The sequence below is a fragment of the Ambystoma mexicanum genome, chromosome 6q (assembly GCF_040938575.1).
Source record: "Ambystoma mexicanum isolate Mex_15411 chromosome 6q, UKY_AmexF1_1, whole genome shotgun sequence".
In the NCBI taxonomy this organism is placed as follows: Eukaryota; Metazoa; Chordata; class Amphibia; order Caudata; family Ambystomatidae; genus Ambystoma; species Ambystoma mexicanum.
In genome coordinates this window covers 517,290,835-517,362,923 of record NC_090937.1, presented here as the reverse complement: position 1 = coordinate 517,362,923, position 72,089 = coordinate 517,290,835, and the positions used below count along the sequence as shown (strand labels likewise).

The 72,089-nt window shown below is 44.6% G+C and overlaps 1 long non-coding RNA gene across 1 annotated transcript; it reads left to right on the top strand.

Moving 5' to 3' along the window:
• The first annotated feature begins 18,299 nt into the window (after positions 1–18,299).
• LOC138516141 (uncharacterized) lies at positions 18,300–52,585 on the top strand. The gene is made up of 3 exons (XR_011282232.1): positions 18,300–19,108; positions 19,213–19,296; positions 52,034–52,585. It is a non-coding gene; the product is annotated as an uncharacterized lncRNA (long non-coding RNA).
• The last annotated feature ends 19,504 nt before the right edge of the window (positions 52,586–72,089 follow it).

Below are 72,089 nucleotides of genomic sequence, written 5' to 3'. Positions count from 1 at the left end.
AAACTCCTCCCCCCACTTGCGGGAGGGGCAGGGAAATGGATACATGCATTCGAAAAGAACACGGCAGGAGTACCGTTAGCGATAGGTGATGTAAAAAGTTTGCTAGTGTCTGCCGTTGGTAATCAGGCAGGCGCTGTGTGGGAGAAGGCGGGGTTCCCAGGAGTAACAATGAGTTGTGACTGCCACAATGGATCACCCGTCAACAATGTTCGAGCACAAGTATGGGACACATTGCGGCGCACATTTCCAGATATTCCAGACTTACATTTAGTAAAGCAATGTACAATGGAGGAGAACGAGGATCCTACGCAATTCATACTATGGGTGCAAGACTTATGGAAAAGCAAAACTGGTATGGCATGGAACCAATCCACTGCTTTGTTCTATTTTATAATCAAGAAATGGCTCCCGAAGCTGGGATAGAAGCCAAGGGTTGTCCTGAAATTCATAGCATAATTGTGCACCACTGTAGGAGGATCAAAGAAAGAGAAAAGGAGATAGCACAAAAAAGGCTGGCGGACGAGGCAAAACTGGTACAGAATAAATTAGTGAAGGTCGCCGACATAAACGCCAGCATAACAACAAATAGGGAGAATGAGCGGGATGCGAGTGCGGGAGGCAGGCCAGTCGGAATAGCAGCACTGTGGGCAGCAGGCAAACAAGGACCGTGGAACAGAGAAGAGCAACACAGAGGACCATAGTGGCAAGAAAGGCCGGCGAGAGGACAAGGTGGGTATCGTGGCCAATGAGGGGGGTTCGGAGGCATGGGGCATAGAGGATTCGGTGGCCAAGGGATGCGAGGAGGACAGCAAGGGTCATGTTGGAACTGTGGGAAATGGGGACACTATTCAAGAGAATGAAGGATGCGGCCCTCAGGGTATTTCCAAGGGCAACCACCCGTGGACAATGAACAGGTATGGGGATGCCCACACCCAGGTAGCCCCTACGGATTACCAATGGGAGGGGGAAGATTGCAGGACCAGAGTTATAATTAACCCCAAATGCAGCAAAGACAACCACCCTCAAAACCACATCACAGCGCATCACAGCCCATGGCAAGACAAAACACTGTAGGAAATGTTGGCGGCAACATTTTCGCGACATCTGCACATGGTGCACCCACACCGTTCCGCGGCACAACAGTAGTTGGAGATAATGTTTTCTCAGTACCAGGACAAGAAAGGTACGCAGACTAGGACAGCCCACAGGGAGCACTTGCGTGTCCAGTCCTATCCACCACCCTACATGCAGAAGAGGAACCACTAGTGGGGGCAGAGATAGGAAATAAGCAGTTTATCTTTATGGTAGACTCAGGAGCGGAAAAATCATGTCTTATGGAAGGGCGGTTTCCGCTCTCAGGCAGAAATTTGGAAACACAGGGGTTCTCTGGGGCTATTTTAAAAGTTTGTTACACCAAAGATATTTAAATAACTGTGGGGGGAAAAACAGTGCATGCACCCTTATTGTACCACAAAGACGCACCAATGAACTTGCTGGGTAGAGATTTGCTGAGTAAGTTGAACATGACCATTTCATTTACCGAGCGGGGAATAGTGTGTTCCACCCCAGGAGCATGCCCAGTGCAAGCAATGTTAATGATTAGTACAATAACGAATGAGGTTGTAGTGCGAGGGATACCCATTGACATAGAGACGTTTATCTATGGCATCAAAGTGTTAGCCCGAGTAGTACCTGAGATAATGAGAAAAGAATGGAGGACACCATCAGACTTTATATTCCGCCCAATTGCAAATACGGATGTCGTGCCAGGCACTATAATGTCCATAGGCATCGAGGCAGTTCAGGTACCGAGCAAACATATTGTGGTCATAGGCTTGGACACGCATGGATGTGAGTGGAGAACTGTGTTATGCATAGATCCAAACATAATGCTAAGAGATCTAACTGACGAAGAACTATTCACTGACAAGGAAGATGATGGAGAGATAATAATGGAAATAAGCATACCTTGTGACATCATGATCCAGTACAGAGAGGTACACAACCCACTTATGGCCAGTGTTAATGCCCCACCAACAATATTTGAGGAAGACATGGCAAAAGTAGCACCAGAAATTTGGACTACTGGCCCCAATGATGTAGGGTTATTACATGAAGTAACACCAATAAAGATAAAACTAAAACCAGGTGCCATACCGCCAAGAGTGAAACAATACCCAATATTCAGAGAAGCAGAGGAAGGGATTAGGGAGACAATAACTGCACTCCTAAACCACTTTATAATAGTGCCATCAAATTCCCCGTGTAACACAGCCATCCTTCCGATTAAAAAAGCAAAAGGAGGGGTGTGGAGGATGATCCAAGATCTCCGCCCACTCAATGACGCCATTCAAAAAGAGTTCCCACTAGTACCTAACCCGGCATCAATACTGTGCAGCATACCCAAAGAATCTACATGTTTTACTGTAGTTGACTTCAAGAATGCCTTCTTCTCCATACCACTCGACCCAGGACCGCAGTACCTCACAGTGTTAACACTGGGAAATAACAGATATGAACATTGCAGACTCCCACAAGGATATTGCAAAAGCCCAAGTATTTTTAACAGAGTATTACGTGAAGACATTGGAAATATAGATGTAGAGAGCACCATTATACAATACGTAGACAATTTATTCGTCTGTAGCAAAACAGAAGAAAAGTGTAGAGAAGACTCTATAACACTGTTAAACGTGTTAGCCACCAAAGGATACAAGGTTGATAAAGGGAAAATACAATACTGCCTTGCCGAAGTCGTATACCTCGGACAGCTAATATCGAAAGATGGCAAACGAATACTCCCTGACAGAGCAGCTGCCATACATAACATAATAATACCAAAGACAGTGAAGGACATGCAAACATTTCTTGGCATATGCAACTATTGCTGTGCATGGATCCTTGATTATGCAGCATACACACGCCAATTATTGCAAGCATTAAAAGAAGCGCAAAAAAGTAGGGCCCCAATAAAATGGACACATGACATGATGGCTCAGTACTTCAGACTGAAAGACCTTATTGCAGAGCCCCCAGTCCTCGCAAACCCAGATTATGAGAGGGAATTTTTCTTGTTCTCACACTGCAATGGAACACTGATGACTGCAGTGCTGACACAGACAACATCATTAGGCCACAAGCCATTGGCCTACTACAGTGGAACACTAGATGCAGTGATGCAAGGTCACTTCGCGTTCGAACAGGCCCTTGCAGCTGCGGCCTTCGCCATTGAAAAAAGTGCCACAATTGTAATGGGATGTTCAGTAACGTTGCATGCAGAGCATTCATTATTTGCGATTCTTGAGCGGTCAAAATCAACACTGACAACACAGAGAGCAACCGCATATGAGATAATAATTTCGAGCCCCAATGTGCATGTGGTCAGATGCAAAACAGTAAATCCGGCAACATTCATTACAGAACCATGTACTATGGAGAATATGCAGGAACACGACTGTGCAACCTATGAGGGGGAGGGTGATGATATTCCCAAGGCGAGTGAAAACACCCTGCAGGAAGGGGAAATATACTTCATAGATGGTTCAGCATCAATAAACCCAGAAACAGGAGAGAAGCATGTAGGGATGGCAGTAGTACGAATGGAGGAAGATAGCTATGAAACAATCGTCCAAAAGCGTCTCCCTTCCTATTACTCCGCACAAGCGGTTGAACGGCATTAATTGAAGCATTACGCACAGCCAAAGGATGCACAGTGACTATATTCAGATTCGGCATATGCAACTACCACTGTCCATTCAGGGTTATCACGCTGGCATAGAAGAGGGTTCAGAAGAGCAGATGGATCACCAGTACAACACACCACATTATTGAATTAATTAATAGAGGCATTGGCAGAGCCATCGGTAGTGGCAGTGGTGAAATACCAAGCCAATACCAACAACACAGATGCGATCTCATTGGGAAATGCGGCAGCCGACGCAGCAGCGAAGGAGGCCTCATATTTCAATATAACACCAGCGACTGAGTGCATTGTTAAAGCCATCAACGCAGAACCACTAGAAGAAGCCTATAGTAACTCAACCATAACACAGCTAATAGAGCTACAGAGGAGAGCACCACTGGAGGAACAAGAATTATGGAGCAAACGAGGATGTAAACAATCGGCCACAGACCTCATTTGGAGGCAGGAGACAATGGGGAAGGTAGTGATGCCGATAGAATTACTAGAGCTAGCATTCCAACAGCTGCACTTTCCAGCCCATGTAGCGAAACAACACATTGTCGCAGACATCCAGGAACATTGGTTTGTCCCCAACCTACAGGAACATTTGTCAAAATTTATCATAGATTGTACAACATGTCAAACATACAATTCAGGGATGACATTGAGGACATTGCGAGGTACTTTGCCGCGGATGACAGGGCCCTTCAGGGAGCTCCACATAGATTATGCAGACATGGGAGAGAGATGTAACGGGGCAAGATATCTAATTGTGGTAGTATGCCCCTTCTCGAGGTGGGTGGAGGCGGGTCCATGCCCCCACCCAGACACCCAGACACGAAGTGTGCCGCAAAGTTTCTGGTGAGAGAAGTGTTTTCCCGGTGGGGAATATGTGATGTGATACGATCAGACAATGGCACGCACTTTGTGAATGACCTCTTCAAAGAAGTAACGTCACTCCTAGGGGTGAAGCACAAACTGTGTTCCATTTATCATCCAATGGATAATGGGGTTGTGGAAAAGATCAACTGCCTGCTCAAGAGTAAACTATCGAAATTGTGTAATACACTGAAGAAAAACTGGGTGTATTGCTTGCCCCTAGCACTGTTCCAACTCAGAACGCAACCATGCAAGGACCACTATTTGAGCCCCCATGAAATTGTGACTGGGAGGCGAATACACACACCACTCTCCCCGATTAGGAGAGCATCAGATGCACACAGGGCTGCCACAGTGCTGGGGGAAGAATTTAAGGAGTACTTGACTCAGCTGACGCGCGCAGTACGCAGCATAGCGCGACAAATAAAACCGCCTTTTGCTGAAAATATGGCAACTGATACTACCATGCCAGCTATAGACAGCCCAACTGGGCCACTGATGCCAGGAGTACAGGTATATGTATGGAGTTTCGTCAGGAGATGGAATTCACCAAGGTTCCACGGCCCATATGAAGTAATTTACAGTACGCCCACTGCAGTGAAGGTTAAGGGACTGAAATATTGGGTGCACCTCTCAGATGTGAGGAGGGCACGCGATAGTACACTCCCTGAGAGCGAACAGGAATGTGCAAGTGGCACAACAAGTGAGGTTGGGAAGCAATGACAACCTGATCAAATGAAAGAGGAACTTGTAAGGAGCAAAGACAATGATGTGCCCTCTGATTTGCCATGCCCTACTTGTCTATCTTTCTTTCTTTCAATCTCTTTTCCCTGCTATATCTTTCTCCTGCTATAAAAATGCACATTAAAAAAGAGGATAAGTGAAGCGGATAATAGAAAAATGTGTAATAAAAAGTACAACAACCGTAAATTAAAACAATGAGTAAATATGATGTGTAAATATATATATAATGAGCATATTCTTGTCACTTAACAAATTTGTATCGTCCCTCCAGGTGACAAAATGGCCCAACGAAGTGCACTCGCAGAGAACACGTTAATGTTAGATAGCAATAGGGATGCCATGTGCTGCTGCCTTGCTTTCTGTGATGTTGTTCTTCATGGCCTGGTATTACACTCTCTTATTTCTGGTCAATGACATGCCCAAAGGGGGATAGCAGGGGTAAGCTGATACGAGAAGGGTCAAGTCTAATATGGACTGGAGTAAAGACAATATGGGGAGAAACGTATCATTGGTATTAACGATACGAATGCAACACAAACTTCAGAGCACGCCTCTGCTGATCCAACAATTGTCTCCTTGTCACATCCTGGCATAAATATGAGTAACGATTATGAACCAAATGAATATGATGGCGACTATTATTGGCCGAGTAACTTAACCAACACAAGTATGCATGCGCAGACAACCATAGAACCTACCTCATATTACGCTGCTTCTACTAACGAGTATACACATGCCATATTCAACAGCAATGATACTGCCTGGGCTGGAATGTTCCCAATACATTATCAAAAAGTGAGAAGCTACAAGGAGGGAGGGAAAAGGAGCGAAAAAAGGGTGGCGGGAAGGAAAATATAGGACATTCATCATGACCTGGGATTAGATGAAATAGAAGACCCCCGCCACCCTGATCAATCTAACAAATTGCATTCAGACATGAGTGCTACGGCAAAGCAAGCAACAAATGAAAGCTGCTATGTCTGTTCACTCATACCACATGCATCAGGGACACCCAAAATGTTGGTACCACAGGAAGTACCCTTGTCGGAGGCTCAATGTTTGATTCACTAAGTTCTATGTAGGATAAAAAGCACCTTCCAGGCACACACCGTCAGCCTAGAAAGGCTGGAAAATGAGGGAACATGCACGAGTCAGCGTCAAGGAGTAATTTGCATCAGAGAGCCATTTTTTGTCATAAAAGGGACGAGGTATGCAGAGAACAAATGGCACGATGGAAATATCGAATGCAAAGCAGAAGCACTCTGGGGACTACCTGAGGACACCTTCCAGTGGATAAAGGAAGTCTGTGCCCCTATTTGGTCGCAACACGTCACTAAGCTAACATGGATCACAGCACTGGAAAAACCTATAAAAGTACAAAAAGAAATACCGCACAAACTATGCTTACATGGGGAAGTGAAAGTGAACATGGAGGCGGGGCAAGGAGATGCAACAAGACAGTAATGATACCTGATATGAAGAAAGGCACCGCAGCACTCATGGACATGCACTGGATTTGTGGCAAACAAGCCTACCTGCATCTACCTGCATCCTGGAAAGGTACTTGCGCCTTAGCCACCCTCCATACGGCCCCGATGGTAATACCCGAAAGCCATATCCAAGGAGCAGCAGGAGAATCAGCTGGCAAATCAGAACCTCCAGCTTATGAACTGTTGTCAGAACATGAGTTGGAAACAAAATTATCATGAAGTAAAATATCATCCAACGATATTTTGTCTGAATTATCAAAACTTCTTGCTGAGATCCCACAAAAATACAAACTCTTCACATCCCCAGAGACATTTTTTGCATCGCTCCTAGCGCCAGGACTCCAAGCACAAGCAAATGCCAAATGGCTACAAATAGTGCGCTGGCAGCTAATACAACTGGCCAACGACACCGAAGAAGGATTCAACCTAATAAAAATAGAGCTCCGTGCCTTGCGCCTAATGACAATGCAAAACCGATATGTTCTAGACCTCTTCACGGCGATGGACGGTGGTGTTTGCCGAAAAATCGGGGGGGGGGGAGTGTTGCACATTCATGCCATCTGAAGATGTAGATAACGGAACACTCTCGCATGTGATAACAGCAGTTCACAATTTAGGAGAGAGGGTGAGAACAGTGGGTGGAATAGAGGAAAGTACATGGTTTGACAACATGTTCAGCTGGATACCATCATGGGTAAATGTGGTAATGAAGATACTCGTTCCCGTCATCGTCTTTATGTTGCTATTCTTCTGCGTGTGCCAATTAGGCCTCCAGTGTTGTGTAAAAAGTATGCCTACCTCAACTATGATGATGGTAACAATGGGCCGACCGAAAACGGTAGCAAGTATGATAGATGCACAAATACAAACAGGGGAACATAACACTCCAAAATATAGGATGACTGCCATCTACAGGCAATATGGGGACAGGGTTGATAATTTATACCACACCACAATTAAGGAACCAAGGGAACTACAATGGTATAAAGAGGTATGGATAGACCTGGATGGGGATGGTGGGATCTACCTAACATGCACCCCAGAAAAATATGCAAGAAGAGGGCATAGCTTGAGAAGTGTATGCAGAGCATGGATGCCAATAAAAGATACCCCAGCCTGGGAAGAAGCAGTTGCTGAAGCTGAGTACTACCGAAGGGAGAATGAAAGAACACAAGGTTCATAATTCGTTACTTTTGATGTAACGAAAGGGGGGAACGTGAGGTCACTATCCTGCATGTGAACCAGCATGAGCTAAGCACATAGTTCGTTCATCTCCACAAATGTGTCCTTGCCCCTGCACCCTCGCCAGTGGAAACTTACTGCGATTGTGACCCTGTGCCCCTGCAAGGTATTCCTTTTATGTGCCAGACCGCTGACCACGCCATGATGCCCACCCAGCAGATTCCCAACTAACATTCGACCCCTGCTGCAGTATATCGTTGTCTACCACTAACAAATGTCAACATACCAAAGATTCTTATGAACACAGACCCTCACTTCAACCAGTGTTATTATGGTGGTCAAGACCTTTAACCTAGGGCCTTTATAATCCAATGTTATTGATAGTATATATACATGTGTGAAGTTTATAGAGACATGATGAGTTGTTCAAAGACTTCAAATGATTATTATTTAGTGCATGCATTTTTGAGAATATATTATGTTAGCTTAGCCAGTGGCCACCCTGCTTCACAGTGACCTGACCACCCATTCAGAGCACAGATGCCTGACGTCCATCCTCCTGCCAACCAAGCAGCCAACCCGGAGGAAGAGATGCCGCCCACACCATGGGCACCATATGGACTGTCTAATCCGGGACCAACATAGTACCCTATGTTAGTTGCGTCATTTGTCCTATAAAATGTATTGTAACCTTAATTCTGGTCAGAGCGCTCTCGGAGGCAACAGAGATCTTTGAATGCCATTTACTTATATAAACCTTACCTTGAACTCTCGCAGCCTGCTCTCTTTGCCTCATTCTCCGTCTGGGGTGTGTCCGTTTTAATTTTGTGCATGAGAAAGACGGGGAGGGCATAACCTGGGAATTTTGAATTTTTCCACACTAAGATCCTCCATCAGGATTGAGAGGCAACACACAGGAAACTCCTGGAAACGCAAAGGCAAAATCCAGCCACAGATAGTGTATTACAACAAAAATGTATGGTACCCACAACTGCATCTCATTTGACATTGGCATCTACCTTCGGACAACCAGAAAGCCTTTGGATGCAAAAATGACACTGCAGTAAACCAATCCTTTTATTGTAAAACTGGAACACAAGTGCCTCAACACCTGTCACATAAATACCTAGTCTATGTCTTAAATTGATGACATTCTTAAGCTGTGGGTCCCAGGTGAACATTCCTTCTACAGTTACATCACAGTTTTCATGAATTCCATCCAGCAATCAAGATTAAATTCACAAACTCTCAGAAATCAATGATCTGTTCAGACACCACAATTTGCATAAAGCAAAGAAACATATGTATACCAATGTACCGCACACCCACACATAGAGCTGGATACCTATGGGTTGAACACTGCCACCTGGCAACAAATCCTTCTACCATCTTTAGTCAGGATTTACACTACTAACTATATGCTCTGAAATAGCGGACTAGACTCAACAAACTAATTTCCTTGGGAGAGAATTCATCAATGGTGACTTAACCACAAGATTTGAATGATTACATCTTTAGACCAACAGGATTGCCCTTTAATGAACTGAAATGATACAAAAAGGAGCACAACCATCATGCCCTCCTGTTGCTATTTAACATTCCCCACTGGGAATCCTGTGAAAGAAACCGATGGGAAAGATGGCTAGAAATTTAATTGCCATTTTCAAAGAAGATGAACGGCTGAAAGAAGCATTTCTAGAAACCCACTGCTAGCCTGTAGACAACTGAATATCAACTTACAAAAAGGGAACTGAGTCTTCAAAATAGAAGGTCTTGTCCCACGCACATCCATGGATTTGATGCACCTGATTTGATTCAATGCACTTGATGCCAACCTGTATGTTCATGAAACCAGGCAGATTCTCAACCAATTAATGCATATGAATTGTTACGAATTTCCCATAGGAATGAACAGCTCCTAGATATGGAAAATGTTCAAAACATTGACATTAAATGAATGCAATGTGCGTGGCTATCCTTAATCTGAACTTCAAAACACAGAAATACAGAACAAACACTTAAAGTTAAGATGACTCAAACTGAACGTAATAAACCCAAGAATTGTATGTCACATTAACCCTTTGAAGTCTCTTTTGTGACTGCCCCTCGAAATTCAGAAATGTATGCCATGTATATATGTCACTATTTTTTTCAAGTGAATCATCCATCTCACCAACAAATGCCACCACTATTTTGGTCCCAATGCATCTCTGATGGACACTGGGGACAGCCTTCTGAGACTATGTTAATCATTTTGCCACTAGGTGTCTCATTGCCATTCCATTGGGTTGAAGTACCTGCACAACTAAAGGAAGAATAACTACTTTATTTGTTTAAAAGAATATGAGAGGGAGCCTGGCTAACCATGAGGATGACCCTTCTCCACATGATTATGATGACTTTCTATATATTCTGCCCACAGTTGTAGATTAAGGGCAACCAGAATGTGTGCAGGTCACGAACAGATGGGCTATAATGAAAGGCCATATCAACTGGCATTTGTAAGAATTACTAGAAATTAGGTGGTACTTTTACATTGCTATGCTGTCATACTCCCAACAGAGCAGTTGAGGAAGGGTCAACAAACTGCAGCTCACAAGATGGTTCAAGCTACAATTTCCATCCTCCCTTCCAATCGACTATGCAGGTGACAGCTGAGGAACTATGTAATCAAACAATTTGGTGATTCAATGCTGGTCCATATATTTTGGACTAAAGCTCCAATAAAACATCACCCTTGGCAATCATACATGTTTGCACTGTCCGATCACAGTTGCAGAATAATGTCATTGCTTATCAGATTGAGGTTTGTTCCCTAGCAGAGATGGAATACAAAACGATCACCTGCAACTCTTGAGATGTTGTGAGCTACAACCCCCATTATCCATCCACATTGACGAGGCTCTGTAAGACTGATGGGTCGTTTAGTCCAAGTATTTACTGATACAAAGGATGTACTATACAAATAACTGCCCCAACTAAATGCAAAGGTGAGTGGGAGAAGTAAGAGCATCCCTTTGCACCATGACCCCTCTCCTCTGAAACTGATAATTATAATTGTTCTTTTTTAATGTGGTTAATATCAGGGGCCAGTTTCTAAGCGTAAGCCCAGGATTCAAACCTGTGTAGCTATGCGTTGTCTTGTTTCCAAGACAAACGCGTTGTCCCTGAGATATCCTCCCCTGAATGGAAAGTCAATTTGCTGTCAGTACTGTTCTGTCTACAACACTCACTCGCTGGTCATAGTTGTAGAATACAATCATTTCTCAGTATAAAGAGTTTGGCTTGTAGGGAAAGGGGCAATAACATGTATAAAGTCTCCAGGATTAATGCATGTCTCAATCGCCATTGGTGCGCAATACAATTCAGCAATAAAAACAGAAGGGTCTGGTATATATCGTATAAATGGACAAAACTTGCATTAGATGTGCGCACAGATTGACAGTGTGCTATATTGTAGCATAATGTAGGTAACTATAAAAAAGTACAACAAAGGGTTTGCTGAATAGTTTAATAAAATAAATTGAAAATGCAATGGGCCTTATTAGGAGTGTGGCGGCCACGGAACGAAAGGTGCCGGTAAGGAACCGGCACCGTTCCTTGCGGGCCGCCCCATTACGAGTTTGTTCGCGGGTGGCGGAATGCATGTCTGGGCCAGACCAGACGTGCATACCGCCACCCACGAGCAGACCAGGATGCTAACAACGGACCCGTTATTAACGGGTCCGTTGTTAGCATCCTCCCCATTCCCATTGAAACATCTGTGGGCTCAGTGGGAATGGGGATGTACCGGATCTGGGTCCCGAGAAAAGGGAATTACCAGGACCGCAAAAGTCGGAATGGCCCAGTAATTCCCTTTTTTCAGGACCCGGACACGAGTTTGGAGGCAGCCATGCCACTAAGAACGGCATGGCTACCACCAAACTCGTAATGAGGTCCAATGTCTTCTTAGTTGTACACCCAAGTAATAGGGCCTCATTATAAGGCTGGCACTCCTGTAATGAAGGGGGCGGTACGGGACTGGCCCCCTTCATTCCGGGAGCGCTGATTATGAGCTTCCCATTGCGGGACCCGGATCGCATGCCTGGTAAATCCAGGCATGCTTTCCGGGTCCGGCAAGGGGAAGAGGAAGGCAATAACGGGCCAGATGTAATCTGCCCTTTATTACCTCTCTCCCCATTCCCATTGAGCAATATGGGGGCTCAAATGGGAATGGGGATGGGTTCCTGCAAGGAGGAATTACTGGGTCCTCCTATGTCAGAGTAACCCGGTAAGTCCCCATTGCAGGAACCCGGTAATGGAGCCCGGAATGGAGGCAGCCATGGAGCTAATAGCTCCATGGCTACCTCCTTTCTCGTAATGAGGCCCAATATCTGGAGTGGGCTTATAGTGCATCTTCATTTACAGGTTGCCCAGGTGGGGGGATCCTCATACAGAACTGTGTCTAGTAGAAGGGGCTCAGTATTCTGCCAATTGTCTAAACAACTTATCTTCCTCCCAAGTCTATGGTTGATATTGTACTGCTGGGTTGATTCGTATGCTATTTGAACTGAGTACAGTTGATGCATTTTAATGGAATCAGAGTAATCTTGGTACCACCTAGAATTGTATATATTTACCATTTTAGAATTGTCGGAGCACAACGTGTATTATCGAGATAGTGCATATAACATTGAACCCCTCTTTATATAAAGACTGTGGTTTAACTAATATAGGGTGTGACCATTCCTCTATGTGGGCGTGGGCACTACATTGTACTTAAGAACCAGCCCGGATCACCTCCTGAGAAGCTAGGCTTTGATTTCTCGACCATAGCTACATTATAGAGAATCTTGACTGAGGTCATCTGTGCCTCTCCTATGCTGTATAGAGAGTAGGAGTACGTACACCCCCCACCAGTGCCTTTCATTTCTCTACAGTAAAGCTCCTCAACCATTGCTGTCCTAGTCTCTGTATATTCCTCAGCTCATAATGACACTAAAGCAGAGTACTACCATTCTCTTATCTCCCATGAAAACTCTTCTCCATGTCATTTGTTTTCTATTCTTAACAATTTACTATCCCTTCCTTCAGGTGATCACTCTACTGATTCTTCTACTTCTGTGAATTATTTTGCATCATTTTTTCTTAATAAAACACTACCATTCTATCTTCCTTGGATAATAATTCTAATATCAGTTTGCCTGACTATGCACTGAATGTTATTAATAATTTGGTCTCCCTCTTTTCCTTTTCTTCTGTCTCTGACCATGGCATTTGTCAAAATATCTCCCATTCCCATCCTACTGATGTGCTTTCTGATCATTTATCTGGTTCTTTGATTAAGACTATTGTTTGTTTCTTATCCTCTTACTTGGTCATTCTCTCAACTCTTTATTCTCTAGTACTTTTCATGATATTTTCAAAAAGCCTATTGTGATTTCCCTTTTTAAAATGGTCTCGCTTGACTCCTTAGACCGTTCTAACTTATGTCCTATTTCTTTTCTTCATCTTTCTACAGATATTGAAAAGATTCTTCATTCTCAAACATCTTCTTAGCTAAAGAAGCTAAACACTTCTTCACTTCCATCTTCATTCCAATTGTGATTTTGTCCAGGTGTTTACATTGAGACGACCCTTTGTCTGTTTCCAATTTTCGGTACCACGCTTGTCATCAGAAACTGTCTTCCATGTTGGTTCTACTTGAACACGTGCCACTTTTGTCACATCTGATCATTAACATTTTTGTCAAATTCTGGCTTCTTTTGGGATTTCTGGCTCAGTTTTAGACACATTTAATTTGTTCATCTATCTGCTGTCCCTTTTGGGGTACCTCAGGGATCAGTATTGAAGCTTCTGCTTTTTCCTCTATACACAATTCATTTTGCTGATTTAATTTCTCAATCTGGTTTTCAAGTTCATCTATATGCAGACAAAACACAGATTTTGCTTTCCTTTTTACCTTTCCTGATTTTTTACATCAGCTGCTATCGTGTTTTTCTTCTATTGACTCATGCATGTTAGCTCATTTTCTTAAACGTAATACTAACAAAAATTAAATGTTTCTTTCCCAACTTCTACTTCAGTGCATCTTCCTTTATGTATCTCTTGTCCTCCTTGTGTTCTTAATCTTTCAGAATATTTGCATATCCTCAGGTTTATTTTTAACTCCTGTCTTTCTTATCATGAGCACCTTGTTTCAGTTGTCCATACTTGTGGACTCCACTCCTTTTGATCTGGAAATGTTTGCCCTCTATGGAACTCTTGTTTCAAACTTGTGTTGTGAATGTATTATTGTTGGATTACTTAATTATTCTCTTTTTCCTTTTCATTCTATTTGCACTATGCTGTTTGTGTGAAATGTAATCTTAGCTGTTCACACAATCTCCCTTTATCTATTGCTGAACTTTGTTGGTTTCTATTGTTGCCCCTTTTCAATTTGACTTTCTATATCTTGTTTTTTAAATGTCTTCATGTTCTCAATTTTAACTATCTCTCGGCACTTAATTCATTTCATCGTGTTCTCTTCATTCTACACCTCAATGTCTTCACACTACACTTTATCCCCTGGGCTCCTTCCACTTAAATGAATTGTTTTTGTGTTTCCTCATTTTTTGCTTTGCTTTTTATTTTATTTTGTACCGCAACAGTTCAGTTATAAAGGACTTGGGTAAACGTGCTATATAAAAAATAATAAAAAAATAGAAAAATAGATAAACAAGTGGATGATTTTTTTATTTTTTAAAGGTAAACTTGGCCTTGCCCACAGCACAAAAACAACCTCCATGGTGGCCTTGGGTTTACTGGGACTTCATCACGGACACACAAATTAACATATGTCTTCACAAGCTGCTATGCATAAACAGCAATTAGCACAATGAAGTACTGTAACAATCAGCCTCAGACCTGCCTTTCATACATGATAGACCGAAATCATCCATTGAAAATGTGCAAATCCACGACTTTGAAAGAGACAAGTGGTCAGATGGAGCCAGACTCAATGCCAGATAGGAGCCCCAAGTTTGGATTAATACAGTATGCACCCTGACAAAACATACACACACTGATATAATTTGCATGGCATGATGCCGTGCATGGGGTGGTGGAGAGTGTTCATAACAGGCAAGATGATTATTAATAGCAGTTATATACTGTAGGTAGACCAGGGAAGGGTCCAGCTTCAATGTTCTCTGCAAAATGCATTATATATACTGTAGGCAGACCAGGGAAGGGTCCAGCTTCAATTTTCTCTGCAAAATTCATTTCATTGCCATTAAAGGAATACCCAATTATAGGTGGGTTATTTTCCTTCTTTCTTCCATTGACATGCTACCACATATTATCACACTTCAATGCATAGGCAGGCTTTCTCGTTTAGAATGCCATAAGATTATTTGCTGCCTCGCCGTGTGCACACTTCATCCCTATATCATCTATGAATTTGTACTGCTGTACATCAATACGAAAACAAAACTAAACACATAGGGCCTCATTACACGGAAGGCAATAAGGGTTAACGGTCACCGGTAATGGTACCGGTGACCGTTAACCCTTACCGCCTTACTACGAGGTCCGTTTGCAGGTTGGTACTTTAACGCCTGCTTTTTAGCAGACGTTAAAAACCAACCCGCAAAGGAACCAGTGTGCTAATTACAGTACCGCAATTTGCGGTACCGTAATTAGCACCTTCCCCATTCCCATTATGCCTTATGGGGCAAAAATGGGAATGGGGAAGGGCAATGGGGGAAGGGGGAATTACTGCCCCGCCAACCTTGGAATAGGGCGGTAATTCCCCTTTCCTCCAAGGCGGTGCCGGTATTTTACCGGCATGGACCAAGGTGCTAATAGCACCTTGGTCCAGCGTCTACCGTGTAATGAGGCCCATAAAAACTAAAATTAAAAAAAACTTAAAGGGCAATGTGAGAACATGAGATTCAAGCACAGCCCCCAGAGTACAGATGTGTCATTGTCTTATCTTTTGGCACATCGGCAAAGGAAGAAAATAAGCAAATTCACAAAAGGTCACACACAAAGACACAGGGTCCTGTATTGGTTTAAAAGGTGGATCGTGTGTCAGCCCATATTTTGACAAGTACTGCAAACTGAAGAAATATTATGGGCCTCATTATAAGTATGGCGGTACAGTAACAATGGCGCTAGTGGTGTTACCGGTGCTGTTGCTACCGTACCGCCATACTACGAGTTGTGCTTGCGTGTCTTGCTCTACCCGCTAGGTCGGACCTGTTGGGCAGTGCGGCACCCGTGAGCACAATTCGTGGATGCACCGGCACCGTTATAAACATTGCCGGTGCATCCGAGCTCCCCATTCCCATTCGGCCCTATGGGGCCGAATGGGGATGGGGAGTCCCTTATTACCAGCACCCGCGAATGGACAATTACCGGGTCCACCAAACTCGGCATGACCCAGTAATTGCCCATTCGCAGGTGCCACATTTTTCGCACGTTTGGAGGTAGCCTGCCTGCATTAGAGGCATGGCTACCTCCAAACTTGTAATGAGGCCCTGTGACTCTTAAACTTGCTGTCAAGAAAAATACATTTTTGCGTTGTTCGGGATCATGAAAAGCATTCCTTTCTTCCCTCCAGCAAGAGCTGACCCATTAATGGGTAAGGGACTTATCAACAGAACAATTCACACCTCACTATCTTTTTGTTGTGGGTAACTTGTCTGCAGTGCAGCATCATTTCACAGCCCTGTGTAACTTAATACTAAACATGCAGCTTCCTCCCAGGAATGCATAGAGAGGGCATCAGACACATACTATTCCTTATATTCACCGAATCTTCATGCTCCTTTGATAAACCATGACATGCAAACATGTGTTCCCCATGCCCTACGCAAACTTGTAAAGAAACGGCTCTTCCCTCTAACATCACTAGTTGAAGGCACTGTAATAATGTCTGCAGACATTGACATTTTAGACCATTGTGTACTGCATACTTCTGCTTCATCTCTCATACTGAAAAATCACTTTTAAATGTAGGAATCAAAATTCAATCAAATAGTAATATTGTCTTCACCGAATTCATATTTCACGTTTACACACAATAACATACACACATGTTCCTTCATTTCATGTGATTATTTGAAGTCAAGCTGTTACTCCTCAGTAATGAAGATTCTATTTCAGTTGTACAATTACTGCTTGGGGAACTATGGGGTCGTGGTTGATAGCAGAGAAAAGCTGAAATTTAGACAAATATAGATATCCTCTCTACCAAAATCATTTCTTTTATTTACTTTTTAAAAAAGAAATGCCTATTTGTGTTAAAAAAGACTTAGTTTAAGTTTCAATATGCTTTATATAATTCCATTTAATGGCTCCAGAAATAAAAAGATATATAATTTAGAATAACAACACCATGAGTAATTATAAGTCTGGGTACATGAACAAATAAGAGAAATCCTGGTTCTATCAGCTTAATTAAAGTCGATGAATAGAATCAGATGTTTAAACGATTTTCAGCAGTGGGTTTGGGAAATATGTGAGAAACTTACATTGCTCACAAAATTTTCTTGACAATGTATTATAGGTGAACTGTGGCAAGAAGCTCTCAAATAAAAATCCTGTTTGAAAAACACCCCAGAAACAAGCACACACTCTGTGTTTGCTTAGGAGGTGAAATAAAAGGAAAGCAGAGAAAGGTAGAAAGAGGGAGCATGTGAAAGGTCATTATAATGTAGTGAGGCCATGTTGTCACTTATGGCAAGGTAAAGAACATTGGGCCATGAAGCTCAGCCAAGCCGGGTAACTGTGATGGTGGTGTTCTTGGATGTGAACTGAATGAGATGAATTGAGTAAGAATTGATTGAGTCCAGATGGTGTTGAATGGACACCTCTATCTTGACACATCTGCATTAGAATGCAACAGGAGACATGTCATGATAAAGTGCCTGATGTCACGACCACGGTTTCCTGCCCCAACTCTCCTGCACTAGTACCAAAACAGACACACAATCAAGGGGTTCTCAAATTCCACAGAGGGCCCTGGGCTAAATCACAAGCAGGGGCAAGGTGGGTGCAGGCATGGCGTGATTGGTGCCATGCACGTTCATGAGGTACTAGAAGTAGTTACTCATGGTTTGGTGGGAGTTTCATGGTTAATGGGAGACAGGCAGTTAGGGGTTAATGAGAGGCTCCTTGCACATTTAAATGTAACCATTCTTGTTACCATCCTTGGAGGCATCGAATGCAGTCTAGGCTGCAAGCCAGTCTTTCGGGAGTGTGGCTGGGTGTGGCTGGCTATTTAAAGCCCCACTCAAGCCCAGCTTGTTGCTTTGCATCATTCTGCACTCGCAGCGTGACGCTCCTGGCATCGGTCCTGTAAGAAGAAGAGAGCAGCTGTTAGAAGGCGTACGAATCACGGACTCCATGAACCCCAGCAGCACTTACCTGATCACTGCGTGCAGCTTTCGCTTCTTCACGACGGCAGCTTCCCAGAATCTTCATCTGCAGCGTTCGCTTCTTCATGATGGCGGCTCCCCGGAATCTTCATCTGCAGCATTCGCTTCTTCACGACGGTGGCTCCCCGGAATCTACATCTTCACGCAACTTCACCTCGGGTGACAGCTGGCTCCAGGGGTCTGCTTGACACCTTCCACTGCTTCAGCCGCATACCATCGCTTCAACAAGCAGGACGCCGCACCTCCGCTACAACAAACTGCAACTCGCCAGATTCCCAAGCTGCCACCTGAAAGAAAGAACAAGAAGAGGTTAGTGTTAGCGCCACTCCAGACATCATAAGGCGCAGTCCACATAAGGTGCTGTCTACACAAGGCACAATCCAATAAAGAATACAAGGAGCTATAGAGCAGCCCATTAAGGCTAAAGACAGTAAAGACATAAAAAGAGCCTTACAGCGCCAAGGCAAGTTCTGCCTCGCGGTGCTCCAGCGAACTCAATCATCACCAAACATCGGTAAAGGTGCCAGAAATGACCTCAAGCGCGCGTACAAGAAGTCATTGTTAAGTGTGCACGGACTAGGAACTCACAAGACTTTAAAAGGAACTTATAAAAGCCTCAGCTGTTCAGGGCGGAACCCTCTTAGGCCAGTGACGTAACCGGCCCCAACCAAGACACACCCCTGTCAGGAATACGGCAGGATGGATTGCTTCTTTCCCATTTAACACAGGTGAGAAGAGATCCTAGGGGCTGATAGGTTGGGAGGTGAGAGAAGGAGGTTGGGCCCACCCACTTAATAATCCCTTACTTACGCATTCTTGTGCATTCTCCTAGGATAACAGCCAGAAAGCCGCTCCAGTGAATCCAGGGTGGAGATTCCAGCAGACGAGGTCTTCCAGGTGCCCCCGCAGAACTAAGGTTAGCGTGACACCTGAATACCTGGACCTAGCAGGACAACTCTGATTAGAGGAAACTAATCATGGTGGAAATCAGATTTAGAGTTATGTTCACATGAACACACATTGGAAAGGCCCATAAGACTTCCAAAACCCTCTTTATTTACTAGCCATTGTTCCACCATCTCCTCAACAATATATGATTGCAATCAGTGAAACATGGGACAACCACAAAGGCATTCCCCTTAAAGCAGACTTCCCCGGAAACGTGTTTTCTTATCTTCAATCAAATTATGAGATTGGGCTAAGAGAACATGGGGTTGGGTGGGCTTCTTCTTATAAAAGGTACCCCTTATTCGCCAATTCTCTCTCTGATTAACTACCTCCTTTCAGCTTACTGCCATTCAACTTCTCCAACTCAACCCTTTCAAGATTCTCCTTACCCATGGCATAGTGCCACTCTCAACTTTTTCTTCTCTTATCTCAACCACATAAATGTTCATGTGGGTCTTTAACCTCCAAGCACACCAGCTGGTATTACTCTGATCTTGCATCTCTGAAACCTAAGTGCAGAGTTGCCTTACGGAAGTGGCCGGCCTCAGACTCACCCTCAGCCAAACTGATCTGCCACCTGCTCCAAAGGCAAAATCGTTTCTCAATCCACTCCAAGAAGAGGGCCCACATCCAAGCCTGCATCCCTGGAGCTAATAACAACACAACTGAACTTTTGACCATCCGTAAGGATATCGCCAATCCAACTTCAGTCTCCATCTTCCCCCTTCCTTCCCAGGCTCTCTGCACTGCTTTGGCCTCCCATTTGACATCAAAACTCAGGACATCATGCATTCACTTTGCAACTCCCCCACCTCCACTCCTCCCCCTGCTCGCCTGCTCCCTTGGCCCCCGTCCCTTCACCGCAAGCACTCTCCTCCCTCCTACCCATAGCACCTGATGAGGTTGCTAAAGCTGTCTGCTCTATGAAGGTCCCCTCCAAACAGATCATCCCATGCTCTTCTAGAACCATTAAGGACAACATCTCCTGGGGGTGCTGTTGAGCAGCAACTAATATAAAAGCAGAATTCTGGTGCTATTGTGAGGCTGTTAATATCCGGAGAAATTATCCTGCTGTAAGGGACTTCGAAGTCGTGAAACTTAAGGTGTGGATTGCGCAAGGTGCCAACATTGGTGCAGCAAAATCCTGGCACTGTTGGTGGCTGGGAAGAGTGGAAACAGAGCACCCACAGCAACAGCTGTTGCAACCATGGGCTGTGGTCGCCATCTTTGCTGTTCCTTCCGCCTGGTGGCCAGGCTCTGGGGAGCCTGCTAGCCAATTTGTCCCCTTCCCAGTGGATTTATGATGCAGAGGGCTGTCAAGAGGCCGATTCTGGGCAGCGTTCAGCATGTGCATACGGCGAGGCCGGGACCCGGCGGTGATTCACGCAGTGGGGAATGAAGGTATATCCTGAGGACAGTGGTACCAATGAATTGGTGGAACCGACGCCTCGCTGTATGGGAGGTGGAAGAGGGCCGCCAGTACCTATTGACATTTTACACCCATGTAACGCTTGTAGGGCATCTCTCTGCAATACAAGTGGACAGACTGTTGGAAGGGAAAGTGTCTATGTGTGCTGTGTTGGCAGATAATGAGTGGGGATAAAAGCTAAAGAAGCAGCTGACGACCCACTCCCTCCTCTGAGTGGGGGATCAACACACTACATTTGTGAGCCACACAGGTGGCACAGATGTGAGGAGGGTGTGCACCTGTGGCCAAGGCTAGGTGACACTCCACTGAGGGCCAGGCCAGAGCAAACAGGGTGACCCCAGGCAGCAGCAGGTCCCCAGAGACTACAGGAGTGTGCAGTGGAGCGCTGCGACAGGCAGAAATCGTCAAATTGGCAGATCCACATCAGGCAGAAATGCCCACGCATTGGTAATATCATCCCTGGTGGAGGTTTGGGTGTCTCGGTGGCACTGACTCAGAGGTGGACACAAGGAATGGGGCAATAGACAGGGGAAGGATAGCTGGGGCAATACTGACTGTGATTTTTGGAAATTGGCACATGTGCCGGACCAGAAGCCAGGCTGCAATTGGCAGGGACGGTGTGCAGGGCAAGGCACAATAACGACAGTTTGAGGGTACCAGGACTGAACGGACCTTGAACGGTGGTATAGTGCTCTAATGGGGACCGAGTGGGGCGGGGAGACCCATACCCGCACCTATGCTTCAGGAGGCCAGATATGTGGGGTAGAGGGGGAGAAATGAAGAACACCTGGTCAAGGGACGCCCCCCTACCACTCACATCATGACAAAGAAGAAAGGCAAGAAGGTTGACGCAGCAGAGCAAGATCGACCAATTTGCGGTTAGGAGCCTCCCTGCTAGGCAGCTGTGTTCAAAGATTGCAGCCAGTGCAGACAATCTGACACAAGGCAAAACCATCTCGTTAATGGGCGCCATTGCTAAGTGTGAGTCCTCAGACTGCCCTCTGAGGTATCCAAGGTATTGTTTCTGTGACAGGATGTCCACAAGCTGTCTTAAAGGGTCAGAGAGGCAGAGCAGAAGATATCAGACACTGAGAAGCAGATGGAAAAGCAGCTAGGGCAGGTATCCCAAAAACCCATTGTCCTAGAGAGCAGGTTGGAGGACTGTGAAGGGAGGTCAAGATGGAATAACCTTCGGATCCTGGGGCTGCCGGAAAATGTTGGGGGTCCCAGCATGGAGCTATTCCTGGAACACTGGTTGGTAGAGCTCATTTCACCAACACAACTTTCCAAATTCTTTTCGATTGAAAGGGCCCACAGGATGCCCACGGGTTGCCCCATACCTGGATCAAACCCAAGCACGTCATTTCAAGACTATGAATTACAAAGATAGATATACCCTGCTGCAGATTGCAAGGGCCACTGACCAGTTCACGTTCAATGTCTCCGATATAGATCTTTTCCTTGACTATAGCATGGAGGTGCAGCTTTCAAGGCAGTCTTTCCATTCGATTAAGTGAAAATTGGCCTCTAACAGCATTAAATACGCCCTTTTATTCCACTCACAACTGAAAGTGTATTATGTGGAGAAAGCACTTTGGTTCAGCACTCCATGGGAGGCCTTGGAGTGGTACGACATCAACATCCAACAGACAGCAGCGGATACACAACGAAGGGAGAAGCTACACCCCATGCCGAATCCAATACCCTCATCGGCCCCCTTGTACTCCCAGGATCTGGTGTCCCCATGTGAAGCTGGCACACCCCGGAACATGGTGGAGGATGGATGAGCATGAACATGGAATGGGTGTCAATGCTGAATGCTAGAGTTGGGGCACAACACCAGTCTCCATTGTGAAGCAACCTTACAGACTCAGCCTCTCACTCACAAGAGGGCCGGGGTAAGGCCCTGAATTGAGTTTTTTCCATTGACTCAGCGGATGCTGTGTCTATATTTGGGTTGATGGCCCACATAGATTTCATGCGGGCCCAGGTGTTAGGGAGAATTCTCCAGAATGGCTAATTTCCCTTACCTACTGAGTCCCTCAGCAGCTTTGCTGGATTTCTATGATTTATTTGTTTCACCTGCTAAGAGTGTGAGCCTTTTTTCCCTCTCTTACATGTGTTTTGCTGTGTGTTTTTACATTTTTGTGTTCATAGACTGTGGAGTCTCACCTACTCCATAGGCATCATATTTCTACTGTGTGTCACACAGCAACTTTAGTGCAGTGACACAGAGTTGTTTTTTTCTGACTTCCCACTTTAAGCTCCATTTTCTGGGACTGACTACTCTCTCCCAGAACATGTAAAGTTGCCATTGACTTTATTAGTCTTTTTCAATTCACAGATCCAGTACAAACTATCTTCCATAGAGTACTGGAAAGGGTTAATAGTTATCCCTTTTTGTCTGATTCTCATGGAACATTATTTCGTTCCCCTTTCTTTAAGATTTGGCTGATGGCAGTGATTTCTACCATTTTTTTCCTACCGCGGACTATGAAAATAGCCTTGGTACAGTTTTAGGCTAAGTTAGTAGCCTCGAACTTTAATCCCCTCGACCCCTTTTAAGTTTATTTGGTTCCGGCTGGGTTTATTTGCCATTTATGTTTGTAAAGGTCTTTCTCATGTTATACTCTGCGCGCCAAACCAGGTTTGGTTCCTTTGTTCGCTGTACTTTGGCAGGCTTTTGCACAGAAGCCCTCCTTAGGCGGCTGCATGTCTGGGTAGACAGGATGTGAGGGAGGGGTTTTATGCCCTCTGAACAGGGTCTCCTTGGAGACCAAAGTCACACTCTTGTTTACTTGGCTAGGTGACTGTCCTGCCAGGACAGCGACCCTGCTGTGTGATTGACAGCCAGGCTGTGTGAATGGGGGGAAAACTGCATAAAAAGCAGGTCTTTGGGACTTGGAAGACAGAGTCGCCACTGGATCGAGATAACCGAAGAGAAGCTCAAGGAAGAGGACTACTGCAATTACTGAACCTCCCGGTGAAGCCCTGCTGCGGGTCCGAATCGCCTTAACTTCGATGACAGAGAAGATCTGCAAGGAATCTTCTTCCCGTGGGTTGGTGGGACCAACCAGTTCGCCAAACACCAAGCAAGGCCTCCCTCCCCTGGTCGAATTTGCTGTGCATTGCTGCAGTGAACCAGATAGCCAGGAGGATCGGACGCTGTTTGTGTTTTAAGGAACGCACCTTTCATCGCTTTGCTCTTCTGCTGGTTTCTTCCCTGGGCAGTGCAGTACCCTCCAGTCTTCCTCCTTCTTGTCAGTCCGACAGTCACTTCAGGAACCGTGAGCCTGCAGGACCTGCCAGGAACTTCTGCCTCAGCTACAGCATTCTTCTTCTACTAAGGTACTGTTCAAATCTGGTTGTTCGTTCCATCCGACCGCGGTGAAAGTGTTTGAAATCTTTCGCTAATCTGAGGGGATGTCTTTCTCTACTCTTTTAAGTAACTTTTCTTCCGACCAACTTCATTTCGAACTCTTGGCAAAGACTTAATCGCAAACTACTCTGAACTGTGTGATCCTCTGCAAAGACTCTGAACCATCAACATTGGCCCAGACCTATTGATTTGAATCCTAGTTGTAGTAAGCCATTTCTAGATTGCCCTGCCTACATACTTGTTGGTGCTGCTTGGTTTTGAATAACCTTGACGTTCCCTCCCTTTTTGAATTGCTTGAGTGCCACTTTGCTCACAGCTTAACTTGTCCAGAATTCATTGGGTGGTGTGTAGTGTATTAAGATTGTGATTTTTCTGCTGCTTTATATTAGTGAACTGTTTTAGAACTGATGGTGTAAATAAATGTATGTTCTTTTACTCAGAAACTGTGGGTCAGTGTTTGTTTGAACCATAGCAATTGCTGTCCTTTGTGTAACTTCAGATACTGCTCACTTTACTCTTGAGATAAGTCTGGCTGCTCAGCCATCGCTACCACTTTACTGTGTAGTACAGGCTTGTACCAAAGTTGAATTTGTACTTACACTTGTAGTCTTAATTGTGTGTGGTGTTCCCAAAGGGTACTGCATATGATTCTGCCTAACACCAGGGTGACAGTTATTTCAGTTGGGGGAGCAGTGTAGGGTGTTTTTCAGTGTTATTGTTCTTGGTTTCACATTGCTTAGCAAGGGTGGGAGGATTTCTGGGTATTGGTCCATAGTGGGCCATACCGTTCTCAGGCAGATGTATGGCAGGAGTTGGGATCCCCAGGCGTTGGGGACGTAGACAAAACAATCAGATGCTAATGGCGCTCGAAAAATGGGCAACAGTGTTAACATGGAATGTGAATGGGCTATGCTCAGGGATTAAACGTAAGCTAGGCTTTCACCAGACTTTGCCCTTCTCACCGAAACCCATCTAGTGGGGTCACATTGTAAATTCTTTATGCAATCAAATTATAGAATGGCGTTTCATGCTGGCTTTGCCAGAGGTGCACGAGGGCGATGGTCCTGGTGCACAAAATGGTGCCCTTTTCACTTGTAGAACAGCAAACAGATCCGCTGGGAAGGTTTGTGTTGAACCAGGGGTGCTGTAGGGAGCCATAAAGGGAATCATAGCGGTGTATGCACCCCCTCTCACACATGATCTGCTTAGTGACCTGCAGAAATTCATTGTGCAGGGGGAGGCAGAGTTATGGATCCTTGCAGAGACTTTAACAATGTGATGGATACTGAGGTGGCACAGAGGTAGAAGGAATCTGGAGCTACCCACCCGACTCTGTTCCTTTGCTCACCCTATGGGTTGGTTGAATACACAGTGATACTTGCACATGGGGGAGTTTGGGTACTCTTTATTTTGTGGTGCTCAATCTACCTTCTCTAGATTGGACTACCACTGGCTGGGGGCCATAGGTTTATCTTAGCAAAATTCTTGGCTTGGGGTCCTCAAATCATTACCTGTTGCTAGTCAGGCTTAAGAGCGGGCACGAGAAAACAGCACCTGCTTCGAGGCTGAATTCATATTATTTGGGGTTCCCTGAGTTCACTGAGACACTAGCGCCCACCACACAAGAATACTTCTCAATCAATGAGGGGTCAGCCCGGCTATATTTTGGGAGGGATATAAGCAGATTCTTAGGGGGATGCAATCTCACTGGTTGCAGCACACTGGAAAAAAACATACATTAGCAATAGTGGAGGCGGAGGCGGCTGTAGAAAAGGCAAAAACAGTGTTATTATCTTGGTCAGTGGCAGATCAGCTGAAGTTGAAGATAGCACAGGAAGCACTCGGGAATGTCACTGCAGATAATGCAAAACAGGCACACTGGCTCAGGCGAAGACAGATACATGCAGCAGGGGACAAAGCAGGAACGTTGCTTGCATGGCTAGAGCCTAGTTAACAGGAAGTGGCCTTGTGCGAGCTTTATAGAGCGACAATGGTGAAGCCCTAATGGGGATGTAGATATTGTGCAGGCCTTTTGTGGGGTACCACAAGTCCTGCTATGGGGTCCCGTCCAGTCGGCTGGGGCATAGCGAACTGTGTGGAATGGATGCAGTGGTTCTCCCACAGTTATCTGTACAGCATCGAGAGGGGATGGAGGCACATTTCTCAGAGGAGGAAATAGTGGCAGCAATCTCCCAACTACTGTCTGGGAAGGCCCAGGACCAAATGGCCTCCCAGTGGAAGTCTGGAAGAAACTGAGTGGGGCGGTGGTTCAGCTTCTCCTACAAATGTTTTTGCAGAGTACGAAGGAGGGTATCCTCCTTGACGATTTGCAGAAAGCACAAATAGTAATCATTCCCAAGCCATGCAAGCCAACGGACAGTTGTGCCTCTTATAGGCCAATCTCGCTAATCAATTGGGAAGCAAAAATCCTAGCTAGGCTTCTGGCGAACCGCCTGCTGCAAATAATAGGGTGCTTAGTACACTCATACCAATGCGGGTTTATGCCAACCTAGTCTACTCTCATGCATTTGCGAAGGGTACAACTGGCGATAGGCCAGGCCAATATGATCACTACTGGCAGTTGACTTTGAAAAGGCATTTGATTCAATGTACTGGGTCTTGCTGTGGTGAACTTTGGAGGGCATGTGATTTGGAGGGAACTTCCTGAGCTGGGTGCGCTTACTGTATGAATCACCAGTGGCGGAAGTGCAGGTCAGTGGGGCTGCTCGAGGGTTTTTCCCCTGTGGCAGGGAACTATGCAGGGCTGTCACCTCGCTTCTGCTCTTTATCCTTGCAGGGGAACTGTTGGCTATCAGGCTTAGGACAAGCACGGGCTGGGAAGGCTTCAGGTGGCCCTGGGAGGCGAGGAGAGGATTTCGCTATACACAGATTATCTTCTGTTATATATGGGCAACCCGTCGGTACCCTGTCCTGAGGTGACAAAGATATTAAGCGTGTATCAGGGCACCAGTGGCTTTAGGGTCAACTGGCAGAAGTCGGTCTCTTCCCCATACAAGATGGGGTTGCGGCGCTCCCACAGACCTTCCCTTACCATATATTCACGACAGGCTTACCTTACCTGGGAATTCAGTTGCGGGAACATATTTGGATTGGCAAACCTGTTTCCTCACTAACTGCCCCTTCTCCTCCACCACCTAACTATCTACCTGCCCCGTCCCCCAGGGCTCTATTCAATTGCCATGGTGAATCAATATCTATCTCGCCCCTCTTGCACACCTGATCTCCTACTCTCCTTATGTTCAGTGTTACACTGATGACACACAAATTTGCTTCAAACTTCCCTCTACTACCTCCTCTTCCTCCTCTCTCCTCCCTGATTGGCTTTCCACTATCCAGGCATTGTGTGCAGATAATGTCCTCTGTCTTAATGCCAGTAAGATAGAGATCCTTCCTATCAGCAGACCTTAACCTGTTTCACTTGGGCCCTCTACGCTCACCAACCCGTGAGGCCAAAAACTTCTGGGTCATCTTCGACTCCTCACTGTCCCTCACCCCTCACATCTTGGACCTTGCCAAGAAGGCCCACTTGCAGCTTCACCTCCCTAGAGTCATTCTCCCCTTCCTCATCTTTCCCCAAAAGCTCAATGTTTCCAGAGTTCTGGTCCTTTCTAGGCTGGACTACTGCAACAGCCTCTTCCTCAATCTCCCCTTTCCTCTCTACGCCCACTTCAGCTAATCCACAATAGGGCTGCAAGACTTATTTTTGGCCTCAAGCCCAGGGACAGTATCTCTCCAGCCCTAGGATGTCTCCACCGGCTCCCCGTGGCCACAAGGATCAGATTCAAGACCCTCTGCATCATCCACAAGACTTTCTGGGGCCTGGGACCACTCTATCTCCAACTTTCTCTCCCTAAATACCTCCCTGCTAGAGCCCTACTCTCCTCTATATCCAACTCTCTGCTTGTCAAATGCTTCTCCAAGCAGAGATTGAGTGGCAGGCCTCTCTCTTCGGTTGGTGCCTCTCTTTGAAATAGCCTCCCTTCCTCTCTCAGACTTGAACCAGATATCCTTAAGATCCAGAAACCTCGCAAAACTCTGGTGCGACTTGACTTTGTGACGTTGTGACATGAGACACAGAGATACAGAGTTGTTGGGATGCATAGACTTGGGCATGTCCTTTCCTCGGACCGTCCACGAGATCCAAGGAGCTACAGCTTGCAGCCTGAGCAATCATACAGAGGAAAATGAGGCATGGGAAACAGTGAATTCCCGGCTCAAGTGTTCTGTCTGTTTTGTGCTGGACTTGGTGGACGCTGCTAATATATGTGCTGGCAGTAAGTGCGGTGCAGTCCTTGCGCTGGCTCCTTCATTCATTTGACATATTTTATTTTTAGTGTCTGATGCTGATTTAAAGCCCTTTTGTGGTCAGGTTGATTGAGGAAATGAACAAAGCAACTAAAGCCTCATAACTGTAGCGCATATTCTTGCGTGTTATTATTTGTTATGGCTATACCAGCTTTTCAGGATTTTTTTTTCAGAATGCTGTTACAAGATTTTTTTTTTCATGCTTTAGAATTGACTGCAGGCAAACACTGCCTTTGAACTCCTACTCTCATTTTCAGCACCTTGGGGTGACTGCAGCCCAAGTGTTTTGATTCAAAAAGGATCACATGCTTACCGACATTTCAGCCCTTGCTTCTCAAAGTCTTCTGCAGTTAATACATTTTGCTTTTTGTTGTCATACTTGCTCCAACAGTACATTTCGGTATGCGAATTGGAAGGATTGTATACAATACTTGGAGGCTTCCCATGTTTCCCGCGCCTCCTGTGCTGCTGTTTGGGAGTATTACATACTGGATGAAGATTCTGCAGTTACAAGTTCATATGGCTCCGTGCTCGGTGCTTACAACTTGCAATCTTCTTTGGGGCGCACTATGCTGGCCTAGCAATGGTAAGCTTGCTACTCTCCTTCCCCTCTCTGCAGCTGTCCGATCGAGTGGTGACTGCGTGTGATTTTTCCCCTTTGAGCCACTCATTTTGATTTGAATGGTCCTTTCTACTTTTACAGTTGACTTTGCTAGGATCTTGGTTTGCTTGTGTTGTGTGGTCTTTGTGCTGGGGAGACAGTGACTTGCTGTAGACACGCACTGTTCTCTTCTTTTTCTGCAGCCTGTGCCTACTTTTTTTTTTGGAGGAGAAATCTTTCCCATCTAAATCATGTGTCTCTGCATGGAGCAACGTGAGGGGTCAGCGTGTTGAGTTTCCTCTGGTTGGCGCTTCCTGGTCCATGTACATTCTAATGGGGGACTAGGAGTGCTCTCCACGCTGGTGTGATCATATCGGAAACTCTGTGCCCAGCACACATAGGTGACTGCTCCTGTTAGGCTTGTCTTGAGTGCTTGTAGGGTCCCTCCCAACCTCCTTTAACTTTGTTATGGCATCTCCGAAGAAACATTGTTATGAGCTGCGCAGTGTTGCTTCTTCTAGAAGGCCTTGTGTTCGGGACGCTCTCACAGAGAAGCAGAAACATTCTGCCTCTCAGTCCGTTCATAGGGGCAAAAGGGGCAAAGCGGCTCCCGGAGGTGTAGGGCAGCCAGAGATTACTATTTTCTTTGATAAACCTTGGGCAGTATCCACTAGGGAGCAGCATTTCCCAGTACTTAAGGAAACCCTTGTGGAAATTGGACACCAAGATGGGAGGCCCACAGACCAAATGGAGTACTTAGGCAATTCTAACACCATTGATAACTATGGGCCTCATCTGAACCTATGCTTGTCCATAAAAAGGAACTCTCTGGGCCCTTCCAGTAAAAAGCATAGTGAGGATTTGCCTACTAATCGCTCTGCCTCCCCGGATTTGGAGAAATATATGTCCTCCTCTGATGACACCAGCTCGGATAGTGAAGACGGAGAGGGTGTTCAGCCTATGGTTGCTGGTGGGTGCAAGTCTGCTTCTTTTTCTACTTCTGTTCTTTTCCAGCATATTGAGGCTAAGGTAGATTATTTGTTTCAGCTATGTTCTAGTCTAACAATGGGTCGGACTGACATTAGGAATAGTGTGTGTTAGCTGTTAACCTAAGTGAGCTGCATTTCTACCATCGGAGACCAGGCAATTCAGGTCCCTACTGGGGATAAAACTAATCATCAGGGCGGGCGGGATCATGAGCAGTTCAATTTCCCCCACAAAATGTTATTTCTATTCAATATTATACTTTGCATATTACTGCTTCGACAGAGGATCAAGCCTTGGATGTGTGGAATCCTCTATGCTGGATAGTCCTTTGTCTAGCTCGAGGAGCCTGCCAAAGGCCCCCGGTGAAACAGCCTTCATTCTATATTCAGGAACAACTCAAGATTGCTAGTAAGAAAACTGCAACGCCTCACAGGAAAATCCATCTTCCTAAAGGTAGCGACCATGACTGCCCCACCCTCTTGCCCCTGCAGTGGGCCGTTATACCATCACTAAAAAAGGTGGGGTGGCACAGTACGGCAAGACCTTTTGCATGGTCCTCTGGACAAATGGTTAGGGGAAACCCGTTCACGGGTGACCAAACTTCTGTCTACCCTTACCAAGCAGGTTGGGTTCTACTGCGCAGGTGAATCTTCAGGACATCACTCTAGACAATGTTTTGTCAAAAACTTCTCAGAAAGGGAGTATAGTGAGACAGGATTTGCTTCCTCCGAGTCTTCAATGGGCTGTGAGGAGTTATCACTTTTAACATCACTGTTTGATTCCTCAAGACTGGGGACTAAAGTTGCTACGGGACCTCGACCTCCTGGGCCTCAGGTGATGGAGGGCTATGTTTGTCTTGGGTCTAAAGACAATACACACATATACAATCACGATAACTGGATTGCTCATGTGAAGGATACTAGGAATGCCAGATATGCCTTTGTTACTTCCCAGCCTGACCCTGCATGCTACCCTGGTTTGAAATATCTAAAAATTGTGGAGTGATCATATAGGGGTGATAGTCCCTTTTTAAATCGGACCTGCTTACTGAATTTACTTCATAAAATTACTGCCGTCACCATGATTACAACCAAGGATATTGAGGGGCTGGAGCTACCGTTTTTTAACAGTGTTTTGAACTGGGTATTGGCTGCTTTTGTTTCACCACAGGTGGTTGAATCCATATGCAAGTTTTTGGGGACTCTCTTTCAAATGAGTTTTGATATTCATATTTTTTGTTTATCTCAAAACCCGGCTCCCGGCCCTGACACTCGAGTTAAGACATCTTTTGCCAGGAGATACGAGGAAGTATGTCCCTCCGAGTATGGACGACTGGAGGAAAGCATGAAGGGCTCTTGGTTTGTTCCTCCTTATCAGCCCCCATGTTGAAATCTGGATACTAGTAGAAACGCCATTTTTAAGGTCATGTCCTTGAATTCAAGAGGCCATCATTCTTTTATGCATAATAGGTACGTAATAGACTTTATGATGCTTAATGATATTTTTCTACTCCAGGAGACATGGCTTACTACTAGTTTTGATTTGTATGGATACCCCATGCTCTTTCTCTGGTCATTGACCACTAAGGCTGGCTGCCTGACGTGTGGTTTATGTTTGGGTGTTAAAACTCTTTATGCAGCTAAAGATTTTCGAATGGTGGGAAGGAAGGAATACTTACTTTGTGTTTAAATTGTTGTGCTGCCTTTCGAGGGGGGGCATTTGTTAATAATTACCATATATGAACCTCCTGGTGGCTTGCAGACTAAGGGGCTGAAGGAGGCTCTGACTAGTGTCCTTCGACATTGCCTCTCATGGCATCCAAAGGGTGGAGTTTTGGTGGCTGGGGATTTTAATGTTGACTGTTATGATCATGGGCGGAATAGATTTACCAGTAGAGGGGCTAACAAAACTAAGCTTTGCATTCTGGGATGTGATTGGCGAGCCCTGTTGGCCAAATTTGACATACTGGTTCAGCATTTGATATTGAAAGATGGACTATATACATGGTCAAATGGTAACCATTATAGTTCCCTGGACTTCATGTTTGTGAATGCAGAATATTTCCATCATTGTCAGTTATGCCAGTCCCCATGAATTACCATGCAATTTTTAATCTAGCCTTAAAGTCCTTCAAGTGTGTTGATGTCCAGCAGTTACTATGTAACCCTACAGTTAGTAATCAGGGTAACATATTACATTGGACGATGAGTCTTATTCAAGCATTAAATAAGAAATTGTCTGGACAGGAGGCAGAGGGGGCCCTGATTCTGCCCATTAATTAATGGCAGTTAGATACCTTGGTTGCCAGGTACTGCCCTTTACTCGATAGGCCTCTTATCACTGGTTGTGGTGCCAAAAGACAAGGAACTTCATACTATGTTATAATAGCCAGTAAGAAGAGAGAGTTGAGGGTGGCCATTCACTTGGTTAAAAGACATATTAATCTAAGTCTTGTAGCAAAAAAACAAGAATTGTATGTCTTAAAATATCAATATAAGGGCGGGCTCAGAAATTGTCGCTATAGCAAGGCCAGTTCCGCTTGGATGACTGTGTATAGACTCATCCAAGAACAAGACACAAATACATGTTGGCACTTAATTCACTCCAATCTGGCTGAGGAGGGGGTTCCGGAGGTTTGTTCTTTTGATCAGTACGGTTGGGAGGCTTTTATTTGGGATAATTACTGGCTCCCTTAGGAACTCCCTAAAATGCTGGCCTGTAGGCCTATGATTAATACGCTGGTGGGGAAGTTGGTCAAGGATTAAGATTGTTCCTTGATTATTGATCAATTGGCCGCCTCTTTGTTTGCAGGCCCTGAAGGTTTATGTAACATCATATTCAAGAGGGCTCCTGAGTTTTGGTCGGTGGTTTTACGTCAACTATTTTTATATATTTGCGAAACAGGTTCCATCCCTAGGACATGGCAGCAGTCTGTCCATATCCCCATCCTCAAGAAGGGTTCCCAGCATTTGCCTGAGAATTACAGGCTATGCTGGATAGTGCCTCAAAAATGTTTGCTAAGATGTTGCATGAGGCTCTTCTGAAATGGGCCAATAATTGTGCCCTGCATGATATAACTCAGACTGGTTTCAGGAATAACTGTTCAACAAGTAATCCTTTGTGGGGTTTTCTTACCCTAATTTCTGATACACTACTCATTCCAGACCAGGCGTTGTATATGTGCTTTGTAGACTACAGTTCGGCCTTTGATAGTGTTTTACAGGGGGGACTTTGGTCTACGCTGGAGAACTGGGGCATAGGTGATTCCATCCTGTCTAAAGTTGCTGCACCTAGGTATTGAGGTACAGATTCGCCTAGCACAATCTGTCATTTTAGGGGTCCCCTATTTCTACCAATAGAGGCCTGAAGCAGGGCTTTGTGCTAGTTCCTACTTTATATAATGTTTATGTCTATGTTTTCATAGAATCCTTATGATCCTTAAACACTTTTCCCCCCAGGTTTGGTGGTGAAATAATAGACTCCCTCGTCCATGCAAACAATAGAGTCATTTTTGATCTTACTGCAATAGGTCTGCAATATTCTATTGAGACTTTGCCTGCTAATGCGACTGATCATGGTCTCAAGGTGAACATTTCCAAGACTAAAATGATGACCATCGGGAAGCAAGCATATGGCTCTCCCAATTTTGTCTGGAAATAGCCTGTGAGTCATTGGAACAATTGGGAGAATACAAATATTTGTTTATGACTGTTTGAGGAACTAAAGATCAGTCTTATATAGGATATGTAGTCTGTAAAAAGGCATGGCATAAATGGCTTGATTTTAGGAGCATTAACAATAGACTGGTGGGGGTTCAATTGAGGCCAAACTGATGACATATAAACAATCTATTGTCCCTGCAATTATGTACTCTTTGGAGGTACCCCCGGAAAGCGCTGTTTGATGGCTGGAACAATGTGAGGCGAAGATTCTGTGTTCTTTGTTAGGCTCACCCTGCTCGGTACCCGTGCAGGCTGTCAGGTTGGAGCTTGGCTTGCAGTCTTTGACCTCACTTTGGAAACTTGACGCTTGTCGACTTTGGGCAAAAATCACACTTGAAGTAAATAGTGAGGCCAACCTTTTGAAACACTCGTTTATACATATACGGAGGGTTTCTCGGAGTACCTGATATCATGGGTTGGTAAAGGTAGTTACAATTGACTTTTTGGACATTGGTTTAAGTACTATTCCCTGCTCAATGATTGATTATTATCTGGCTAAAATTGATTGAAGATAGGACACAAGTCTTTGACCATGCCCAATCTACTGATTTACTTGCTTAACACCCCAGATATGTACAATACACTCATCAGGGTCTATCTGGGAGTAGCCCACAGAGTTACCTGACCAAATTGTGTTTCCCTGGTTTGGTGCAATTCATATTACAATTCAGGTTTAATATTCTTCAAGTGCTGTCTTACACTGGGGCCTGGACGGGTATACCCCACGAACATAGAACCTGCAGGCTTTGTAGTGTTAGGGAGAATTCTCTCTTTAGGCTGAATTTCCTAACCTAGTGAGTCCTCCAGCAGCTTTGCTGGATTTCTGGAGTTTGTTTTTTTCTCCTGCCAAGAGTGAGACTCTTTTTTCTCCCACTCTTGGACATGATTTATGGTGTTCCTTTGACTGCTAATGTGTTTTATGGGCTATGGGGTCCTTTACTCCATAGGGTCTCATATGTTTTTTTCTATGTGTGTTACACAGCACCCTCCGTGCAGTAACACAGGGGTGTCATAGTGACACCCCACCATAGACTCCATACCCTGGGGCTGACTACTGTCTCCCAGGGCATGTAAAGTCACCATTGGCTTTACTAGTCCCAAATTATTAATAGAAACCAGTACAAACCATCATATTGTGGACGTACTGGTTGGGGCAATTCGATTGGCCCCGGGTCTGTTAGTCGAGGGGGCACATCTCCATCCCCCCTGATCGAGTTTTGGCTGGTGGCAGTGGATACTACTTTTTATATTCGACCGCAAATATATTCCTATGGGATTTTCCCATTGTTCGAGGCTACCAACTTTAATTATTTAATTCTCATAGCCTCGAACATACCGCCGGTTTATTTATTTAATATTAATTCGCCGGTTGGTATTTTTTGCCAGGACTGGATTCTAAAATGGCGTTTGTGTTCCCTTCTGTGACTCCAACCCAAGTCGAGCCCTTTGTTCCACTTTTTGGCGGGCTTCTCCACAGAAGCCCCCAAAATTGGTGCCACTCTGTCTGGGTACCACAGGGGGTGTGGGAGGGGGTTTAGACACCCTGGACTGAGTTACCTTGGTAACTCAAATCACACTCTTGTGTGATTGGCCCAAGTGGTGAGCCGGCCGGCTCACCACTTAGCATGTTTGATTGACAGCTAGGCTGAGTGAATGGGGGTTTTCTGCATAAAAGCAGGGCTTTGGGGACTGGAACTTCAGAAGTCGCCGCAGGACCTGAGAAACTGGCGAGGGAGAAGCTGAGCTGACCTACCATGACGACACCACCGGTGGAGCCCTGCGGAACTGACTCACCACTTCCCGACGACAGAGAAGATCTCTCAGCTGGAGAGGCTTCTTCCCCTGACTGGTGGGCACAACCAGTTTACCTTCGTCTCTTCGCACCACAGACCGGCTTGTGGTCAAATTGCTCGTGCCAAGCACCCCAGCAACCGGATAGCCACTTACCACTGGACCGCAAACTAAAGGACCGTTCCTTTTAACTGAGAACTCTGCGGCTGGTTTCTTCCCTGGCAGTGCAACAGACTCCTGTCTTCCTCCCCGACGAGATCCTCTCTTCCCCCGGACGAAGCACTGACTTTCATCCGCTGCAAGGAACAACTGCCCCCGCTGGAGTATTCTCACCACTTTAAGGTACCGTGTCCGCCAGGCCTCCCTTTCTAAAGATTGCTACAAGGTAATAATAACCCCTTAACCTTCTGGAGTGGGCTGGCCGCCTTGACCTTCTAACTGGTCCCTTTCTTTGGTCCAACTCCTTTTTGAACCGTTACAAGACTTTTGTGCACTGCTACCGTGTTACCTTGGACACATTTCGTTTTGATCCCCTTAAAGTGAATCCGGCCTACTGAACTCTAAACTCACGGTTTTACTTTGCCGTCCTCTCTTGTTGTGTTCTTACAAAAGTGTTGGGATCTGTTTCAATGTATACTCTGTTTTTCTCTACCTTTTAAAACAAATTATTAGAGTGCCATCTGCGTTAAGCGCTCACCGCTGTCTGAAAATAAGTGGGGTTTTACTTAAGACTTGTCTAATATTCTTCTAAGGGAGTGTATATCTTTTAGTGACCGTGTTTTTGAATTGCTTACTATTAGTGCCTGTGTGTTTTTCTAGATGTGGTTTTAAATAAATAATTATATCTCTTTTACACCAAGCTCTGATCAGTGTTTACTTGTTCTATTGTGTTCTTTTGACCTAATGTGAATACTCTGTATACTGCCTAACTCTTCTTGAGGGAAGTCTGACTGCTCAGCCACAGCTACCAAGTGAATCTGTGTGGTGCAGACTGCTACCAAGTGGGTTTACTGCCAAACACCTGTAGTCTTACATCTTTTGCAGTGGTCCCAGAGGGAACTGCACAGGTTTCTGCCTAACATGTGGTAATGCAATGGAGACCACTGGGCATGTCTTGACCCAGTGACCGTTTTCAAAGACATGATGAACTATTTGTTTGCGTACCTCCCTACCTAGATTTTGACTTCCATACATACTGTAATATAGAGCCTGGAATTGCGCAGACATTAAAAATATATTGTCATTATTATTCTGTTTACAATTTTTTACTTTTTTAACATCTTCTGTTTGTGGGACATTGCTATCCTACAAAAATATTCACGCCCCTTTTCCACCTATCTCAAATGAATTTTTGGGAAAATGGTAAAACGTGTGTTTCTCTATTTTTGAAGAAGAATGTAAATACCAATTTTCACATCTGTAACATTTTCGTTTTTTAAAATACAGGTATCCCCTTTTTACCCTCTTAGGGATGGAATTTCTGAAAATCGTTCCTTAGTGGGTGCCTACTTCATAAAAAAAATGTACCTTCAAAAGGACCAGTTCCTGGGTTAAATGGTTTGAGTTTGGCGTTGATCAGTCTGTCATTCAGTCAGTCATGACTTCTTATATATATATATAGATATATATATATATAGATGAATGGGTCCAAAAAGAAAGGAATATATCCATATCCTTCCTGTTGTTATCAATTCTACTTTCTCTGCATCAGTGAGTGACCAGTGTCTGTACCCACATCTATGGGTTTTAACTTTCATAAGGCAGGAACCACACCCCTTAAAGGTATCATTGTTCTAATCTAATTGGTCAATGTATGAGACTGAACAGAGTTCCAATAAAGAAATTGCTAGTATTGTTAGTAAGATATACCACTTTTACATTCTATAGGTGAAGGATACTACTATTGGATACAGTTTAACTGATGGCTCCTCCTAAATCCATCCAACTAAAATGTTACAGTCCATTCTACTTCTTTATTGGTTGGAACTATGCTATGGTAGCCAGCCTGGTGGCTAAGGCTCTAATTGGTTAGTAGATTTCACATCCGACTGTGGGCACTTTAATTTGATGCCAGGGTGCATGGTGAGGAAGGAGTAATGAACAGCCTGTATGGAACAGCCTGTATGATTCAGTTTGAAGAAGGTACTCCCTTCTCATTCTCAGGCGTGAGATTTTATCTGAAAATTTGTTTGTGGCCTTGGCATCGTCCCTGTATTTGGGTGGACCAAGGAAATAAGGAAATAACAGGTGCACTGTCTAGTTGATCCAGAAATAAGTGATCACTGTTGTGATCATGTAGTAAAGGACCAGTATTGAGAATTCATTTTCATATATTTATTGAGTTTACGTTCTATTGTAACTCGTGAGCTGCACTATGTCTTTATTGATCAAGAGGTTGCTTTTCACGGTAGCTATTTGCACCTGGTGAACAAGGCTATCTGTACTTTCTGACTGCTAGCAATAGAAACTAATTAACTTTATAGTTGCAGGCTGTGTGCTTCTGGAGAATGTTATCTAGTGTGGTTTTGATTCCCTGCAGGGACCCCCTGGCTTCTTATTGGACAGCACAAGGCTTGGGATTATGTGGAAAACAGTTTGATGTTAGGATTCAGTACCTCTGAATAAAGGCCTTTCACAGTTGTCTCGAAAATGGGGGTACTTTGATTCAATCCCTGCCATATTAATGTTCTTTGTGTCTTGTAAATTGCATGCCATCATTGATTATTCCCTGCCCATCAATACTTCAACCTGTACATAACTATGCCCATATCTTTGCTACGTGTGTAATTCTGTGTATACTGCAACCTTTCCCTAACTTGTGATTGTACTCTACTTCTCACCCTACTTGTGTGGTGCAAACAATTCTTCTCTTTATGGTGGTTGCATTGTCACTAATGTTTAAAATGGCTGTCTACATGTCACTTGTCAGCTTGTACATGCATTCCCCTCTGCAAACAGCATGGGGCACGTCCAAACCTTAAGTTGATTTTATATGCATCATCACACTCCCCCTTCTGGTCAATTTATTGACCAGATACTCTTTTTTTGTCCTCTTCTTAGGTCTACGTTCAGGGATTGTGATGAATCAGTAATGAGTCCTCCCAGAAACCTGGTCTGGGACCCTCCTCTTGTGGCCAGGGAAAGGCAGACAAGTACTGATCCTGACCCTTGGGGTGATGTAGTGCGGGGGATCATATGGGGTAACAGATCAGAGAGACTGGAAAGCCCCTTTGTTTAACTTTCCCCATAATCCAACACTGTTCATGTCTGTTTTCCAAACTGCAGAAGTTGAAAGAACTAACTTTAATAATGGGGACTACAAGACCCACAATCCGAGAAGTACTTGGATGAGGAAGAGGACTGTTGAGGCACGTGGTGGCTGTAGTCAGGCAATTAAGCCAAACAGCCCATACCTGAAGGAACCTGAGAGGCCTTAATAGACCCCCTCAGGTGCAGGAAATTAGAAAAATTGGAAGGAGCTGGAACTATGACTGGAATGTGAGCTGTAGCAGTACTAGCAGAAGGAAGAAGGCACACAGCTGGCAAACCAAGCAGAAGTGGGAGAACAAGAGAGACCTGCTTGTTCTAAGAGGGTCCTGTGCCCCAAAATTCTGAAGTTCAGAGTTTGAACAGTGTACGACGTGCAGGAGAGCTGTCTTTCTCCATGTGAGCCTTATTGCCACAGTGGGCGAGCTGCTGACTTGCAGGACACCGAAGCAAGAAGCAATTGTCAAGCCGTGGGTCTCGGGAGCGAGCAGAGCCCACAAAACTTGTGGAATACCAGAGACAACTTTTCAGAGGGAGGGTTTGGGCCCCCAGTGAGCCAGAAGCACTAGAAGGTGTGGCAGAGCAAGTGTCCAAGAAGCCAGTGAGTGAAGCACAGAATTCAAACACATTGCTCGAGCATTGCCAGCAAAAGTGTCAAGCTCCCTGTTAACTCACATAAGACTTTAAGCAAGTAGAAGTTGTTTGTTGCATCTAAAATACCTCGGAAAATGGAAATGTAGCACTTGCATATAAAGTGAAAGGTCTTTTTGTTTGCGTGAGAAGGTAATGTTACTCAAACCCATTGTTCCATTAAGACTGTTACTGCTTGAAGGAGTGGTCAAGTGCCCCTTATTGAGCAGAGGGAAATCTGCTAAGACCATTACCGAGTACCTAACCTTGACAATACAATAGTTACAAGCTTTAACTACATTCAAAAATGGTTGTGTGTGTCTAATTGTGATTCCCAAAGATAGCCTGAACATATCCTTTACCTTCATAAGGGAATACAATTATATACCAATTTTTAAAACTTTGAAAACCATATCAAGAGCTGGTTGGGTGTTCCTAATTCTGATTTTCAAATAAACACTGAATTCTATTCTTTATTCTTACATGGCATACCTTTCATTTAAAGAAGATTAAATTGTATAACTGTTGAAGAAGAAGACAGCATTACCCAAGCCAAGAGTCTCCACATGTTCACACGGAAACCAACCTGACACAAGTGTGTAAGTTTTACCTGAAGCTAACAGAGTGTTACCAAGTCTTCTGGGTAATTAAATTGACTGACAACTGGCCAAATGTTGGGGAAGGGAAACCGGCTGCTTGTAAAGACTATTTTGAAGTTGACGCAACCTGTAGTGCCAGAGACTGTGGAAGACAGAGGGAAATGAGTCTCAAAGACAAACTCAGGATGTTATTGTGACAGACAATAGAGGCAAAGAGGCTGCCCCTTTCAAGACAGTTATTCATAGGAGGAGTACTTTGTCTACTTAATGTTGTTGAAGTACTTTGCGGTACTAGCTCCCTCGCTCTGGACCTCTTTGTCAATGGTTCTATGCAATACTCCAGATTACCTCCAATTTGGAAGAACCTAAAGTCTCATTTGTTTTCATTTCTGTTCTGGATCTGTCCTCACCTGTCTGATAAGCGCCTTGATGCCTCTTCTGGTCTTTGATTGCACTCTACAAATTACCATACAATACAATACAATACAAGTACATCTTGTCAAAGTCTGTCTAAAAGTACAAATCACTGAAGCTCTGGTAGTAGTCCAAAGTACTGAAGCGGTGGTGGCATATCTGGTTTGCAGTGGATGCAATAGTGTAGTAGTCCAAACACAGATGAGTACTGTGAGAAAAAGGTGACTGTTCTCATAGTGAATTAAGTAGAAATGTATTTGGTAAAGTTGAAGCAGCAGTGTTACGAAGGTAAGCTAGAGGAAGTGTGGCATAGAGAGATGTGGTGTGATTCCAGCGCTGTACCAGTTATATTTAAATTACGATTAGCAACAGATGAAAGCAGATTGTGGGTCGCCTGCCCAGCTCTCCACAGTAACAAATTGTAGTTTCAAAAGAAAGAGTTGCTTCCACACAGCGCACTTGATAACAAGAGTCACTGCATAAACTACAAATATTTAATTGGTTTCAGAAACAGCTTGACACGTGTTTCAAGCTGTAAAGCTCTTCCTCTGAGTCTGAAGACAACATATACAACATTAATAGTTATTCTAGCATAAATGATATACAATATGATCCAATCCAAATAAAAGGGCACACATAATGGGTTGTTAGTCATTAGTCATGACGTACCATTTGTATACATGAGAGAAAAGCAAAGTAATGATATTCCATCATTTGTACAACATAACATCAAAATAGGCCATCCATCCATGTCATGAGTGCAAATACCAAAGAGTAAAAATATATACCAGTCTTCAGTTGTGTGTAGCACATTGCAGATAATATGACGACACAGGATGGAATAATTCAGAATAATAATAAAAAAGAGAAAAAAGAGAGAATTCCTGTTAAGGATAGTCCTAGGTGGTTCAACATGTGTGCTCACAAAATATGCACGAAAGCCACATTTTAAAGTATTAATGCCTGAAAATGTTAACCTTTTGAATCTTTGTCAATCGCTTCTGGCTCTAAGTCGGAGTAGAAAAGTGAAAATGTATATAGTCAAATTTGAAAATTAGATTAATAAGCAATACATGCATTGGAAGTGGCTGTATGATATTAATGCCACTTACCAGATTGTTATTATTCATTTCTCTGAATTTCCACTCAAAATACAATTCTCCACTGTAATTAAGGAGATTTAATTTCAGCAACAAATAAATACGGGCACTCTATTAGAAATAATCAGTCGTTAATAATTAATTAACTGTCTCCACGTACCTATATTAAACCGCAATTGCAAGAATCAAGTAACTGCCATATATTGGTGGTTGTAACCATACATCAGATATCCCAAATCAATTTGTCCATCCGCGTATTCAACATAGACGAAAAGAGCCAAAAAGAGAGATAAGAGAAAGCGTGCTTGATTAGAATAAGTACCTCATTCCATAAACAATCAAGATCACATGTCTGTAGTCATTGCCCCACTGCAACAAGTTACTCTGGGGCACTACCAGTGCTGGTGCATGCAACACTGTTAGTGAGCATATACCACCCCTATCGGTGGGAGATGCATATAACCCTTTGTAACACAGGCCCAATAGCAGCACATTAGTTCAGTTGTGCTTACTTTCATACCTGGCAAATCAATGATGCAACTGCATCCTTCATTCTCTCCTACCTTCACTGTGCCATGTTTTCTGAAATACAAGGAGACATTTACCATTTTTATTACGTCCTTTGGACCGCTTTCATCCTTTATCCAAGTCAGCAAATTGGATGTTTTGGTCCATTCATCAATACATCAATTATTGCCAGGTATCCTAACTCCCTCCCATACTCTTATCAGGGCTTCTACACTAAATACCATCATTCCTTAAACCATCCTTCAGGATGATAAACTTCCCCTATTATGTCCAGTTGTGGTCTATCCCAACAGCAGGGTATTTATTTCCCGTGTGATTATGTGCAATTCAACAGTGGATGTTCGGTCATTGTTACCTCACCTTTGCGTGATCCTGATAATGTATATTGCATGACCATTTCTTTTGCGCCTTTCGTTTTTGTTTGTTAAATAAATATATCTTCATAAGGCAAGTCTGCTTTTGTAACCCATGTTATATAAGTCATTCTGCTCTGAAATTGTCCTCACATTGCAAGAGAGAGCACACAACATAGTTCTCATTTGAATGCTCTCTCCCCATCTTTGTAATATGCTTTTTTGACAGATTGTTCATTTTTTCATCATACATTTCAAAATACTGCCTCAAGAAGTGTTCTTCATAAGTCACACCTCCCCTAACTCTTATTATTTCTCCACTCATGTTAGCAGCTACAGTGATGCTATCATTGCTATAAAAAAATACATGGATCTCAGGTGTGACATCACTTGCCACGTTGCTGGTCAGCTCTCGCTCTCACCCTCATCTGTGGTCAGTCAGCTCTTCTACTCCTTCTGGTCTCTATTCATCTGACAGGAAGCCCGTTCCTGTACATTTCTCCACATCACCTATATGCACCCACACTTGTTTGCCTCGCACTTTTACAGAGGAAGATGTTGCATACTGGACACAATATGGGCCCTCAAATCTAGGTGTATGCCACTTGCAGACTAAGTTCTGCACATACATCAGGTGATGAGGGAATAGTTTAATGAGTTGCATTCCAGAATTGACATCTACTATTTCCTCTCTGTTTACCAGTGTCTACATCTGCGCCACCCTGCTGCACCTGAATTTGTCTAGAAATAAATTTCAAACATTTAGCCCGGGCAGTTAGATCGTCATGTATCACATTTTCTCTACATCCGATTGAGCATGCGAGGGAAGAGCAATGGGGGTGAGGTGCATTCCTCTGCCTTTCACTATTTCATGGCACTTAAGGGGCTGGCCTGAGCCTGTCAGAGTGTGTAAAGCAAAGAGAGCCAAGGGATGGCAGTGCAACCAACTTCATATAAAGTGCACTGTTTAGACGCTCCACAATGTCATTGGCCTGGGGATATAGGCAGAAAAAAGATTGTGCTTAATGCCAAGCAAGGATGTTATTTCAGAAAATAGTTAATTTGCGAAGTGTGATCTGTTACCTGATCATACCACTTCACACACTCCCCATCAAGGAAAAACCTCAGATATGTGGAACTTAGCTGCCAAACTGGTGTCTGCATCAGTACATGGTCTTGCTTCTATCCAGCATGAAAAGTGGCATGCAACTACAATGATGTATCGATATCCATTACAACTTTGGAGCCTATCAACATAGTCTATAGGCATATTCCAAAATGGGCCTGTAGTATGGGGTATTGCTCCTCTCCCATTCCCAAAGCATGTGCAGTGGTATATTTATGACATGTTGAGCAGTTTATAATAAATTTCACGTTTTCATGCTGGTTAGCAATGAACCATTCTTTGGAAATGGTTGCTGAAAGATATTCCTGTGTGGTGTGTGATGGGTAGTGCCACTGCTCTAATGCTACTGCAAGTAACTTGAGAGGAATTTCATGCTTTCTGTACTGTCTTGTCACCACACCAGGTCAGTGGGGGACAATGAACACCTACTCGTCATCTACACTTTGTGTGTATCTGGTGGTGCACGTCCCTGTAGCTCTTTTAATTGTGTCAATGGTAATGCAATTTAGCTCCCTCTCATCATCATGTTGCGCTCCGTTTTTTAGGTGGTATATGTTATTTCTAGAATTTATGAAAAATATGCTGCCCTTTTTACATCTGTGTCTGCTACTTAATTGCCACAAGAAATCAAATCTGTGTCATTAGTATGGGCTGCACACTTCACCACGGCAGCTGCCGCTGGGTATGCCTGCACCTGGATCAGGCTTTCTAATAATGCAGCATGCTGTACTGGTGTGCCATCTGCATGCTGAAAACCCCTCCTTTTCTACTGTGACAGACCTGAAAGTACTGTGGATGTCACATAGGCTGAATCTGAATATATCATCAATACCCAGTCCTCATATTGTTTGAATGCAATTGTCATTGCCACTAACTCTGCCAGCTGTGCTGAAAAATGTCTTGGTACACTCGCACTTTGCACTACCTCACAATCTCACCTTCTTTTTTTTTACCACTGATTGGGCCAAATGCCTCAATCCCGTGTTCTGATCTATTATTGATGACCCATCAAAGAAGACAACTTCTCCCCTTTCTAGTGTGATCTCCTTAATCTGGGGGATGTCACTGTACACTGTATGTAACAATCATGGACCCAATCTCCTTCCTTCACAGGTTAAGCGATAAATGTTGCAGGGTTCACTGTGCAGCACCTAACAATTTTAATCGGTGGCTTGTAAAACATAACCTCAAATCAAGGTGCCCACTGTGTGGTGAGCATGGACTTTGGCTTCTCAAAAATGGCAAAAAGGGCATGTTCCCTGTACATTGTGATGGAGCAGCCCATTGTTAATGTGGAACACTTTTTTATTGCAAAAGTAGCTGCCGCTAACACACCACATGGTTAATGTCATCTCATCACCAGATCCAGAATCCCATTATAATATGCAAATTGTTTGTGTCCAATTGAAGTCTTTTGTGTGAGGACAGCTGTCATCACACACCCATTTGAATGGGAGAACAGGTACAATTCTTCTTTTTAGTCTAGTATTCACAACACAGCAGCTGTACTTATTGCTTTTCTCAGTTCGTCAAATGCATCTATCCTTTTGCCTGTCCACACTATGGTACTGTTTTCTTTCTGTGCGTCTTTTAGTCCTTATGTCAGGCACTGAACATATGTGCTGTAATCAAAGACCCAAATATGGCAGTAATTACATGGCCCCAAATATTGCTGCATTTCTTTCACTGTCTCTGGTCTGGGCATAATACTTAATGGCTCTGCCCTTTCAAGTGTAACCTTTCTCCCTGATTTCAATATTAACTAGCCCAAATAAAGTACTTCTTCCCGACCATATTGTAATTTCTCCTTATCCCCTTTTTTATCCATTTTGAGACAACGCGGTCAATAACATCACTGAGTCTGTCTTGAACTCGTCTTTTGTGGAGCTACACACTACCAGGTCATATTTGGATTGTATGATGGTACTGGGGTCTGCCGGTTACTCAAATCCATTTGCAGAACCCTATTAAACACACTACAGTATTCACAGTACCCCTGTGGGAGTCCTGTGTGTTGTAGTCTGGTCAATCTATAGTTAAATGCTGTCAAATCTGTGAGTCCTCGTGTAAAGGGACGGAAAATAAAGTGTTCTTCAAATCAATTACAATGCGTGGCGTAGGTGGTATGTTATTCAAAATGGTTGTGGGATTGGGCACAACTGGAAATTCTGCTTCCCCGATGTTATTTAGAGGGATTGTGTTCACAGAGTACATCGCTATATTACATGGGGATTCAGATGGTACTATTATCCCTTGTTTCATCAGGACAACAATAGTTCCATAGAGGCCTTTGTCTGCCTCTTTGGATATTGGGTACTGTTTTACTCAGGGTAAAATTGTTCCTTTGTTCAACTTTATTTTCACTGCTCCAATCCCTTTCAATAATCCTACTTCATAGGGACTGTTAGTCCATAATTCACTTAGTATTTCTTGTGAAAAGGATAGTACCTTTTAAAATAATGATATTATCAGGGGTGTACCTGCAACTGGTATGGAATGCAGATGTCAAAAATAACTCCATCATATGTGTCATTATCATCAAATAAATGATCATCTGTCATGTCACTTAGTCGCTGTGCTGTGTCGAGTGATATCACTGTGCGCCAACTTACACCTTTGTCATCCACCCTATGTAATACCACTCTGTCCTCTCACAGCATTGATGCTGCTAGCTTTATCGTAATAACCTCTCCTTCTGCTACATCTGTGGAGACCACGGCCATGAATAAAAACTCTGCAAGCAAGTGTAACTATGTGTCTTTAATCTGCGGGAGCCATAATAACAACTTCTGTACTGCGTAAAAGAATACTTCTACAGTCAATTGCGCTCCTCTCAGTTCTGTTTAGTCATAACATTCTTGCATAAATTCCTTTGCATGTACATATGAATACCTGGTGTCAAACTTATTATTCCTTCCTGAGTAAATAAAATGGTCATATTCAGTTTGCTCATCAAGTCCCTCCGCAATATGCTCACATGTCTTTCTGGAATACAAATCGTGCATCAAATATATGTTCACCTACGCTTATGGGCAGTTTTTCTGTAAATGGAAACTTTTTCATAGCCACAGAGAATCCATGTCTGTCCATCACATGTTCTGACATTGGAAAACTCCCTTCTTTGACACAAGATTGTGTTGCCCCAGGGTCTACTAAAAAGGAAAATGTTGTGTCTCCCATTTCAACCACCACCCAGGGATCCTGGGTCAGGAGTTACTGATAATACTGGACATATCAAGCCGATCTGTGGGCTTTCCTATTACGGCTACATGGTCATCTCTCCCCCGTTCAATGATTCACTGTGACTCCCGCTACTCTGTGAACCAGTGTTTGCAGTAATATGTTCCTGTTTTACAGTCCCAAATGCTGCGTTTGCATTTGTAATGTGTTTGATGGCTGTTGTTGTGTTTGTGGGATATTGATACTTGTGGATGTTGCTGCAACATCTGCTATTGTGGCTGTATTGCATTATTTGTTGTGCCTGCAGTTGCACATAACCTTTTGGAAATTATTGTTGTTGTGTAAAATGAAATGTACCGGGTACTTGCTGCAATTGTGGTATGGCATAAGTGCTGTATGCTGAGGGAATACAGGCCCCCCTCTCGGGTAATTCTTCCACATGCCCAACATTGTCTCCCAAATCCTCCAGGAACCCCACATCATGGCCTTATGCCATCAAATCCTCCTTCAAATCCAGTGCCAACCCCATACCCTCTTCCTCTAAGCACATACCCCCTCCCACTGGGGTAATAATTACTTTCCTCTCTCCATGCAAAATATCAGCAAAATATCGGCTGGTACCTGTCTGTAGACCTTTCATCCCATGATGCTTTCCCCCAACTTTCTTTCATGATCATTGCCCCCTCTACCAATATAATTGACAATTTCTTTTTCATCAATTTCACTTCCTCCCTCTGAATTTCTTCAATGTTATTCCCTCCTCCTGTTTCATTTGTCAAAAATTGTATTTTGCCATGGTTGTGCCTCAATCCCAACTTCTTTCATAGAGTGTTATTACATGTCTTCAGGTAGACCCTGACATAAGGTAGGATAAATAACAGGTACATGTTTATCCCAGTTCGCCACTTCAACTGTATCTCCAATATATGTGTGGCTGGGTCCTCATTTTCCCCATTTTGCATGTCATAATCACTCTCATGTCTGATGTGTCTGGAAATTGTACTCTTAATGCCCTCCAAATGTCTACTCAGCAATTTTAAAGGGTGACCCATCATGCATGGTATTTTGGGCTGTCAACCCAGGGTACCTTGGCCTTTTCCATATATCCTCTGATTGTTCCCCAATATGTAAGCAAATCCCCCATATACCAACGTTGTTCCTAATGTTGGCTTTTCCAACTCATAAATCCACTTGCCTTCTCCTGCTGTGAATGATGGGAATTTAGTCATTAAGTTGTCTATTTCTATTTGTGGCTGTTGTATATACTCAGCCAGCCCCCTTCCTTTCTGGAACAAAGGTAGTTACTTCATTATTGCCTTTCATACGGGCGCAACTACACCCTTCTTTACTTTAACTGTTATCGCTACGCAATTTGCTCTACGGCCTGAAAAGTTCTTTAATCTGTTAGTAAACATATGCTGTTTCCTTCCTGAATTTACAGGGAGATGCTCTGGGAATGATGGACCCCTTCATAACTCACTTGGCCTCATTACATGGACGGCGGTAACCATGGTGCTATTAGTGCAATGGTTGCCGCCGGTATTTTACCGATTCCGCCTTGGTGAATGGGGGAATTACCGCCCCATTCCAAGGTTGGCGGAGTGATAATTCCCCATTCACCAAGGCCCTTCCCCATTCCCATTTGAGCCCCCATAGGGCTCAATGGGAATGGGGAAGGAGCAAATAGCGGTACCGTTATTTGCTCTGAAGTCCCTCAGCGGGTCCCTTCCTTAATGTGTGGCCTGGCCACATGGTAAAGACGGGACCCGCTGAGGGACCTCGTAGTATGGTGCTAAGGGATTACCGGCACCGGTGCCCTTACCGGTGCCGGTAATCCCTTAGCGCCTTCCGTGTAATGAGGCCCACTATCCCACAGATATATTAGTGGATAATCTTCTGGTGTTCCTTGCACAAATAATTGAGGTGCCTGTGTCGCCTATTCATCTCCCTCTTCTGCTTCCCAATTTTCTTCCTCTCCCTCACTTTCTTCTGTCAACCTATTGCAAACACTTCCAAGACCTTCCATTATGTACACTCCTCTTTCTATTTCCCCATTACATCGCTGCTAATGCTGTCATAAACCTCCCTTGTTTTCTTTTCTATTTCCCTGTCCTCTGTCCCCTTCTGCTAATGTTAGCGTTAATCTCCACCATGTACTTGCATCTCCTCTTGTCTTGCACATTCTCTCTTTTCAATGCTTTTACATTGTCATTTCCAGTGATTGCCCCATCTATGTTAAATACTATTTGCCCTCCCATCCATTTGTCTGGGGTAATTACTGTTTTTTGTCCTGCTTTCCCATACCTTGCACCATTTTCAATTCTTCTTTCGCTTCTTCCAACTGCGCTTCCACAGTGTGCAGAACATCACTTTCGGCTTGTAATGCTAATGCGCTTCTTGTATCCCCCTTTATTCCTTGTATGCTAACATCATCATGTTCCTCTGTTCCTTTAGGATTTGAATAACCTGTTACTGCTTACAACAGGTATAACCATGGCACAGTTGAAAGCAAAATGCCTTGTTCATTACAGGGAGGTCGCAGTTGGTTGCACACACCCTTTAATGGACGAGTTATGTGTATACTCTTTTTTAACCTGCTCCTCTTCCACAAACATTTTCCATAGCTCAAGTTTGCTTAATTTATTTTGCAATGTTTTCCCTTTGTATGTGACATGTATGTACATATGTATTTACTTCATCAAGCTATTCAAATGTGTCCCTTCTTGAGGCCAATGCTGAAACATTTTCCTGGATTTCACTGAGCAAACTACTTACCATAGCATAGTGCTAACCAATGAAATAGTAGAATGGAGTGTAACATTTTAGTAGGAGGCATTTAAGTGGAGCCAGGGACATCATTTGGGGGTTATCAGAGGTCGCAAATACGACCTCTGAGGTCTCCCTTGCGACCTTTGTGGTCTCCCTTGCGACCTCTAACCAAAAAAAATTAAAAAAAATATATATATTTTTTTTGCAATGCAATGCAAGCACTATGTGGATCTTTAATTCTGGAGTGGCTCGCTTTCTTGTTCAGTTCAGGCCCCTTAAAAAAGAAGAAAAATAAGAACAGGAGTGCCACTTTCAGCACTGACCCTAAATAAGAAAGAATAGGAATGCCAAAAAATGTGTCTTTCTGGAATTCTATAAAATAATTGCTAGACTCATTAAAGGTTAATTTCAGGCACACTTCAGGGGGTGTGTCACTGATTTAGTCTGTTCTTAAATGGCTCAACTCAGCCATTCAATCTTCTGGGGTTGATAAATGGGTACCAACACAGGTAGGGTGATATTGGGTGTATATTTCTTCTATATAAAGCGCTTAAGCGTAAGTGCTATATAATAACACATCATTATCATTTGGCCATGGACGTCTGCTTGCATTCACAGTAATTTGGTCCTATGGGCCTATACACACTGGGCCTCATTACACGGACGGCGGCAACCATGGCGCTATTAGCGCCATGGTTGCCGCCGGTATTTTACAGAGTCTGCCATGGTGAATGGCGGAATTACTGCCCTATTCCAAGGTGTGTGGGGGCGGTAATTCCCCATTCACCATGGCCCTTCACCATTCCCATTTTTGCCCCCATAGGGCTCAATGGGAATGGGGAAGGCGGTAATTACGATACTGCAAAATGCGGTACCGTAATTACCTCCTAGGTCCCTTTGCGGGTCCCGTCCTTAACAGCTGGTAAAACCAGCCGTTAAGGTAGGGTCCCACGAAGGGACCTCGTAGTAAGGCAGTAAGGGTTTACCGGCACTGGTACCCTTACCGGTACCGGTAAACCCTTACCGCCATCGGTGTAATGAGGCCCACTGATCTTAACGATACATATGGCAATCCATTCTTGTATGAAATGTACATCACATTATAGTGATATCATAACCATATTTTTTGTAGTGTACAATGGTATGTGATGCCACTTCCTGTTTTGTCAACGGCTGAAAGGTTGTGTTCCATCGCTTCCCGCGATATCACTTCGGGGTGGGGTCAAATGACATCACTTCCAGTGATGTCATCAGAGGTCAAGGGTCGTGTGATGTCACTTCCGCTACCCCTGGCATTGTGGTGAAATGACATCCCTGGGTGGAGCCATCAGTTAAAGGATATCCAATAGTAGTAACGTTCGCCTATAAAAAGTATGTGTTGCATCTTACTAACCAATAGAACACATGAATACAAGTGTTTTCTTATCACTAACCATGACGCCATTTATGAAATGTTTCGTATTTAAAAGCTTGTGTTTTGTGTTTTAACGATTGAGAATGCTTTTTTGTGTTTTCCTGGTCGTTCCTGTTTGAATAAAGCTGGGGGTTCTCGTGTACATGTAGATGCTTGATTTTCTTGCATTTGTTTTTTATATTGATTATCGATTGGGACCACACTGACAAGGCTCTCCAGCATGGAATTAGGACATATAAATCACAACCATGCACCATTTCTTTGCAAAACTATCCACATTTACCTGGTTTGCATAATTAACTCAATTTAATAAAAAGCAGTTTTGTAGTTAGCGGATAGGGCTTTTCAAGCTAAACATTTAAAAAATATTAAGTCTCTATGACGATCCCTCCACGAGTTATAAGCAAAATAATATTCCCAATGGAATGCCATTGGTCCTTTATTTTCTTGTTTATAGAATATTACATGGCATCTTTAGTTAATCTGCCCAGTAACAAAACATTTGTTTTCCCATACTGTTAGTTCTAGCTGTAGCATTTTATGACTCCTGTGAATGATGTTGTCATGGCGAAAATTCTCTATAGTTAAGATGACACGGTTTTAATTGACTTCAGTCCCACCTCCATGATCTGGCTGCCACTGAGATCAGACATCCAGTCTTCCTAGAAGTGAAGTTTCCTCCACAACTAGAGATGAGGAATTTGATTAATTGATAGGAGACCACTACTGACCGCTGCTCAGAATAAATTAATTCCATATTTAAGGATTTTAGCCCAAGCTCAGAGACAGATATAAGTTGTAAATGGGTGCCTTGTATTTTTATTGAAGGGACTGAATCCGGTGAAGCAACTCTAGGCACAACCATAAGGTTTTATCGTTCTTTTTCCAAAGCTTTGAGTTTCATTTCTTTTATTGGAAAGCAACACTCATGTCGTGTGGCTTGTTGGGTGTGGTCAGCGAGATGTCACTTTGCTTTATATTACACAAGTTCCCAAATGCAGCCTTGAAAAGTCCTTATATTCTTCATGTTGCACTTTTCACCTAACAACAACATTATAACTTTCTCTTTGCAATCAAATCTCTATCAAAGGTCCATTGTTGCAACCGCTGTAGGTTTCAAAATAATGATTCCTAATCCTGTAAAGCCAGGGTGCTATTGAAGTATGGATTTGGAGAGCACATTTCACCATATTTACGAGTGCTACATTGGCTTCCGGTGGAGAAACAGATCAAGATGAAGACTCTTTGGATGGTGTATCCCTGCCTAGTATGGCCAATCACCTGATTTCATCACCACCAAACTTTGACAGTATGTACCCAGCAGATGTATGAGCTTTGCTTCTGCCAGCTTGCTAGCTTTGCCTAAATTCAGATGGGTTAAATGGAGTGGCCAGTCATTCTCGGAACAAGCGGCTCAGCTTTTGAACTTGCTTCCAGAGGATCTACGAGGGAATGAAAATCATCTATATTTCCGCCATAAATTGAAGATGTTGTTTCCAGTATGAACTGAAGTTTCGTGAGGGGTTGGTGGTAGGAGTTGTCTGTCTCTATTCTCTTGGTTTTGGTCACTTTGTGCCCACTGTTTTAACACCACAATACAACTTAACAATCATACCATACAAAAAGAAAGCAAACACCAGCATGCCTGCTTATTGTGTCTCTGATATGAAATGATATGCTTTTCATCCAAGATTGGACTGTTTTCATTCTCCATTTTTAATACAAATTGCTAGATACTTTCTGGTAACTTGGTAATATTTATCTCAAACCTTGTCAGTTACTTAGAACATACATTCAGATTGTAGACATTGCACATTTCCTCACATCTGTGTTTTTCAGATGGTGTGTGGAGGCTGCAGTTTATATGCTTCTTATTAAAAATGGGGCGTTTATATTTGGTATAGTTGTCCTTACATCTTACCTTCTGAACATAAATGTACCTCTCCACCTCCTCTTTCAACTCTCCTCAATCTACCTCCTCTGAAGACTAATTGTCATGAAGACATCTGAAATCATATCTATCTCCACCCATCCTCTCTCCTACTTAGCTGTCTCAGAATCTTCCTTCCTCTCTAATCTGTATGAGTATTGTGATTGGTGCTCCCACGAGTGAAATACAAATATCTCATCTGCAAGTGATTTATGAGTGGGCTTCTGTTGTAACTCCACACACACACAATGATGGGCCATACAAATGTCATGTCAGCAAACATACCAGGATAATGTACTGCACATGTGACATTGTAATGCTGAAGGACATCACATGGCAACAGTCAGCCACCCATATCCACAGACACCACCACGGTCAACATATGACACACAAACAAGGATTAGAACAGAGAACTAGAGACACGTATTTTATTTATTGTGTATTTGTTAGGTGCATAAACAGTTAGTAACTTCTGTTTCAAAGCGCCTGCAGGGCAACAGGTAGTGAACATGGACTTTAAAAACAAAATACAGTGGAGGCTAAAGACAAACCTACTATGCCTTGTGAGTATTCAGAATGTGCAAGTGCAGCGAGAAGAGGGGCAGTTGGAAGGTGGTAGGTGATGGAATGTCCATGCTCGTGGGTGAGCAGCAGATGAAATGCCTAGTATACTAAGTGCTATGCAGCCTGGATCCACATTGGGTAGATAGCGCAAGCCTACGGAATGAAGGCCGGTGGGTGCCAAGGCAAGTGCTGAAAGGTAGGCAGATGCTGCAGCAATTGGGTATGGGAGGACAGGAAACCAAGGATGAATAAGGGCCCTGGTCACCAATCACAGCGACTGTGAGATTAGCAGAGAAAGGAGGAAGGGAAGGAGGAGGTGAAGAGGGAAGTCTTGAGAAGCTTCTGGAATTTGAGGAGGTCCTGCTCAAGGCAGAGAGGAAGGGGGAGACTGTTCCATAAGAGGGTGTCAGATGAAGGTGATCAGCCTCTGGCTCTCTTTTTAGTAAAATGCTTTACACATAGAGAGTTGGTGCCAGAGGAATGTAAAGGTTTACAGGGAGAGTATTTAGTAAGAGAGAGTTGCAGATAGCACGGCCCCAGGACCCAGACTGCCTGGTGATGATGCAGAAGTATTTAAATTTAATCTGTGCAGCAACCGGGATCCAGGGACAATATTTTAGGGCAGGAGAGATGAGGTATCTGGGCTTAAGACGAAGGATAAGTCTTGCTGCCCTATTCTGGATTAGCTGGAGGGGTTGCAGAGTCGATGAAGGTAGATTCAGGAGAAGGCTATTGAAGTAGTCATGCCTAGACAGAATCAGGGATCGGGTAATTTTGAGCTTCTGGGAGAAAGTGAGAAAAGGGAGAATTACTTTCAGAAGGAAGAGTTGAAAGTGGGTCTTTTTGGCCATGTCTTGAGTGTGATGGAGGAAGGAGAGAGAGGATTCGAAGGTGACTGCAAGGTTTCTTGCTTCAGTTGAAGCAGCAGGGGGAGAGCCCATGGAGGATGGACAATGTGAGGGGAAAAAGAGGGAGCAGGGGTCACAAATGGAATGATCTCGGTATTGCTGGCATTGAAGCAGAGATCATTGGAAGTGCACCAGAACTGGATGGCAGATAGGCAGATGGGGATGATGAAAGTTGCAAGAGGGTCAGCAGGCAATGTGAAAAAGAGTTGTCTCTCATCTGCGTAACACTGGAAGTTGGCAGAGAAGGAGGACATGAGGAGTGCCAGCTGAAGAGCCACAGGGAGAGGTTTGAGCCCTTGGGAACACCACTGGTGGTGAAGGAGGTAGGTGAGGAGAAGGTGTCTAAAATGACTTGGAAGTCTATCATGAAGCCAATTTATGAGGATAGCATGGTTGACTATGTCAAAGGCAGAGGAGAGATTGAGTGGCAGAAGAGACGTTTCCATGCCAGTGGATGTTCGGAATCCAGATTGATGGTTGTGGAGACCACCAACACGTTCCTTGTGTGAGGTTGTGGAAAGGCCATATTCTCCAGCAGCTTCCCAAGGCTGGGAGTGATAGAAAAGGGGTGGTAGTTGCCTGGACAGGTATGGTCTGATGAAGGTTTTTTCAGTAGGGGGCCCCCTGGAGTGCTTGAAGGAGGAGGGGAAAGATCCAGTGGCAAATAGTGGCTGCAGTGGTCAGGGACTGCAGGGGCAATGATGTCCTTGATTGTTCTGAAGGAGCAAAGGGTAACCTGTTTGGAAAAGACCTTCATGGAGCAGACAACTCTGATGACTTCTTCAGGTCTGACAGGGGAGAAGGAGGAAAGAGAGGAGGAAGGAGGGTGAGGAGCCATAGGAGGCAAGGGAGTGGGAGAAGGGTTCGGTGGGAGGTGCTCAGGATGTCCAGAGTTTTGGTGGAGAAGTGTATGGCCAGTTCTTTGCACAGGGTCTGGGACAGAAGAGGGGACAGGAGACTGCAGAAGGTTTGGCTAGTTCCCTGCAGATTTTGAAGAGTACAGCTGTGCTGTTGAATGCACATGAGGAGGAGAGTGGAGGTGGTTGAGAAAAGGAAGGAGCAGAAATCAGCCCATTCAGAGAGGGATATGGTGGTGGCACGACAAGAGGCAGTTAGATAGTATCAATGGTCAGAGAGGAGAAGGCAGAGATGACCAGCTTACAGACCAGGCTCTCAAAGGAAGAGTATGACCAGCCGAGTGGGTTGCCCCAGAAGGTAGAATGAATAGGGATAGTGAAATGGAGAGGTCAAGGAAGAGAGTGGATGCTGTGACAGCGGAGTCCAATGGGATGTTGAAATTACCCATGAGGAGGAGATTGGAGGTGGTTGAGATTAGGAAGGAGCAGAAATCAGCCCATTCAGAGAGGGATATGGTGGTGGCACAACAAGAGGCAGTTAGATAGTATCAATGGTCAGAGAGGAGAAGGCAGAGATGACCAGCTTACAGACCAGGCTCTCAAAGGAAGAGTAGAGCTGGATGGGTATGACGGAAAAAGGTCCTGGGGAAACATGAGGAAAGGGAAAATGCCTCTGAGGAGGTTCAGCTAAAAGTGGGCCTTCAAGGCAAGGGCTGTGAAGTGAAGAGAGAATGATAGATAATTTGAAGATGACAACAAGGTCCATTGACCCACAAGAAGGTGAGGGGAGTGGGACCATGGAGTGCGGCCAGAATGTGGGAGGGAAAGAGGGAGCAGGGGTCCCAATCAGTAGGCTCTCTGTGTCACAGGCATTGAGGCAGAGACTGGTAGCAGTACGCCATGCCTGTATAGCAGATAACCAGTTATGAATGAGAGAGGATGAGGGAGAGGCAGGAAGTGAGGCTTGTTTGATAGCTGTGTGTCATCTGCATTACAGTGACATGTCCCTGCCCTGTTTCTCCAGCTCCAACAATGCTGGTGGGGAGGCTGGTCATGTGCAAATGTCAAGCGCATATAACACATCCTGAGGCAAAGTATTTGGACATGGTGATGAAGGTCATACAAGGTCCATAAGTGGCATGTATGTGCAACAATACATCCCTACAGCAATGCAGCTGGCATGGGTGTTGTTGTTTGCAATGCAGTTCCTGTATATACACATCATCCCACAATGCTGGGTAAAAAGTGCATGGCCGTGCATGCTCAGACTGTGAATCAGCACTGCCTCAGATACCTATCACATTACACATGCTGCAACAAAGCCATCATGCCACATCTGGGTGTGCCATGTAGCTGGCATTTCTGACCTTATCAGACAGATGACACAGGTGTGGGAAAGTCTGCATGTATACAGTTCACAGACAGGCCAATGTCTGTGCAACTGAGCAGCACAATTATGGAAGTGACAAGCATGTGCCTGTCACTGTCAAGTTTCAACTGATGGACACATACATGCCTTTGTGACTCCAACCAGGTGCCTTAAAATGTAAGCCACTTGATATGTTTGAACAAATACCATGCGCATGCATGGAATGAGATGCAGCCAGACACACTCATTGCAATTCATGATGCATATGACCTACCACATGGAATGTTTACGGCATGTGATTTTCATGTTGAAAGGATGCCAACCTCTGCATGACAACCCATCATGAGCTATTGTTCACCATGTAGTGAATGGTGTCACCCTTACTACACTAATTTGTATAAGCACTAACATCATGCCTGCAACTCGGGGCTGTGGTCTGTGGGCACCTATGCACCTTCACTCTAGGTACACCACAAGGCGTGGGGATAGAAAGCTCAAACATGCATCATGACAAGGCATCCCATAGGAGTAGGTGACAAATGGAGCATGCAACTCAGCATGACATGATGTGCTAGTTCAACATTAATGGCTTGTGCCTGTCTAGCAGAACAGAGTGGCACATCACAACAATGTAGCACACAACAGTAGATGTTGGTGTCTCATGATGCCCATGTACCAGGGGAGTACCATGTGGGTGATGTGTACTGTCACACATACATGTGCTACGCATGTCCACCACACATGGTGCTCCCAGAATGATGGTCATGGGCCATGATTCTGAATGTCTGCAAACATATATTACCCAAGGATGTCATACAACTGCAGCCAGATACGACACTGCACAAACAAGCTGAGTCATTCATGACTAGTAAAACATATGATGCACAATGACAGCCACTCAAGCGATGTGTCTTCGTAGTTCTACAGGCTGCCAACACCTTACATATGCTCGATCAGAATGCATTGGATCATTGCATCTTCATGCACTGTCAGCTGCTCCTCCTCTGGTGCCCCCCCCCTCCAGTTGCCAGTGCAGAGGCCAGGTTGACATTGAGCTTGTGACGGGTGCGATCACTCCACCGCTTCTGAACCTGTTCATACATGTGCATCTCCACTCCTCAGGGTTTTATCTGGTCCGTTACCCGCTGCCAATGCACCATACAATGCACGGGTGTATGGGTGCTCCTCGGATACAGGCACACGTCACAATGATGATTGGTCAAGTAGTCAATGAGGATCAGGGAAGTTCTTGATCTTCTGCAAGCCAGTGTCCAGTGCCGTGTCTTGGGGTCAAGCCTCTTCCACGAGATGTAGGTGCTGCCGCTGTCTGGCTGGGACAATGTTGGCATTCAGGTGCTGGGCCACCTGTGAACTGCGGACTGCCATTTCCTCGTGGGGCTGGGGCAGATGTCTCCAGACCATGTCTCCTGACTCCCTGTGACTGGGGCTGATGTCTCAACTCCATGTCCATGACCTCCTGGGTCTGGGGAAGATGTGTCCTCACCACATCCTTGACCTTGTCCCCATCTGTCCCTTTTCCCCCTTGGGGCCTTTCGACTCATGTCACAGTTATAAGGGACCAATGGAAGGTACACTGAGTTATTGTCCTGGGAAATATGAGGAAGGGAACAGTCTACGTGATGTGCGACATAGATGTGTGGTCCAGGAAGGCTCAAATGTACCCCAAAATCAAAACAATATGGTAAGTGATACGCAGTGGCACCCAGAGATTCAAAACATGCATACTCCATACCCAGTAAGGTTCCCAAAATGAAAAAAGCTGTACGCGATAGGCAGTGGCAACCCCAAACACAAAAATTGCATATGTAAGCATAAAGTCAAACAAGTGATATGCGCTACAGAGAAGCACCTAGAGATTAAATAATTGCATATGTGACACACAGTAGGCCTCAAAAAGTTCACAAAAACATGCACATATGCGCAGAGGCAACACCCCAAAAAATGTGGTATGCCGTACCTGAAGGGAAGGATTGTGTAGCACCCTAAAATACATCTGCGAAACTCGTCAGGATTGTAACCTTCAAGCGCACAACCAGTGATGCGCGTCATGTGCCCCATATCACCACTTAATTGCTGTGAGCCATGTAGGCATGCCACGTAGGTGCACTACGTCACTGCATGCAGGACGTAACTTACACATTAAGGGCCTTAACTCTGCTATCGGCTGATGCAAGACACACACCGTACTGCTGTATTTGCCTCCACCATCCCTGCTTTGACTCACTCACTCCTATACTACTACTGCCTGCAACTGGCAATGTCTTGGTGTGCCAGCTGTCCCACTTTTTCCTGGGCTCCTGTGTTGCTGGGACTTCCACCTCTGCCAACACTACCCAAGCTCCACAACTCCTACCCAGGACACAGGAAGCCCATACTTGCCTCAGAGTTCCATGTCTGCCACATCTACGTCATCTGAGGAATGCAGCAACCCCACGCTGAGGCATAGGGCTGCCAACTTCACCTACACCGCAGTTGGCATCCTAATTGATCAGGTCCTGTGCACCTATGATGCCCTCTTCAACTCAGCTACACAAGTCTGAGAATCTGGTACAAGATCACTGCTGCCATCAATGCAGAGGAGGTGGCAGTCCACCCCAGGAACATGGTCCGGAAACATTGGGACAACCTCAAGACCCATACCCATTCCAAGGTGCTGGCAGCTCTCGACATGGAAGCCACCGTGGATGTGTACCATACTGGCTGCCACTGGTTAACCCAGATAGAGCTGTGGGTACTTGTGAGGTTCTGGCCAGACCTACACTCCCAGTTCTTGGCCTGGAGAAGTCGTCTGGATGCTGCTGGTCAGTACCCATGTGGGCCAATGCTCTAACGCATATGTGTGGCATGCATGTTTGCAGATGCCACATCCTGTTTCTGGCTTGTGTGTATTGTGAGATGCAGACGATTGCTGCATCATGCCAATGCAAGCCATTTGTGGCGTCAGATATTGCATACTGGCATTTGCTTGAGTATTGGCGCATTAATGACTTGTTGTACTTGGTATGTGCAGTGTGTGAGCATGACATATGTGGACATGCTGTGTTGTGGGCATGTGAGTGACGTACATGATGTATGAGTCCATGAGTCAATGATAGTGACACATGTGAATTGATGCCTGCGTATGTGGAGTTGATGCATTGACGTCTCTGGGACTGGAATGTGACCTTGCATTCCACTGCATTTGTAACACAAGTGATCTGCGTAAATACAAGATATGTATGCTTGGCCACAAGACATGTTCAATTCGTTCACAGATATGTGTGCTGGCACATGTTGCTTGCTTGCAGCTCATCTTGTTGCATGTGCACATTGGTGGCTGTGTTTGCGTGGGCAGGTACCCTTGTAATGTGCCCATGCACAAGGCCGCAGGGCATTCTTGTGTTTGTTGTTCATTGGCATGGTGGTGTTGCCTGTTTTTGGTGATGTGTTGTTGACCCCTGTAGAATTTGGTGTTTTGGTGTATTGACATGTACATATTTTATGACTGTAATTGGGCCTTCGCACTACATTCATGCAGCATTTGCATTGCATTTTTCCTAGCCACGTACATGTGTGTGTGCATTGTGTGTGTGTGTCAGTTCATGGTTGGTACATTCTGCATGATTAAATGTTCTATATGGAACACATCCATTGATGGCGGTTACTGATGTCAATGTTTTTTTGTCCCACTTTTCAACAGTTGCTGCAGCTCATGGAGAGGGTGGAGGTATTGCTGTGGAGCATAAACGCTGGGACAAAGCCACCAGACCTAAGCACACACCCCGGCAAGCCCAACCTGACTCTAGATCATCTGAGAGTGAGCTGGTTGGGGAAGCATCAGTTCCATAGGGTGGAGCTGCTTGGGGTACATCCCAGGAAATTGTTGTGGTGGGGGACTCCTCAGTGTCTTTGGGCCATGGTGGTGTGGAAACAGAAGTCTCATCCAGGGAGGAAGGCTCTCTGGAGTCATCCAAGGATATGGAGGGGGTGGCGTAGGAGGAGGCAGGTGAAGGACAGCGCACAGGGTAGGGTAGGGGCATACAGGAGGGTGTTTAGCCTGCACCCCTGGGCCTGGGACAGGAGGATGTGCAATGCACCATGGAGGGAGCTAGCCAACCTCCTGTACCTGTTCCATCTGATAGAGCAATGACCAACATCATGGATGCCTCCACCCAGACTGTGCCTCTTCTTGGGGCCACAGCGATAACCCATGAGATGATGCAAGCCCTGATGGCTGGGATTGCATGGCAGGCGGCCTTGATTCATGATGATGTGAGAGCGTTGTGTTCCAAGCACTCACAGCATCACAAATTGATGTCCCTTTACCTGGGCCAGCTGGCATGTGCGCTGCTCTTGGGTGGTCTCTGTTTGCTGGCAAATTAAGTTGCCCCCTCCTCCACTTCCTCCTCCGTGCACCAGTGATCCTCTGGGGGACCTTCCTTGCCAGTTTCCATGACAGCGTCCACAACTCCAAAGCCAACCCACACCACCCAGTCTTGTAGTGAGAATGTCACTGCCTCCGTTGGAAGTCCCAGCAAGTACATATGTGTTGGTCACTGTACCTGACTGGGCACCTGCCCAAGAACAGGCATCACTTGGACAGCTGGCACATCAGGAGAGTGCTGGTACTGTACTCCCCCATGGAGCAACATCCTGATGGTGGGGGCACTTGTACAGTGTACGCTTGGCCAGGCAGCAGGATTATAGGAGCGGTCTGGGTCAATACTTGCAGGGCCCATCAACATCGAGGATGCAAGTTGGACAGCAACATACAGTCACCTGGCAGGAGGAGTGCAGGTACTTTTGCAACTTGGTGTGTGTCCGGATGGACTTTAGGATGCAGCTAATGGCAGAGAGGCAGCGGGCAAGGATGGCATGGGTTGCTAGGGCAAGGGCAGAGGTGATGGAGGGAAGGACACTGAGGCGGGTTGCCATAATGGAGGAGGCTTGTAGAGAAACAGGGGAGGAGGTGTGGAGGTTGAGGGAGAGCCTGCAAGTCATCCAGTACCGGACATATGACTCTGCCCTTTAGGATGTCATGAGAGACTGTTGAGAACACTGCCTTTGTATTTAGTTCATTGTGTTGTTTTTATTTTTGTACTTTATTACATTAGTACGCTCGGACATATCCCCTTTCCATGCCGTTTTTTGTCATAGTGCACATATTGCTAATCCAGTTTTCTCTTTGTTCATCACAAAGTTGCTGTTGTCTTTTCGGTCATGTGCTGCATTTTCTTTGGTTTCATTTCCTTATGCATGTGTTGTGTGACTGTCACATGGGTTGGGTGCCTAGCTGTAGATGTGTGTCATACACTCATCAATTGTGGAGTTGTGGGGCTTGCCTCCCAATGCATGGTCACCCACCAATTACCATCAGGTACTAGCCAGTGGGTGCTCTCATGTCATGTTGCACATCTGCACTGGAATACTTCATCATCACATGTGAGTTTGTTTATATCTGGCTGTACATATCATTCATCTGCTTGGCTCACACACTGTCAGGCTTCCTTCGCATCACCCCAACACATAGTTGTTCAACTTTTGTTAGTTGAAGCGCTTGGAATGCAATGATTTCCTACCTGAACCCCTTCATTCATTGACTGTTGCTTGCTCCTCTACACACGCATTACATGTGATTCTGTCCTATCAGTGATGTCTTGGACTTGTGTCCTCCTCGGTCATTCACCTATGGGACTTTGGACCATTGCAATGGCACATGGGCACAATGTTACGTCACATTGAATTCCATAGCTGTACAGTGTCACATGTACATTGTGCTTTCACTGTGTCACTGATGCTACATTCTGCTCTCCTGTTGCTGTGCTACTGTTTGTGATGTACCAGGGAGTCGTGTGATAAGCGACACACATGGATTCTGCATCAGTCCCCCCAGTTGTTTTGTCAATGGGTGGGTATGAAGCCAGTGTGCTTCATTTTAGTGGCAGGCCAGTTGAGTTGAGGTAAGTAGTTGTTCAACATTGGACTGGTAGGGGGGTATATGTCAGGGCAGGCTGGGGTGTCATCAGATGTGTTGGGGGCTGGTGGGTGGTGTGCGGACATATCGGTCTGCCTGGGAGTGATGTTGGAGGTGAGGGGATCTAGTGAGTAGTGTGTGGACCTGTGGGGTTACCTGGTGGTGGTGTCGGAGGTGAGGGGGGCTGGTGAGTGGTGTGAGGACCTGTGGGGCTGCCTGGAGGTAGTGTAGGAGGTGAGGGGGGATGGTGGGTTGTGTGAGGACATGTGGAGCTGCCTGAGGTGGTGTCGAAGGGGAGGGGGGCTGGTGGGTGGTGTGTTGGCCAGTGGGGCTGCCTAGTGGTGGTGTTGGAGGTGAGGGGGCTGGTGGGTGGTGCAAGGACCTGTGGGGCTGCCTGGGGTAGTGTTGGAGGTGAGGGGGCTGGTTGGTGGTGTGTGGACCTGTGGGGCTACCTGGGGTTGGTGTCAGAGGTGAGGCAGGCTGGTGGGTGGTGTGAGGACCTGTGAGGCTGCCTGGGGTGGTGCTGGAGGTGAGGGGTGCTTATGGGTGGTGTGTGGACCTGTGGGGTTGCCTGTGGGTGGTGTCAGAGGTGAGGCAGGCTGGAGGGTGGTTTGTGGACCTGTTGGGCTGTGTGGGGCTGGTGTAAGGCTGGTGGGTGATGTGAGGATCTGTGGGGCTGCCTGGGGGTGGTGTCAGACGTTAGGGGGGCTTGTGGGTGGTGTGAGGACTTTTGGGGCTGCCTATGGGTGGTGTTGAAAGTGAGGGGGGCTGGTGGGTTGTATCAGAGGTGAGGGAAGCTGGTGAGTGGTCTCTAGGCTTGAGGGTTGCTGCTGTGCAGTCTGGGTATTTGGCAGCTATTTTGGTGCATAGGCTTTACGGGATCAAAGGGATGCAGCTGTTACTTGCATGGGGCATTGTGCAGATTGGGTGGGGTGAAACCGTTACTTACAGGGAGCTAATGCAGGTTCTCAAGGGCGCAGCCGTTACTTATGGAGAGCTGGAGTAGGTTTGCAAGGTTTTTGGACTGGTTAGTCTGTGGCTCTGTTTTTGGTTTGCGTGGGGGCATGTCATGGGCATTCCTCGAGCAGTTAGGTTTTCTTTGTGGGTCGAATTGGAATGCGCGTCTCAATCCATGAATACACAAAGCATGCATTCGAAAATGTGCGCTTAGGGCCGTTCTCTGCGAGCAGGCTTTGCGGGATCGATGCACACTTTTCCAAGAATCAGGCCCAAAGTATTTGTATGGAAGCCAAAGGCGGAGACTTCTAACCCTGGAAATTACAAAGGGGCACCTCCTTTTTTACAGTTAATTTCTGCTGGGGAGGATTACATTTAAGCAATATGGTTTTGATGTTTGATGTGCACTTAAATTCCATATGCGGGTAAAGAGGAGCTATTTTGGAAGAATATTCTACATGTATGATCCTTAAACCTGTTATATTTATTTTAATTAAGAGCATATGTGTTATAAATATATATATAACACGGCCTACGGTAGCGGGCGTGTAGTTATGGTTAAGTTGCTCAACTCATAGGAAGAGCACTTATTGAGTGGCTTATAACTTTGCTCCCACTGGACGAATCCTTATCAAATTTTTCAAAAAAAAGTATATGGCCCGCTCTGAATTTTTTTTGTAAGTTTGGTGAGGTTTCGTCAAGGGGGAGGGGCAAAGTTCTAGGGGGGTCCAAACATTTTTTTTCCATAAACATAATGGAATAAAAGTTTGCTCAATCCTACAGCCAATCTGCTGGACAGATTGTCACCAAATATGCGCCAAGGAGCAGCGGCTTTGTCCCGAAAGCGTACTTTTGTAAATTTGGTGTAAATTCGTCCAGTAGTTATTTTTAAAATGACCACAGACATCCTGCGGTGTATGCGGACACTGCGGTAGAAATATATAAAACACAACATTGCACTTGTCAAACTTACCAAACAATCTCTGGGGAGGTGGAGGTTGGTGAAGATGGGATGGGATATGGAATAAGAAACCAAAAATCAGATGTTTTGCATCCCTGAAAGTCTGCAAAGAGTACAGATGTTCGGGTACAGTCCTGTGATGTTCACACACACTTCAGATGCTCGGGGACACCTAGCCTATTTCTGCATTACAGGGTTGGTGAAAAGCAGTTCTTGGATGGCTTATAATTTTGGCGCCACTCAATAAAACTGCATGATATTTTGGAATGTTATTCTAGAATTCATTCTGAATGGTTTTGGAAAGTGTTGGACTGTTTTGTCAAGAGGGAACACATTTAGAGAGGTGTCCCAAAATATTGTGAAAGCATATAAATGTGGTGCCATTTCACAAATCTGCACAAATGTGTGTAAAACAATTTTAAATCTAGCTATAAATGTTTTTGCAAAGTTTGGTGGGATTTTCTCAAGAGGAGGCTAAATTAGAGGGGGGTCTCAACATTTTTAGATGGCTTAGAACTTTGTTGCCATTTGATGAATGTGGACAAAAGTTTTCAGAATGATTATAGACCCAATTTTCAATGTGGAAAGACTGAGTGGATTTTGTCTAGTGGGGCTAAGTTATATGACTATTGTATGCACATACATTTTGACACCTTTGAAGAAATAAAACGTGCTGATTTCAAGCAAACCTTTTGACAAGTGTCATAATGTTGGTACAAAAAATAGTGATATACCTCTGGTGACTAAGGTATAGCCTGTGGCCATTGGCAGTGGCCAGATTGTCCGGGTCATGGTATAAGGATATGACCTGGACAATCTGGCTACTGGCCATGACCGTGAGGGACAAAAAACGGTGCTAAAGTGGCCATGTCCTTCTGGGACCGGCTATGTGGTAAAGTTATTTTCAAAAGTAGGATAGGTTTGAAAGAGAAAAAAAATGTACTCGGCATCCCGCTGTAGGAAGAAACATATTTTTTAGCACCCTGGATTCCCGCTTTGGGAACCAGGGGTGCTAATGGCCTTTATCCCCCATTGCAGGGGCTGCAATGGAGGATAATGGTCTGGAGCTATGTGGTAAAGTTATTTTCGAAAGTAGGATAGGTTTGAAAGAGAAAAAAAATGTACTCGGCATCCCGCTGTAGGAAGAAACATATTTTTTAGCACCCTGGATTCCCGCTTTGGGAACCAGGGGTGCTAATGGCCTTTATCCCCCATTGCAGTGGCTGCAATGGAGGATAATGGTCTGGAGCCTTTGTTATTTCTTTCTTTATTAATTTATAATGTGTCAAAGCCTGCAGCCATCAGGGCGCACACAGACACACGTCGCTTTGGCCAATAACTTGGACTGCCGGGCCGTTATCCCCCGTTACGGTCCCTGGAACGGGGGATTAACTTCAAATTATTCCCATTAGCAAAACAAAAAATGCTAATGGTAATGTTGGAAAAACGTATTGAGTCTATGTACTTTACTGAGAAATTTAAAGTAGATGGAGTCTAAAAGATTTTTTTTATTTCTATTATTTAACTGTGAAAGATGATTCCTAAAGGAACCATTCTTTAGTTGTTTTAAAAAAAATGTTTGAAGAGGTTAGAACGTAAGGTGAGGAGGGAAATTAGGGAAGAGGCACCAACCACTAATATGGAGGGGCAGGTGGACAGGGGCAGATGTTGTACGTGTATTACTTCTAAGGTAGTTGGCAGTGTTTCTCATGCTCCTTGATTACAGCTTCAAACACACGTCAAAATTACTTCCCCCTACAGAGTGGTGTGTTGAAGTATATACAGAGGACTGTTGTCTTCCAAAGATATTGGTCAACAGCCTCTTTTATTGCTTGCAAGGTAGCTGGTGGGATTTTGTGTCCCACATAAGTAGGCTGTGTGGTTACAGTATTGGTTTAGGAAGATGATGAGGAGGAAGACAGCCTACTACTTGCTAAGAAAGGAACAATCTTTCTGAGAGCATTGCAGTATTTGGTTTTGGTGTGGTGGCGCATGGATGTGGTCCCGCAGGAGTAATGTCCAGGTATTCCGCAACTGAGCACTCAGTGCATTTCACTTTTGTAGCTTTGTTACATTCCCAACAGTGGTAAAGAACTGTTACACCCACGATTCTCTATGGGTGCTAGAGGTAGGCACTTCCTCTACCTCATCTTCCTGGTCCTCTTCATTGTCTCCAGAAATACTGTGCTTTTTTTGTTGTGTTGGTCCTCCAGCTGGTGGTGGTGGTGGCTCTGGGGGAGGAGGTATGTCAATAGCTGATGCCATTTTTAAGATAAATAGCAGTTTTGCTACTTTTTTTCCAAGTCATGTATGTGCTTTGTACTAGATTGTTAACTGATAATGATTAAGAATAGGTGTAGGAGTTGTATAAGGGTACAATTTGTTTGGGAGATTTCTCATCAAGTGCTTAATTCCCTCAACCTTAGAGCCCTCCAGCTCTTTTGCTATGTTTTGGGGCTTTGAACTTTTCATTTTGGGTGTGTTTTACTTTTGTGTTCTTTGGTTATGGAGTTTTAAAACAACTCTAGTGGCATCATATTTTTCTGTGTGTCACACAGCACCTTCAGTGCAGTGGCACAGGGTTGTCTTTACTGACTCCCCAAAGGTTTAAATACCTTCCCTGAGAAGGACTACTGTCTCTCAGGGTATGTAAAGTTACATTGACTTTACTAGTCTCTTTAAATGTACTGACCCAGCACACCTTATCTTACTATAGAGTGCTGGAGGGGTTGCTTAACTTCCTCTGAATCAAAACACTCATGTACCAGTAACATGTCACCTTTTCCTATTTTAAATGGCTTGTGGCAGTAGTTTAGATCAACTACCGTGATTTTTCACAACCACTAACGACGGTAGCTTAAAATCAGGGGTATCCATGTTTTTCAATATGTCGCACCAGACCTATCTGTAAAAACATACTCCGGTCATCTTTTTTCACCATTTCTTTTAGGAAAAGTCCTTCTTGTGTGTAACTCTGTGCGCCAAACCAGGTTTGGTCCCTTTGTTCGTGCCCTTTGGTGGGCTTCTGTGCTGAAGCCCTCCTCTGGTACCATTGTGTCTGGGGTGGACAGGATGTGAGGGAGGTGCCCGAATCTTCCTGTGCTTAGTCTCCCAGGAGACCTAAATGCGCTCTGGTGTGATTGGCTGGCTAACTGTCCGGAAACGACAGCCACGCTGCTGGGTGAGTGACAGTCAGGCTGAATGAATGGGGGGAAAAATGTTTATTAGCAGGTCTCTGGGACTTGGAAAGCAGAGTCGACCACTGGAACGAAAGAACCGAAGAGGAGAGGAAGGAAGAGGACTGCTGCAACTCCTGGATGACCAGTGAAGCCCTGCTCTGGGTCTGAATTGCCTGAAACTCCAATGACAGAGAATCCCTTCAAGGTTAACTTCTTCTCTTGAGTTTGGTGGGAAGAACCAACTCACAAGCCACCTGGACACCGTCCTATTCTGTTCGAATTTTCAGCAGAGTGCTGTTGAAAACCGGATAGCCAGAGGAAAGGAAACCAGGGGGGCTTTAAGGCACTCACACCTTAAATCAAAGTCTTTCTACAGCTGTTGGCCTCTTCCCTGGGCAGGGCAGGAACCTCCCGATGTCCTCCTTCTTGTCCCCACGACTGAAGCACAGGAACAACAAGATCTGCTCGAACTGCCAGCAACAAGTGCCTCCGCTACAACTTTCTTCATTTTTAAAAGGTACTGTGCAAACATGGTCCGGAAATCTTTTTGACCATCGAGAAAGTGCATGAAACTTTACTCCTCTACGAAGGCTTGTCCTTCCCTAAACATTTGTCAAACTTTTTGCCTAGCCAAATTCTTAAAAAATCCATAGCAACGTCTTAACCGTTATATACCAGTACTGTGCTATCATATACAAAAGACTCTGAACCATTGACTTTGGCCCAGGCCTGTTGAGAAGAATTGCTAGTTGTATTTAACTGAAACCCTTTGCCCTGCCTATGGATGTACTTGGGCTGTCTGTTCTTATAACCTTTTCTTTTCCCTCCTTTTATAAGTATCTGAGGTGCCATTCTGCTCCTACTTCATTTTTGAGCTAAACTTGTTCAGTTACCTACTGGTTGGATTTTTGTGGTGTATTAGTGTGTGATATTGAGCTGCTTATGATAGTGTAATGTTTTATAAATGATTGAGTAAATAAATGTATATTGTTTTGCTAAGAAACCTTGAGTGAAACCTTGAGAAAACTTGATCATTGTATTGGTTCGTCCTTTGGGTAACTTGTTCTACTGCTCACTTAAACTCTTGAGATAAGTATGGCTGCTCAGCCATCTCTACCACTTTACTGTGTAGTACAGGTTTGTACCAAAATTGAAATTGTGCTTACACTTGTATTCCTAATTACCTGTAGTGTACCCAAAGGGTGCTGCAGGTGATTGTGCCTAACACTGGTGTACAGCTGTGAGGATAAAGTATACTTGTTACATTTAGAGTGCTACTTTTACATTTGTTCAAATAATCCTCCCAAGGCAAAGCAACACTAGTAAAGCAATTGTTTTATCATGACTGATATGGAAAGCTACAGACAGGAGATCCTAGTGACTTGAACTGTTGATCATTTGAGAGATATGTGTAAAGCTAGGAATCTTACTGTAAAAGGCAAAACGTTTGGATTGATAGAAAAGTTGTTAGAATAAAAAAGGCTCAGGACTGTGTCTGAAACCCCCACCCCTGCAGCAAATGTGGAAAATATTGATGAGGATGGTAATATGTCAGAGCCCAGCTCTAATGTTATCGATGAGTTGGATGAGGAAGAAGAGTCTTCTGATGTAGGCCCTGTTTTACCTCTACCTGCTCATGGGCCTCAACCTCTGACCACAGGAATCCCACCAGGTCCAACATTAAGTCCTGAATGTGTCTCTTTAGAAAGAATGAGACTTGAGTTAGAATTTAAAAGAATCCAAGCTCAAACTGAATGCAAACATCAAGAACTTAAACTCAGAGAGATGGAATTGAACCATGCACTAGAGATGAAAAAGTTGTCTGTTGGAACTGGTTCTCTCCCAGAGACTTCTAAGTCTTCCAGTCCTAAGAGGCCTTGCATGCCCAAAGATGCAGTAAGTATGTATAAGGTTAAGCTTGATATTTTGGATTGGTTGGCTGCTTTTGAATATAACCAGGGGATGCAAGACATTACAGGGAATCAGTTGATTCCTTGGCTTTTTTTCTAGGCTACCCCCTGTTGCAACTGATGTGGTAATGGAATTGGGGGATATAGACAGAAAGGAGTATGACACTGTGAAGCTAGATTTGATAGCTAGATTTGGGAAGACCCCTTCTCAGAATCCTAAGTGGTTTAGGACCATCACAAAGCATGATGGTACCCCTTGGGCTACCTGGTTGTGTGAAAGTTTGAAACACTTAGATGGTTAGGTTAAGGGTTACAGAGTTAACAACTATGAAGATATGAGGAATCTGTTTATGTTGGAAACTATTTTTGATGCCAGCTCTGCTGAGTTGAGACAGCACTTGGCTGACTTAAGGAATTAGGTCCAAATAAGTTAGCGAGAGAAGCTGACTCATGGGTAGCCAACAGGGCCACTCATAAGGATTCTAAGGCAACTCCCAAAAAGGGTGGAGGGAAGCAGCACAAAGGTGAGAACACAGATACATCTAAAACCCTCCAACCAGAAGAGGCCCCCAAATACAACAGGGTAAGCCACATGGGAAACAAAATAGGGCTAGTGAATCCTCTGGTGCGCAACCATAGGGAGGTAAGCAGAAACCCCCATTCCAGAGAGCATTTGGTAAATGCTATGTCTGTGGGTCAACTGACCATGTGAAATAGGATCCCAGATGCAAGGGTAAACTTGCAGGGATCAGCACTGCCTCCTTAGAGAAGGCTAAGGAGGCAGTGCTGATCCCTGCAAGTTTAGCACTAACCATTTGAACTCCTAAGAAGTACAAATGGCTAGTGCCAACTTTTAACTTTTTGCTGAAGCACCCTTGGGTCTTCAGACCACTGTATCCTTAGAGTGCATGGGTCTAGTTAAGAAACATAATATGGAGGTGTACAACTCCATTCCAGAGAACTCTGGAGGGTATTATATGGAAAGTGTTCTTGTCAATGGCCAGGATACTCCTGCCGAGAGAGACACTGGGGGCCAGCAGAACAGTCGTGGATGACAACTTTTTCAAGCCTGAGGATGTTGCTAAGGTTCCACTAAATGTTCTGGAGGCCCTGTCCAGTTGGTTCCAATTATACCAGCTCTCATTCAGTGTAATAACATGACAGTGAGGATTCCTGTCAGTGTCCAGAATAAGGTGCCTGGGAGAGTCCTGTTGGGGAATGATTTAAAAACTCTAGGAGTAGTATCCAGTACCCCCATGCCTCCCAGTGAGAGACAACAGAACCAATCCAAATTGGCTAGAGAGGCAACCCTAAGAGACCGCTCTGAGCCTGTGGGAACCTCTACAGAGAACCCCACTGCAGGCCCTGGTGATAGTAAGTTGACCTCTAACCCAGGAAAATCTGAGGCTAGTATAGTAGGGAAATGGGAGCCCCAACCAAGCTCTATCATTGTCCATACAATTGCATAGTCTTTGACACCCCTGCTTCTGAAGAAGAGGTGGATAGACAAATTGGACCCCTTTCTAGGGATGTGAGAACTTGTAATTCTCAAAGCTGGTGGAAAACCAGGAACAACAGGTCTAAGACTAAACACCTTAAGACTGTTGTGACTTCTACTGAAGACTCCAAGGTAAATCCTAGTATTAGGAGGGAAACTTCTAAAATAGGTAAGGTCAGATCTCAGAGGAAGTGGCAGCATGTACCTTGCTTGACCATAGCCCCTCCAACCAACATAACTGAGACCCAACCTGCTCTTGAGAGAGGGGTGGTGAGGAACCATGGAGGCCCCTCTAGATCTAAGGGATTCCTTTCTTAGGACCCCTTGAAAAAGCCTATTGTATGTTCAGAGGTTGTCATAACTTCGGAGGAACTGTTAGATCAGAGCCCCTATACCTTAAAAAGAGAGATGTACCATACAGGTTTGTAGGTCATATAGTTCACAAATGAAAACCACTGATAGAAAGTTCCATAGCAAAAGGTTGCTGGTGTGCTCAGCAGGACATTTAACTGACTTGCAACAGGAGATCCATCCTGGTGGGGTTTAGATCCTCCTGTCCCTTAGTCTGGGGGGGGACGAGTGCTAGGCAGATTTCTCACACAAGTGCTTAATTCCCTCTACCTTAGAGCCCACCAGCTCTTTTGCTATATTTTGGGGCCTTGAACTTTTCATTTTGGATGTGTTTTACTTTTGTGTTCTTTGGTTATGGAGTTTTAAAACAACTCTAGTGGCATCATATTTTTCTGTGTGTCACACAGCACCTTCAGTGCAGTGGCACAGGGGTTTCTTTTTAGACTCCCCAAGGTTTAAATGCCTTCCCTGAGAAGGACTACTGTCTCTCAGGGCATATAAAGTTAAATTGACTTTACTAGTCTCTTTAAATTTACTGACCCAAACACCCTATCTTACTATACAGTGTTGGAGGGGTTGCTTAGCTTCCCCTGAGTCAAAACACTCATGTATGTAACAGTAAAATGTTACCTTTTTCTATGTTAAATGGCTTTGTGGCAGTGGTTTAGATCAACTATCATGATTTTTC